At 38.1% G+C, this 72,089-nt stretch overlaps 2 protein-coding genes across 5 annotated transcripts; both read left to right on the forward strand.

Annotated features, from left to right (window-relative positions):
- Positions 1 to 14,706: 14,706 nt before the first annotated feature.
- Positions 14,707 to 23,561, forward strand: LOC149830209 (la protein 1-like). 3 transcript variants are annotated; one of them, XM_090015739.1, is made up of 10 exons: positions 14,707 to 14,848; positions 14,961 to 15,039; positions 15,151 to 15,300; positions 15,801 to 15,943; positions 16,142 to 16,290; positions 16,767 to 16,883; positions 16,985 to 17,429; positions 21,552 to 21,699; positions 22,649 to 22,727; positions 23,213 to 23,561. In XM_090015739.1, the coding sequence occupies exons 1-10, from the start codon at positions 14,798 to 14,800 to the stop codon at positions 23,319 to 23,321; spliced, it is 1,470 nt and encodes a 489-aa protein (XP_089871865.1). In that variant the 5' UTR covers positions 14,707 to 14,797; the 3' UTR covers positions 23,322 to 23,561. The 3 variants fall into 3 exon arrangements, with proteins under 3 accessions (XP_089871865.1, XP_089871866.1, XP_089871867.1); XM_090015740.1 differs by having other exon boundaries at positions 23,219 to 23,561; XM_090015741.1 differs by lacking the exon at positions 16,767 to 16,883.
- Positions 23,562 to 33,594: 10,033 nt separating this feature from the next.
- LOC149830210 (uncharacterized) lies at positions 33,595 to 37,526 on the forward strand. 2 transcript variants are annotated; one of them, XR_016433643.1, is made up of 3 exons: positions 33,595 to 34,203; positions 34,338 to 34,633; positions 37,395 to 37,526. XR_016433643.1 is itself a non-coding variant. In XM_090015742.1 (2 exons), the coding sequence occupies exons 1-2, from the start codon at positions 34,066 to 34,068 to the stop codon at positions 34,479 to 34,481; spliced, it is 282 nt and encodes a 93-aa protein (XP_089871868.1). In that variant the 5' UTR covers positions 33,595 to 34,065; the 3' UTR covers positions 34,482 to 34,704. The 2 variants fall into 2 exon arrangements, 1 of the variants encoding a protein (XP_089871868.1); XM_090015742.1 differs by lacking the exon at positions 37,395 to 37,526 and having other exon boundaries at positions 34,338 to 34,704.
- Positions 37,527 to 72,089: the final 34,563 nt, after the last annotated feature.

Consider the following 72,089-nt stretch of genomic DNA (forward strand, 5'->3'; position numbering starts at 1 on the left):
AGTGTCGAGGTGTTGATTGATACGTGATCAACCCATAACTTCATGCAAGAAGATCTTTTGCAAACCATAGGTTGTCGACCATGGACCAACCATGGTTCGATGTCATGGTGGGATGTGAAAGCCACCTCAAATGCTCATACGTGTGCTTAGAAGTTAAGTTGGATCTCCAAGGATCCAAGTTCCTGGTGGACCTATATGTGCTACCCACGAAGGGTGTAGACATAGTCCTTGACATGAGTTGGCTTATGACCTTGGGCAAAGTCCGATGGGGTTTTAGCAAGATTAAAATGAGCTTTGGCCAAGCGGGGAAAAGGGTTTGCCTCAAAGGCCACAAACCTAAGGAAGTTGATGAAGTGGGTTTTGACGAGGCCCTTAAAATCTATAGATCTACTCAATAAGCTCTACTATACACAATCACGGTGGACTCCCAAGAAGTCGAAAGGCTTGAAGAGGTGTGACCCAAAATGCAAGAGATCCTTGACCAATTCAAGGAAGTGTTCATTGAGGCCACCGGCCTACCACCCCAAAGGTCCCAAGACCATCACATCATTCTTAATTCAGGAGCTGCACCTATGAGTGTTCATCCATAATGGTATGTGTATTTTCAAAAGGATGAAATCAAAAGACTTGTTTGGGAGATGGTCGATATTGGGGTGATCTAGCCAAGCTTGAGTCCTTACTCATTGTCAGTTCTCTTGGTGTGAAAAAATAACAACACTTGGCAATTTTGTGTGGACTACAAGACCTTGATCACTGTGACCCTAAAAGACAAGTACCCCATACCCATCATAGATGAGTTATTGGACGAGTTGAACGTGGCCCAAGTCTTCACTAAGATAGATCTCTGGTCTGGTTACCATCAAATCAGGATGGTAGATGAAGACATTGTTAAAACAACATTTAGGACTCACGATAGGCAATTTGAGTTCCTTGTAATTCTATTTGGGTTGACCAATGCCCCACCACATTCCAACGGGTCATGAATGACATGTTATGATCCATGCTTCACAAATATTCCTTGTATTTTTTATGACATATTCATTTATAGTCAAACGTGAGAAGAGCATTTGGAATATGTAAGGGTTGTTCTACAAACCCTGAAGGAACACGAATTCAAGGCCAAGTGATCCAACTGCAACTTCAAACACTCAAGAGTATCCTACCTTGGGCACATTATTGACAAGCAAGGTGTGAGTATGGACCTTGAAAAGATAGAAGCAATGCTCTCATGGCCTAAACCAACATCCCTCAAGGCTTTAAGAGGCTTCCTTGGGCTCATCGGTTACTATTAGAGGTTCATAAAGAACTACATAATTATTGTTGCACCCTTGACTGACATGCTGAAGAAGAATGCATTTTCGTAGACCAAAAAATTTGAGCTTACTTTTGAGCAACTCAAGTAAGCTATGCGTGAAGCACCCATAGCTCTACCAAATTTCTCCAAGGAGTTTATTGTCAAAATCAATACTTGTGATAGGGGAATCAGGACAATATTAATGCAAGAAAGTGACCCTTTAGCCTTCATAAGCAATAGTCTCTCCAACCATACCAAGTCCTTCTTCACTTATGAGAAGAAAATGCTTGTAATTATGTTACCACTCGAAAAGTGGAGACCATATCTCCAAGGAAAGCACTTTGTGGTCCACATTGACCACAGGAGCCTCAAATATCTCATGGAGTAGCGAATCATAACCCAAATCCAACAAAAATGGGTGGCTAAGATGATAGGGTACGACTTTAAGATACACTACAAGAAATGACAAGAGAATCGTTTGACTGACGCTCTATGCGGGTGAATGGAGGAAACAAGGTTAAAAGCTTTCACTGTCACCTCAGGAATTGTGGTTGTGGAGGGACTCAACTGAAAAGATCTCTTGCCTAGTGGACTAGGCAATGTCCAAGGGGGAGGGGATGATACAGATCCAATTAAACACAAATTCGCATTGGCAGTGGTTGGCATGGACCCTGAAGATTCTAAACTCGCATTGGCAAAGATTGGAACAAGCACATAGGATCTCAAATTTGAAGTAGCATTGGACGGAGCATATCAAGAATGACCCTATCCTATCTTTGAAGGACCTAGATCCAAGGAAGACTTGGAAGGACCAGCTGGGCCTAGTGAGGCCCACATGGAGGTCGACCTCCCCTTGGGATGAGCCTTGGTGGATGTGTGAGGGGCTAAAAATTGGTGCCTCTAATTTTGGTTAAATCAAATAGGTAATACCTAAGTGTGGGGAGGCTTTACCTATTCTTAGGATAAGGCTTGACAGATGTTACCTAGGTTTATCTAGTTTTAGGGTGTGATCAAATATCCTTCTTCTTGTTTTAGATTTTCTTTACGTAAAGCTATAAATTGTGCAGATGTGTTTATACCCCTCTACACTCTATATAAACACCATGTATTGAGGCTTGAAGTAAGAAATTAATTGAATTGAAATTGCCTCCTCTCCTCTCTCCCAAATGTCTCCCTCTTCTCTCTCTCTCAATTCACGCCCCCCTCTAAGGGTCTCTCTCTCTCTAAGCCCTCTCTCACGTTTCTCTATTGTTGCACCAAACATAGACCTCTAGTAGGTCAAGAACTTAGAACCTTGGCCCAAGCAAAGTGTAGACAATGGACTCAAGCTCGATAGTGGTTAAACCCTTGTTGCACAAACCTATATTCAAATGACTCCCCTAACCTTCAACTTTGTAGTATAACTCTCCAAGAGTGTCTACTAGGTCTCTGTAAGTCAAACCATCCCTCACCTTATCCCAAACTTATGTCTGCACCATTTGACCCAAACTGATTGCAAGAAACCCAACATATTCTGCTTGTTGTAAACTACAGAATCTGGCCCAATTTTTTTGAGTCATATCACCCTAACGCAACTTGATATAAGCTTGAGATTTTAACCATAGGTGCTACCATGTGATCCCAACCAACCCTCTAAAAATGAGTATTAGACCATAATGCAGTAGAGGGAACTAACCTTTTTAATGAACCCTGTCGAACCAAAAACTTAGTCTAGACCCAGTCTGATTCTAGTACTTTGCATCCTATTCTCAAGCTCATAACTTCTAAACCACATAGATTTAGGCACTAAAATTTTAACATGACTTTTCCCCACATGTCTATGGGTTTGACCTAAAAAACTAGCCCTTTTTTGTTTAGGAATTTGAGATAAATCATTTTTCTCTCAAAACCTGTTAGATCCAAACCAAACTAGCCCTAAACTTGACCCTGTTGGACCGACGTAACCTAACCCAGGCCTAGTTTCAAACTCAAACTTACCATGGGCCCACTTGGAACGCAAACAAGAGCACCCACATGGTAGATAGGGGAACAACTTTGGCAGGGTTTCATCCGACGGTGTCATGCTGACCGACCAAACCATGCCCCCTAGCAGGAGGGCCCCTAGTCCACTGCCATGGCAAGTGGTTGGTTGGGGTTCTCCCTCTCACATTGGTCCACCACCACGGCAAGTCATGTAGGGCATTGATGCTAGTCAGACTCCAAAAAATGATGATTCATCGGTCGGTTCTAGTCGACAGGACCCTACCTAATTCATGGGAGGGGCCCTTGGTCCACTATCATTAATGACAGTGGGGTGAGGGCTTCCACCCTTCACCTCAAGGTCCGGTGGGTTGCTGCCTGACCCCTCTTTAACAGGACCAAGTTTCATGATGAACCAGTTCACTGTTGAGTCAGTTCAGCTAAGACCTAATTCATGTATTCACCTCATTCAACCCATTTGAATATTCTTTTGAACTCAAGTCTAACTCACAACCAATGTAAACTGACCCATTAATACCTATATGTCATTTTAAGCTTACCTGGATCCATTAAAAATCCAGTTCTTAGCTCTATACCTAAAACCCATATTCTAAACATTATTCTTACACACTTTCAAGGTTTGGACCAATTTGAAAACTTTGTTTGTCGCCCAAGAAATTATAGGATCCATATACTCTTGGTCTTGGGGCGTTTATAGATCGGATCTCACCATGGTCAGACTTTCACCCACAAGGCAAAATGAAATTGAAAAAAGCACAAACAAGATCCAGACTTGAAGATAAGTCTTCTCCAACCTAAAAAGAATAATGCAGGAGCGGAGCCCAAGACTTGGGGTAAGAATTTGTTGGGATGTACTTTGATATTTTCAAATTTTTTATTTGGATCATTTTTAATATTTGGATTATTTTATAATGGATCTTGGATCTGATAATAAGAATTTATTAGATTAGGATAATTAATAAGAGTTTTCTATTTTCAAGAATTTATCATATTATATAGTTTAATTGGATTGGGATTTGGATACTTCATCTATAAAAAAATGAGAGCCCTACATAGAAGATTTGAGTTTGATTGATTAGTAATCCTAAATTTGATTTCTCCTTTCCCTTTTATCTCTTTAAACCCTAATTCCTTGTGTACCCTTCCTAGTTGATAGTCTAAATCATAGATCGTAGCGTAGTTCTTCGCTAATCGGGTAACCAGTTTGCATTAGATCCATAACTATAAGAATTTGATCGAGAGTGCAAATGATGATCTACACACACATAGAGAGAAACCGAGTAGTCAAACATTTTATTTTTTATTTTTGTTTTCCTTGAGTTTTTTTAAAATTCATAAAAGTGCCTCTTGAGATGGCTTGGACCTAGACGGCTTCGCTGGACCTTCTTGATCTAGGTGACCAAAGTTTTAAGCCAATATTTTGTGAGAAGTTGAAAATGTTTATATGTTGTGCATGTTTTCATGACAAAATATCAAACAAAATTTATATCTATTATAAAGGGGAGATCAGGGCGATGGTGAAAAAAAAATTCTTGTGTTATAACATTTTAAAAATGACAAAAGCTATTGTTGAGGTTGATTGTCATTTATTAAATTGTTTATAGTTTTTTGTTTTTATATAAAGTACTCCCCATAGTGAAACTCTTTTCAAAATGACAGAGTGAGTGGATTTTTTATTGTTGTTTATTAGTTCTGTGTGTTTCAATGTCTTTTAAGGCATGTTTGGTTCGATCGCATGAGATTCACGTCCTCATTTGAATGAGAGTGAATCTCATTTATATAAGCAACCAAACATAAAAAGTAAGCCATGAGAAAGTGAATCTCATTTGCCTTTGAAAATGAGAGTCACTTTCTAATTTACATGAGATCTCAAATCGTATGAGACCCTATGTGTTGGGATGCACACACACCGGGCTCGAGCCAAGCTTGGCATGTACAAGCTCAGCTTGCCCCCAAAATTACATGTACAGGCTCAACTCAATCTCGGTTTGATCCAGAACCATTGGTGTTTAGGCTCCGCTCATGCAAAACTGAGCTCAGCTCGTTAGGCTCATTTTGAGCACAATGAACTGAGCTAGCCCGTGCCTCAGTTCGTTAAGCTCATTCTGAGCACAACGGATCGAGTTGGCCCAAGCTCAACAAGCACACACACACACACATAGATAGAGAGAGAGAGAGAGAGAGAGAGAGAGAGAGAGAGAGAGAGAGAGAGAGAGAGAGAGAGAGAGAGAGAGGAGTTACTAACCTAAAGAACAATAGGCAGTAGCCCAACAACTTAGTGGGGGGACTGCTGATCTTCATTGCTGCTTGCTGCTCTAAAGGATGCACTGATATGGAAGAAAAATCATGACTAATCAACTCTTAAGGATCTTCAAAGAGTAGGTGATACCCATGATTTCAAAGACTGCTAACCTGAAGGATCACCATGATCTAGAAGGAAAATCAATGTTGTGTCATAACTTCAACTGCCTAAAACAAGTGATCCAAGGAAAAAGGAAACCAAGTGATCGCCCCTTTACCCCTTGAAGAAGGGAGGTTTACAATCACATGCTTTTCCCATTCTCCAAACCAGGCAATCACTAAACCCCCAAAGCAGACACTGAAAACAAGAACGTAAAAGAGAGAGGGGGGGGGGGGGGGGGTTAGTTGGCAGCAAGGCGAGGTGAGGGGCATCAAGACTCGACAACAAAGGGAGAATTGGGGAAGTGGAATGGAAAAAACCCTAAACTTGACAAGAGGTAAAAGGGCAGGGTGGGTTGGCAAGGGTCAGCGTAGGACAAAGCGGGGTGGACCGAGCCTTATCACGCCTACAAAGCCTTATTGAGCTTGGTAGTCCGATCAAGCTCGTATTGTTTTCTTCGTCGAGTTTCATAGCTTACTACAAGCTCGACTCATTTGTAACCATTCTCTTAATCCTCTCTTTCTCTAGTGGTCATGGCATCCATATCGACACCTTGAGGTGATCATCACCAAAAACCCTAACACCACCACCAAAAGATCATTCTCTTCAATGGTCATGACATCCATATCCATAGTTTGCAACCATTCTTTTACCCTCTTTCTTCAGTGGTCATGACTACCACTTCCACAGCTTGATGTCATCATCACTAGAAGTTTGCCATACCAATATTTAAATCTGATGAAAGATGTTTTTTTGCTTTATTTTTTATTAAGATTTCTTTTTGTTTGCTTTTTTCTGTTTTCTAATTTTTTTAGGTTGGTTTTTCAAAAATAAAATATGGTGAAAGTTTTTTTTCAGCATGGTTCTGACCATTTTTTTGGGCCACCATGTTTTTTTTAAATTTTCTCAAGGTTAAAAGAAATGTGTTCATGTTGATATTTGCTGAAGTCCACAACCTGCAACTAAGGATGCACAACGAATCGAGATAGCTCAGGTTTGACTTGGGATTTAAATGAGTCGAGCTTGTACGTAGGGTTGAGGCTTGGATGAGCAAATGAGCCAAACTTTATCAGTCAACTGAACTTTTTGGTCCGCTCTAACTGGGTATTTTAGATCTGTGGACCTGCCCCACCCCATCCAAGCCCACCCTTTAGCCTAACCTGAGTTCACTCTTAAATTCTTAGGGCATATTTAGAAGAGAGAAAAACTCTCATAGGAAAAGAAATTTTGCCTATGACAGTTTTTTAAATGAGAAATTTTCCAAAAGAAATCTTTTTGCTTATTTGTGTAGCATGAGAAAAACAAAGTGGGAAAATGTAAAAAAATCAAAGAGAGGAAGAGGAGGGTGGTGGTGATGGTGAGATTATGGGTGTAATGCCCCAAAAATTTTAACTTAGAAAATGTAAAATTTTAAGATTTTTTTTTTGAAATAGAGATAGCACAACGGATAAAATTGGGTTTTAAAAAGGCAGACAATTTCGATGGATTAAAAAAATAAAACAAATAAATGAGGCTGAACCCAATTATTATTAGAACCAGATCCATTCCTAACTCACATACAAAAAGAAACTAATTTCATTCCATTTTCATAACATAGTTCAAAATATGTAAATACAAGTTTTACAATAAAATTAAAATATCTCAATTAGATTGAGACACCCAAGAGCTATCCTAAGATTGCTTGGACTATTAGAAAATGATGGTTCTCGAATTCACTGTCATATCACGCCCTCACACCGCTTTCTCATTCACCACCTGTGCCCCATGAAACGAGGTCAAAATTCTTACGACAATTCAACATGTAAGCCTTAGTATTGAACATCATAACATAGAATATCATGTAAACAAGCATCATAGATAACATGAATATGCAATAACTAAGTTAGACAATTAGCAGTGTTAGTAAACTTTTGTTTCTCTATAATTATACCTCCGGGTATGCAGAGGTAATTGTCATCATATATGCTAGAGTATACTATGGTATTTATTATGCCAATTATATTTTCGCTGTAGTACCTATAGACCAGATAAACACATCCAAGCGAGCGGTCCATGAACGAGAGACTTTCTGTGCAAGGGCTAACTGGATTACAATCCCTACTACTACAATAGTTGAGCTATACCACATTTGGGCAACCTCAACCTCCCTAAGTCTGAGTGACTGGAGGTCCAAGAATGCCTTTGCTCCTTAATTTAAGTCGGTATGACATATAGCTCAAACTTACATGCGATATAATCACTCAGGATTGTACTGTTCCACCCACTCTAAGATGGACCACATTGTGAATGTGTTACAGGGGCGGTATAATCTTTATTAGGGTAGTTAGTACTTCAAGCCCTTGCTTCATGAGGCAAATAGGCTCAATAGTCTTCATATTCCCCTCAGGGCATTATATATGTCATGACATAGTTTTTGCCTAACCCAATTCACGTGCTCTTGCGCCTTCAGCCCATATGAGCATCTCGCCGATGAAGGCGATGACAATGATCTTTAATGTGTGTATGTATGCATGCAAAGTAGGACTTTCTCTCACAATTGTGGGTTCATAGCCCACCCAAGCTCACAAGAGAGCATTAGCTATGCATTTCAACATTTATTTCATACATCAGATAATGTTCATATACAAGTCCATGATGTTTACTTATGCCTCAATATTTTATGTCATATCACAAAAGAAACATAACTTTCAAATGCATATCATTGCATTTCTACAACATGCTATGTACTTCTTTCATATGTGGGCTTCATGGCCAATTCGTGAGGCAACACATTACATTAACAATTCATGTCAATAACAAGGAACAACATTTTCACATGCTTTTATGCATCACATGCCATTTATGTAAGCTTATGTAAGTTTTTTAAAGCAAGTATAACCTTCATTTCATATGCACTTTATCTTATTGCATTTTCGCATAACCTTAGGCATTTCAGATGCAAATTTGTCATGTTGCATTTAGCACAAACACAAACATTTCATGTCATATTACATTCGGCACAAGCATAGACATTTCATATGCACTTTTGACATATTGCATTTCACATAAGCATAGGCATAAGCATAAACATAAACATGTCATATTGCATTTGGCATAAGCATATGCATTTCATAAACATTGTTATATTTGCATTTGGCATAACATAGACATTTCATTAGCAATTGTCATACTTTTATTTGGCATAAGTATAGATATTTCATTTGCAATTGTCATAATTGCATTTGGCATAAGTATAGATATTTCATTAACAATTATCATAATTATATTTGGCATAAGTATAGACATTTCATATGTGATTATCATAATTGCATTTGGCATAGACACTTCATATGCAGTTGTCATATGTAAGTCTTGCATTTCACATAAATGTATTCCTACGTGGTTCACGTAGACTCAAATTCAATAGGTTGCATAACATGTATGCACTCATGCATCGACTCACAAGCCTTTGCATAAATCCACTTTAATGAAATACATGAGCACATTGTATGTGTTCATGTATGATACATTCAGATCATTGAACACATATGTCTGCTTGGTTTATAAATCAGTTTGTAGGTATATGGCTTTTAATACCTATGAAATATAGACATTCACCAAGGAGATTAAATTATTTTTCCTAACTGTTTCATCTCATTTTTTTCTTTATTTTTTTTTACAGAACGCAACCTATTAGCTAGTCTGCTCAGGCAACGTAGATTGGGTCTGGGTCTGGCCAGTCAGATTGACCTGGGTTCAGACCTGGGTTGAACCAAGCCACTCGGTTCAGTTAGTCTGAGCCAGCTAGGCATAGACTGTGCCTGAACCCAGTGGCTCAGTTCAGGCCGATCTGACGGCCCCCCTGTCTAGGTCTAAACCGAGACTTGGTTCAGACCTATCAGGTTTTAGTATGGTCTAGGCCTAGTCTGGCCAACAAGGGTTGAGTACCTTGTTGAATATATATAGCCATTTTTTTCTTTCTTTTTTCTTTAAAGAAAAATGTTTTCATATATGACTGCAATATATATATATATATATATATATATATATTATTTGTTAAATGTTTAGTATCATACGTATTTTAAAAGAGTTAGGTGTTATAACTAATTTCGAAAAGAATATCACGTTGTGAGAAAGTTCAAATAAATCATATTATGTATATTGTTATGTTTTGAGGATGAATCATTCTTCTAACTTTCTAACTATGAGTGGGCTTCGAATTTACTTCAAGTTTATAACCATGTTTTAAAAATCACTTCTCTTTTCAAAAATCCAATCTTAGAAGATGCAAACCACATTCTTGATCATCAAGGAGTTACAAAATGCCTAACACATGATGTATTAACATTTTTTATCTATGAATGAGTTACAAAAATGCATAACACATGAGGTATTAACATTTCTATTCATAAAAGAGTTATAAAAATCACATTTTTTTTATGAAAAATATAAACACTAAGTATGAACCACATTCTAACCATAATGAGTTATGAAAATGCTTAACCTATGAGGAAATCACATGTTTATTCATAAAAGAGTTGCAAAAATGCCATTATAAGTGGTAATCACATCTCTAACCATGATTGAGTTAGAAGAAGCGATATGATTCATGAAATACAAAAACAATTCTTTTAAGCATGATAAGACAATCAAAATAACATACGAATCATCTTTCTTAACATGAAACACGATTCAAAATGATGAAACACCATTAGTATTGGTGAACATCATTTGGACCGTGGGTTTATGTCAAAAACGTATATGGATCAAGAGAGAAAACATATAGATGAAAAATCATAGTTTTATTCATGAAGTCCTTGTCCATACCTGCATGCACTACAAAAATGCATGTTTATGCGGTTGGAGGAAAGAAAAAGAAGAGTTTAAACAAAAATCACAATGCAAGAATGATGATGAACTTACTTTTCTTTCTTAAAATGATGCTTTGAATCAAACCTCAAGTTTTGTTCTTCAATCACAAATAATGTAGAATAGAGTTTCTCTAAGGCACCCTACACTACACTACACTTGAATGAAAAAGAGAGAAACTTAAAAACATTGAGAGAGGGAGAGAAAAAATGCTCTAGAATGTCACTCTTCTACTTTTTGAGAGGTATCTATAAGAAAAAATCTATGAGTATGTGAGATGTGTGGTTTAGATTACATGTGAGAAGATAGAAGATAAAAATTGGTCAAACCCTCTTCTCAAAAAAATTTCTTAAAATTGACCCTTGACCTTCTCTAGTCATGTCAAGACTTTCACAAATTTGGTAAGTTACAAAAATGCTATTATTTCTAGCCTTTTCTATTTTTTATTTTCCTAAAATTTATAAAGGTTCTACATTGAGATCCATGTGAAATTCCATGAGATACATTTACCAAGGTAGGGACTAGGCCAAAATTGCCCCCCCCTAGTTGGCTTATAGTTGATTTCATTTCAACTAGTTCTAATTACTAGCTACCTTTTTGGTATATTTTATTCTTTTCAAGTTTTATTTTTTCTTGATATTACCTTTCAGAACTCCAAATTATAAAATTTCTATATTGGTTCTTATGTTATTTTTTAAAAACTCTAAATCATAAAATTTCTACTTTGGATCTTCTAGTTGAATCCCACCCTAATTGGATTTGGTCTAAATCCAAACTCTACAAGAACACTTCAACAATTTTTTCTTATTTTAAATTCATAGTTTAATGAATAATTCAAATGTAATTATTCACTTAATGTTAATTAAGCATAGTTTATAATTAATTCTTGATCAATTACTAAGTAAAAACTAATTAATTATTTTGAATAATTAATGATTTAATATTTAATTTGATAAATAATAATAAATCTTAATTAGCCTAGATAAATATTAAGCCAATATTTTAACAACTTGAATTTGCTACCCCAAAATTCTCTTTATTTTGATTAAAAATTTCAAGAATTTTGTGGGTCTTAAAGTGGGTGGTGGAGATGTAGTGAGATGGGTGGTGAGGAGTGTAAAAATAAATTTTCCTGGCAGGAAACGTTCCTCTCTTCCCCCCATGGAGGAATGTTTCCTATAAAAAAGTGTACTTTTTAGAAAAACTCTATGCGAAAAAGTCTCATTTGGAAGAGTCATAAAATCTGTATGAATTTTTTATTTTGCATCATTTTTCTTACATCTTTCTCACTTTCAAATGTGCCCTTAGGGTTTTCTTTTTGCCACAACTTTCACAAGTTGCCCCCTCACCTGAGTTGACTCTCCGTCATCAGTCTACACCCCTCTCCCCTTCATTGGCCAATGACCCTCCCCTCCAATAGCTGAGACCCCTAGCTCCTCTGATGGTTGATGCCCCCTCGCTCGATTTCACACTCCTATGTCAGCTGACGCCTCTTGCCTCTCCATCGATCGATGCCCCCTCACCTGAGTTCAGTCTCCTCTGCCAAATATACCCCTCGCAGATAAACTAGTAAGCTTTCTCTCTCTCTCTCTCTCAAACCGTAAAAAATCCTTAGTTACTCTTCCCCCCTCCTTTTATATTTTTGTTGTTGTTGGGTAATCAATGTTGGTTGATTTAGCTTTTTTTGGTATCGTTCGATGGAGCCTCTTCATTTTCGTTGTATTGGAGAGGAAGTTTTGTGGCCTAATTTGGTTGGTTTCTTTGAGCTCTCAATTTTGCAAATTAAGGTCTCATTGGGTGGTTTGGATGCTAACATTGGGCACAACCCATGTATTTCAATTTAGGGGTTAATACAATTTTATGCATTTTACCATTGACACTGGGTTTTGAATTTAGATGCCCATCCGAGCTTCTCTAGCTCGATCTGGATGAGCCAAGCTCAGGTTTGACATATTACGAGCTAATGAGTTAGGCTGAGTTAGGCTCGGTACCCGACACGTCGAGAAAGGTTGGTCTAGGCTTGGGTCGAGCTCGAGCCAAGTCTGAGCATGAGACTTTTGGATGAGCCGAGTTCAGACATGCCAGGCTCAGGAACCCGACTCGTGTGCATCCCTACTTGCATCTATTGTATTTCTAATCATGTGTTGAAAGTTCAGTAGGTAAATCAATATCTTAAAAAAACCCATGAATCAAATCTTTTGTATCAATTTATTTAAAATTTTGAGTTTTTATTAAAATAAAAATACAATAGGCCTAAGAAGACTTGGATGAAGATGATAGGAAAGGATATGAATGCTTTGAACCTCACCGAGGACATGGCATTGGATAAAAATGATTGGAGGAGAAGGATTCATGTGGAAGACCCAGAATGATTTTCTTTTTTGGTTCATATCGCCGACCCCAATTGTTTTGGGATGAAGGCGTAGTTGTTGTTGATTAAAATAAAAATACAAAAATAATGAGAAAAAGTACATAAAATAAAAAAAAAACTAAAAAATATTTTTTTGATAAATGCAAAATTAATAGAGCAATAAATGCTAGTGTATACAAAATTCATACTAAAATGATTTTAACAACATTGAGAGAGAGAGATGGGGATGGCTGGAAAAGAGCCACCACTGACAACTCTTTTCAAGCCAAATAAAGAGAGAATGTGAAGAGGGTGGTGTCTAAAAAAGGTCCATGGGCAACCCTTTTCAGTTGGAGAGAGAGAGAGAGAGAGAGAGAGAGAGAGAGAGAGAGAGAGAGAGGGCCAAAAAAGAGCCATTAGTGGCTTCTTTCCAATCAATATTAGCTAGAATGTGAACTGGGATGGTGGTCAGAAAAGAACCATGGGCAGCCCTTTTATAGAGTGAGAGAGATGCCAACAATGGGGAGCTGTTGGTTGAGTTGATCGACCCAACAAAGTGTAGGGTGAGAGTCGGGAGACATGCAAGTAGGGCTGGTAAACCAAACGAGCAGCTCGTGACTCATCTCAGTTTGGCTCGTCATGAGCTTGTTCATGATCAATTCATATAGATGGTGAGCAAAGCCACAAGCAGCTCGTTTAGCTTAAACGAGTCAAGCTCGAACATAGGGTGTTCAACACATCTCGGTTTGGGAGAACTCATATAGATAAAAATGTATATTTTTATGTATAATATATAAAAAAAATGTATAAATAAATTAATAATATATATATATATATATAATAATAAGAAGGATGAATGAAAATATATACATAAAATATGAACTATTAAGTGTAATATATATATAGAGTAATGTGAAGTTTCAGACAATTGATCTCCTATACCCCTTTAAAAAATGTATTTGCATGTGTTTAATAATGCTTAATCCAAACCTCTAGATGTGTTCATTATTGCTTATTCTAAGAACCATGCATCGGATCAAATCAATTTAATAAGAATTCTTGATTTTTAGTCAATCAAGTTTTTAGTATAATATGAACCATTGATTTTTTTTTTCAACTTATACCACACATCTAATTATGAAAAGTATTTAAACCAATACATGTTTTTTACTACATAAAGCATAAAGATCACATCTGTGCATTTAGATTAAATATAAAACACATGTAACTATGTGTTTTAAAGGGGGGTCTAGGATGGCCTGGGAAATAAATGATTTAGAACTTACACATTACTCTCTCTCTATATATAAATAAATATATATACAACACATTTTATAAATAACATGAAATGTTTTTACATGAGCCAACTCGTCTCATTCAGGAAAGAGCGGAGCTTTCAGCTGAAAACAAAAACATGCTGAGCCATGAGCTCAAAGCCAACTCGTGTTGGGCTCATCTTATTCAAGGAAGACTCGAGCTCAAGCTCGGCTAACATAAAAACAAAAAATGAGTCGAACCACGACCAGGTAAATGAGCCGAGCCCGAACATTGCCTATTGGTTCCTCACGGAAGGAAGACGGCTTAACTGAAAACTCAAAAGGAAAAGAAAGAGGGCCGAGACACTAAGGATTTGGAGTTTTAACTTTTCGGTTTTTGTTCGTTACATGATAGACCCGATTCAGGGCCGATTTTGTCGATTCTGTATAGAATCGGGCGATTTGGAGGAGAATCAGGTCTGGTAGCAAACCGTTAGAAAGACGATTCGATCTGAATCGGCCGATTCAGACTGATTTAACAGCATTATATATTATACGGCATGTTCACGCTAGCTTTGATTCGCTTCGATTGGACTTCTGCAGCCCTCTAAAACCCTAAACCCTGAAACCATAAGCAAAACCCTAACCGCCCCTTCCAATCCACGACAATGACATCAGCTCCATTGGACGATGAAACGGCGAAGAAGGTTCTCCGTCAGGTAAATCCTTCTCTCTCTCTCTCTCTGCGATTCTTCTCATTGAAATTTGAGGGTTTCGATCGGTCGGAATAGAAGTTTAAAAGAAAAAAAAACCGCGTTTTTTGGTCCCCAGGTTGAGTTCTACTTCAGCGATAGTAATCTTCCTCGGGACAATTTCCTGAAGAAATCGATAGAAGAAAGCGAAGATGGATGTATCCTTCCTCCTCCTCGTCTTCTTGCTGTTATTGTCATGGCTAACATTTGTTGAATTTCTTTGATAAATTTCATATTTCACTTTGGATGGTCTTGACGGTGTCGAATAGTGATTAGTTTGGCTTTGATTTGTACGTTCTCTCGGATGCGAAGCCATCTCGGTTTGGGCGAGCTCGGGCAGGATGACGTTCCGATCGACAAGATTTTGGCGGTCGCGGAAACCCTGAGGGAATCTTCTTCTCTAAAAGTTTCGGAAGATGGTAAATTGTTATTTTTTTTTCGCTTTTATGTTATTCAATTTGATTGATCCAAATTGCAGTGTGTTGTTTTCGTTTTTCTTCCCCTTCTCTTTATAATTGCTTTCGGCAAAGTTTCCTGTACCACCATTTTTTTGCACATTCTGATTTGATCTCTTGACTCTGAACAGTGTTTGGGTCTGTTATGTTTCTTTCCGTTAATTCACTATAGTAACCAATCTTACGTAGACTTGAATGAACTATTTTGGTGTGTTTTTAGTACGCAAGTATTTTCATGTGTTAAACACTGCATTCTTCAATGCTTTTGTGTTTATCTATTGGTACCCAACAATATTTGAATGGTTGGAATTATTTCTTTATCTATTCTTGGTATTAAACAAAAATATCATGGTTTGATGAGATTTGATTGGATGACACAAGTTTTAGATCCTTTTTCATCACAATTTTGCTTTCTCATCCTCTTATTTGCGTGCTTTGCCGTATTTGTTGGTTTCTGTTAATAGGAAAGAGGGTTGGTAGGAGTAGCAGACTTTTAAAGCCAGAAGATGTTATAGAGCAAGTAGATGTAAGAACAATTTCTTCCTCACCTTTTCCTTATGATGTCAAGCTTGAAGATGTGGAATCTTTCTTCGGCCAATATGGGAAGGTATGCAAATCTGGCTGTTTCTAATTTGTGAGAAAATTTTTCTTTTGAATTTTTGCTTTTTAATGTAAAGTCTAAGTTTAAGCTGGTGTTGAATTATCTATCTTTAGATGAAACTGAGGTTTGAAATGTGCACTAAAAACAATCATCATTGAACGAGTCTTCAGTAAGAAAACATCTTGTACTCTTGTTGTGGTTCAGGTGAATAGTGTGAGGCTACCTCGCCATGTAGCAGCCCATAAATTCTTCAGTGGATATGCTCTGGTTGAATTCTCAACTGAGGAGGTGGCGAGTGATGTTTTGAAGCAAACTTTGTCTTATGCAGGTGCAGAGTTGGAGCTAAAACCAAAGTAAGGATTTTCTTAATCTTACTAACAACCTGATTGTTTTGAGTGTTTTTTAACCAAATCCATCCTACCAGCTACTTTGATTTACTTCTGATGTACTTTTGAGTGATCCACACATCAAAAAATTTAATAGTTTTGGTGGTAGGTATGTGTAATCGAATGAATTTTCTTCAGATACCTAGTATGTTGACTTTTTGTTAGCATATTAGTTTTCTGCATAATTTTAGCTAATTCTTTTGCACTTGTAGCAATTAACATTGCTTGTTTCCTTGTCTGAGTATTACATTCCAACTTTATTTTGTGTGATGAACACATTAGTGTTTCATTTTGACATCATCTATTTATTTTTAAGTTGTTTACAAGATATGGAATCAACTGTTTTTGCAGTTCGCTTGGTTTCATGGTCTAACTGTGTGGACAATTTGTGCACAAATTGTTCTTACATGTAAACTTTCATCTTGATTTAATGTGAAATTCAGGAAGGATTATGATCTTGAACGCAAATTGCTGGCTGAGGAACTTGAGAAGCTCCGTTCCTCTGAAGGGCGATATGTCAAAAATGGACTTCATGGGGATGCAACACAGAATAATCAAAAGTAGCCTTGTTGTCATCTTAGTTTCTGAATTTGGGGAATCCCTCATGTCTAAAAAGAATGTTATTAATCACCACCATCGCTTGCCTGGGTTTGTTTTGCAGACAGCCTTCTGAGTATGCAAATTATCCCAAAGGATTGATTGTTTCATTCAAATTAAGCAAGATGTCTGAGGCAAATCCTGTGGAGCAAAACACAAATGTTGAGTTAGTTCCTGCTGCAAGTATATCCAAGGAAGAAACCGCTGATGATGTTAAAAAAAGTGAAGCCAAACCTGAAGAGAAGCCCGAGGAATGTGTTGGCAAAGATGATGTCAAAGAGAAAACATCAGTACCGGTAGAGGGGAATGGTGCTGGAAATGAAGAGAGGGCCTCAACAAATGTTTCCAAAGAAAACAAAGAAAAATCTACAGAACTTGCAAAAGAAACTAATGAAGACTCCAAAGATGAGAAAGTTGAAAATGCTCCAAACAATGTCAAGGAGGAGAATGAAGACATGGTCTCATGGCAGGATATAAAGTATATATTCCAGAAGTTTGGAATAGTCAAGGTATGTTGAATGCAGTTCATGTATGTATCTATTTTTCCTTTAAGTTTTCAAGACCTTTTGGTTTTTACTTCCACACCCTTGTTGTACATGTATACATGATGCTCTTATAATGTCCATGGCCATACATGGACATTGGCAACATTCACTACAAGTATATACCCTAACAAATTTGAATTAACATTTTGATTTGATGCATTAATTCTCACCAACCATAGCCATTTTAGTAATTTATAAATTTAACACATTAAACAACACTGCATGAATGGAAAATAATTTTCGTATGCCTATGGTTGGTGACACTTATGCAACAAACTACAATGTCAAATTTTCATGTTTGTGTGGGAATTAATTTATGGTGAATGTTGTTAATATCTATTTATGGGCATGGAAGTTCACACACACACACACACACACACACACACACACACACACACACACACACACACACACACTAGTACAAAACCAATGCAAAATGTTGACCTTGTAGTCTGCCTTCGTCAAGGAATTCTAGCTCAGCTAAGCATCCTAATCAGTGAGTGAACTGTTGAGTGCCCCCTTTAGGGATTTGATTTGTACCTCCAAAAGTAGTATGGCTTCAGATCCATAACGTAATGACTAGGGTGTTCATTTAGTAGCCCATAGAACTTCACTTTGTTTATCATGCCAATCCCTCCTATTGTTTCCTACTATTTTCTTCAAGAATTTGCACAAGGTTTTATTGAATGCCTTAGCTAATCCATTTGTAGGAGGATGGTAGGGTGAAAAAACTTTTGCTTAATTTTGAATTTGTGCACAACCACTCTACTATATGATTTCTGAAATGAGTTCCATTGTCGAATGTTAGGAAATTTGGAATTTCGAACTGATAAATGATATTGGTTCAGATGAAATCTGCAACCGTCATCCCAGTAACTGTTTTAAGTGGTACGGCTTCAGCCCATTTAGAAAAATAGTCTGTGGCAGTCAATATGTACTTGTGTTTAGCAGATGAGGGTGGAGAGATAGAACCCATAATGTCTACAACCACTCTACTATATGATTTCTGAAATGAGTTCCATTGGCGAATGTTAGGAAATTTGGAATTTCGAACTGATAAATGATATTGGTTCAGATGAAATCTGCAACCGTCATCCCAGTAACTGTTTTGAGTGGTACGGCTTCAGCCCATTTAGAAAAATAGTCTGTGGCAGTCAATATGTACTTGTGTTTAGCAGATGAGGGTGGAGAGATAGAACCCATCATGTCTTGCCCCCATGTTGCAAATTTCCATGAAGGGATGGTAGCGTGTAAAGGCTCTGGTGGTTGGTGTATGATGACTCCATGGATTTGGCACACCTTACAGTTCTTGCAAATTTAATTGCATTTGACATCATGGTTGGCCATAATAGCCTATTCTTCGAAGTTGATCACCTAATTTAGGGCCTGGCTGATGGGTGCTGCCAGCACCTTGATGCACTTCATACAAAGCCATGAAAAATTCTCTCCCTGCTAAGCATCTAAGAAGCATTCCATCAAATGACCTTCTGTAAAGGGTACAATCGAGCAATATAAATTAAAGTGCTATCCTCCTGGTTTGTATACATACTTCTTGATGCAAAGGGAGTTGACCAATTTGCAATTTGTCATGAATGGGTTGCCGCCAATTCTCTTTCACTTCTTTAGCAGGGCAGACTGTGACCATGTTAACCATGGCTACTTCGTCTTTAGAGTCTACTGGTCAACTTCCCTCTGAACTTTGAACATCCACTATTTCTAATGGCCGAGGATAATTAGGATGAATTTTGAACAGGTGCTTGCCCCACCCTCGTTCGATAGGCCTCTTGATAAGTAGCTCAGTTTACCCAACCGGCTTACCTAGGTACATGACTGTACTCAGTTGCAACCATTCAAATTTTCTCTTCAATTTGTCTTTGCACTGGATTTTTTAGCCTTGGCAAGACCGTTTGTGCCCTTATTGTTATTTGAAAATCAACTTCATCTAGAATTGAAGCCTGTTTGGTGTATTCTGACCATTTGCAGTGCATGGTCTAGTGCAATTGAATCATTGACTCCAAAGGTGAGGATGTCATATGAATTAGCAAGACCTTTGAGGATCTCATGATACACAACAAATTGAGGCCAACTTATCCCATTTTAGGGCCTCAATGTGGGCTCTTTTTACTTGATAATCTCCATGAATTTTGAGGCAAAAAATGCCCTTCTTTGTTGCCATCTTAAGCCCAATGATGAGCGCCACATAACTAGCTTGCGACAGATCATATGTAGTTGAAAGAGTAAATGCTTGCAAGTACTTTTTTCACCCTGAAAGTATTATGCTTGCATATCCTTTCTTGCATAGATAGCTTTGTAGTACAACTTCCAGATGAAGCTTTCTCTAGCAATATCACTTATATCCATGTCATCAACATAGGTGATGGCATTAACTGAAACTTTTGGGGATATCTCGCTTTACTCAAGAGTTGACTGAGGTGAGGTAAAGGTGAGATGAGGCAAAGTGGCAAGTGAGGAACGTAGGTTTGAAAACCCGTAAGTGGGCCACCTTAAGAAAACCTGTAAGTGGGCCACTCAGGTTAAATCTGTAAGTGGTTGGGATGGAAAATCGTAAGTGGGTCACCCCAGGTTAAGCCTGTAAATGGGCCACCTTAGGAAAGCGTTTAAGTGGACCACCCCAGGTAAAACCAGCAAGTGGCTGGGGATAGAGAAACCCGTAAGTGGCTGAAGATAGGCCATCTTGTATGTGGTTTGGGGTAGAGAGAACTCGTAAGTGGGCCACCTTAGAAAATTCCGTAAATGGGTTACCCCAGGTTAAACCTGTAAGTAGATGGGGTGGAAAGGGAAAACCCATAAGTGGGCCACCTCAGGATAAACTCATAAGTGGCTGGGTGGAAAACCTGTAAGTGGGCCACTCTGACAAGGCAAAATGCCCCACATGTTATGCTCGTTAAGAATAACCACTCTTCCCTTTCTTTTTATTTATTTGTTAATTTTTTATCCAGCATATATAGGGCCTTTTATATGCTACAGTCGCCATTACGTACAAATACTTCCTTTATTTATTTATTTTTTCATTTTTTGGTTATTTTTCATGAAACTAACCTTGCAGATGCGATCTACATGTTTCACTTAGTGGGAATTGGCTCTTGAATCGTCCTATTACGACCTGTAGGCAAGATTTTATAAGGCTTAAAAAATCGACAACCTACAATGTGTGATACTTTCCCGGGTCATAAAATCGTGTTTTTTCTTCGAAAAAACATGATCCAAAATCCGGTTCTCATTATTTTCAACATGCTGAACCCATCCATGAGGTCGGATTGGATCAAAATAACCTGTGCATGGGAGATCTAGAGGTGTTTGTATGTAATGGTGTCATTACTAAAACATTACCTATATATATATATATATATATATATATATATATAGAGAGAGAGAGAGAGAGAGAGAGAGAGAGAGAGAGAGAGATGTGCTGGTTTGTTGAAAAAAAATTGAAGGGCTCCTGGTCTGAGGTGTCCCTCCCCTGTCTTTCTTTGGGGATGGTTGCTAAATAGTACAGCTTGTTTGGTTCATATTTGAAAATGGAAAATATTTTGATGGAAGATTGAAAATAAAGTGCTAGGTTTTGTTAATGCGGGCAGTGGTCATCCACTGAACTGCATGATTGCTTCCTTCTTGAGTTCTAGTTACCCCAAACATGTATTATTCATGTTAGAAACTTAAAATGTTAGTTTCATTTTGTTTGATTCTGGTGAAAAAAAAAGCAGCTGGTTGCTGATTCCCTACTATATTTCAGTCAATTGTGGTTGTAATGCCACCTTGTTCTTCATTAACTGAATGCCGTCTTTATGGTGATCTTTTTAATTATGCTTTTCGATTCAGATCTTTTTGTTCTCTTAACAATGTATGGAACTTAATTTTGTATGCATGATTCTTTTGGATATATTGGTCTTAAAATTGGGGTCATATCACTCGACTAATATTTTATGTTTTTCATGATGACATGTTCAACTATACCTATGTCATCTGTGCGTATTTCACCCAAGAACTGTTGTCTGCCTCTCTCTCTCAAATTATTGCCTTATAATCCTATTGATACCCTTCTTTTTCATTTTTTTGGGTTCAAAGTACGTCGATTTCACACAAGGTGCAGAATCAGGTTATGTTCGTTTTGAAGCACCTGAAGCAGCTCAAAAAGCTCGTGCTGCTGCAGTCCTTGCTGAGAATAGTGGTTTGCCGGTGAAGAAGTGTATTGCTACCTTAGAAGCAGTAACTGGTGTGCAGCCTTTCTTCTTTTTTCATTAGAAATGATGCTTAGCCTGCCTTTTGGTCTGTGATACGTCTTTCTAGGGTGGTTGCATCCTCTCAGTTTTTGGATGTCAGCTATGTCTGTGTTATTTTTTAATTGTACAAGTATCTTATATATTTATACATATAGTTTTTATTTAGTTACACGGAGAAACCCAGAGCCTGGTGGCAGGTAGATCATCGATCAACCCCCAGGAAGGAAAACTCGGTGGCTAGGACCCTCTCTCCCTCCCATGACCTATGCTGGGGGCTAAGGTCCTAGCCATGGAGTTTTCCTTCCTGGGGGTTTGATCTATGATCTACCTGCCACCGGGCTCTGGGTTTCTCCTTATAACTAAAAAAAAAAGATGCTTATACAAATCCACAAGCATCTTGTATTTGTGCATGCCTGTTTGTAGGGTTCATGGTCTTTGCTAGTGTGTGCTTCTCCTTTTGAATGTTTTCTTCATCTTTAAGTCTTAAATTTAGTCGTCTTTAGTAGCAACTGGATCATGTCTGTGTTGACTGCAAGCTAATGTGTTGTCATCTTTAATGATTTTATAGGAGATGCTGAAAGGGAATACTGGAAAAAATTTCGTGATAGTCAGGATAGGACCCTCTCTCCCTCCCATGACCTATGCTGGGGGCTAAGGTCCTAGCCATGGAGTTTTCCTTCCTGGGGGTTTGATCTATGATCTACCTGCCACCGGGCTCTGGGTTTCTCCTTATAACTAAAAAAAAAAGATGCTTATACAAATCCACAAGCATCTTGTATTTGTGCATGCCTGTTTGTAGGGTTCATGGTCTTTGCTCGTGTGTGCTTCTCCTTTTGAATGTTTTCTTCATCTTTAAGTCTTAAATTTAGGTCTTTAGTAGCAACTGGATCATGTCTGTGTTGACTGCAAGCTAATGTGTTGTCATCTTTAATGATTTTATAGGAGATGCTGAAAGGGAATACTGGAAAAAATTTCGTGATAGTCAGGATAGGGTGCGGGACAGTAAAGCTGAGAGGGGACGGTATGTTTTTTACATGTGAACTGTATATTATGGATCCACATTTATGTTGTACACAAAGTGTACATCTGGTTTTGATGATAGGCTGAGACTTCTGCACCGTGCATGGAGTGAGAAGAATAAGTAGTCGATTTTTGTTAAGAGTTCCTTTGCTGATTGTATGTCTCTTACCTATTTGCTGATTCTTTCAAGACTGCTGCTGTTCTTAATATTGTTAATATTCTCTTATTTCCCATTTATTTTCCTTGAACCACCGTTTATGGACTAAAATAAAGCATGAATTGGAAAAGAATGACGTGAGGCCATCTTTAGTTTTAACTTGGACTAGGTTGTGTTTTATTTTGGTAGTATGTATCATTATTTTGATATGTAAAACTATTTTTTACAGGTTAAAAAAAACTACTGAGAAGATTCTTTTCATGTATTTTTTCTGTTATTGCTTGATAACTGTACCAAGTTGCAGGAGGTTTATGTGATATTTGTTTCAGAAGCAGGCATGGCAGAGGAGGGAGACGCTTTGAGAATAAGCACCTTCGCGCTAGAGATGGGGAGGCTGCAGATGAGCGAGCAAGCAAAGTTTTGAGAGTGAAGGGCTGATTTCAAAACCTGAATTCCGAGAAAAACTGAGTGGAATCCATTACCGAGCTTCTTTGTTACGCCTTGTTTTATATGGTTCTTATTTCTATCCATTAATGGTTTTTGTTGAGTAATTATTACATATCTATTTTCACCTGTAAGTCATATGGATCTGACAGTAATTAATTATGGATCTTGCATGCTAATAGAGGTGATGATTTTGTCACTATGGTATGAGTTGGTCTCCCGTGCCATTTTCAAGTTGTGGAATTGGCAATATATTATGGTCATTAAACTTCTGATTTGGATATAATTTATGGAAGATGATGGGACTGTATGCAAAAAATGATGTGTTTTCTGAAATGCCTTATAATTTTTTAAATTCCCTCGATGTTTAAATTCACAATTTTTTTGTTATTAAAGTTTTTTTTTTTTTACCTTTCGCCCAAGCAAATTTTGTCCAGATATTTTTAACTTTTTCCCAAATATCCAAATTTCCTTCCACGTGATATTTTTCTTAAATATGTGGATTTCTTATTAAATATAAATATGTGATTTTTTCTAAATATATGAATTTTCTTTTAAATATGTGATTTTTTTATCTTTAGCCCCCTCTACTTGAGTTTTCAAGGTTTTCAAAATGAGAACTCTTTTTACTAAAAGTGCATAAGGGGAAGGGCAAGAGGATGTTCTATAGTGTGAGGACATTTGCAAATGGGAATATAGTTGAAAAAGGTGTACATCACCTTCACAACTTAGGGTTATGAATGTTCTTAAAATGTGTGAGCCTCCTTTTTTTAATAAAATCTCTTAAGGGGCATAGACAAGAAGACATTTGCAAACATGGGGGAGAAAATTTGAATATTTTAAAGTTCTTATTCACTGATGCTAATGGTAAAAATGTTATTTTATAATAAAAAGTTTACAAATTTTGACATCAGGCGAATTTAAAAAATTATAGGTATTTTGAGAAATGCATCATTTTTGTCGTATGGTCATTTTTTTGTATAATTTACTTTTTCTTGATTAGCTTAATGAAAAAACAAACTTCCGTGTAGCCTTGTTTTTTTCAAGATGGGGAAGTGATTCCCGAGATAAGAGGCCTAATTACATTGACTAAGCTTATGGTAGTTGCAGTCGCTTTTCTGATAGTGTAAACTTGTAGTGCACCCTTTGCCCCTCGAGAGTCAGTCCCCTTCTTTCGGCATGAGCAAGAGGCATAATATTCCTGATCACCAACCCAGCAGCCAAAGCTCCCAACCACTACGCCAAACCCCAAAACCCTTAGGGCTTCAATGGGTTGCCTTTTGGTTGGATGCAGAGGCCGGTGTATTACAGACAAACAACAAAACGTTCAGAATGAGCTTAAGGGAAATGGAAAATGCATTGGAAAACAAAACTTGTTTAGGTTCATGTGAAATGAGAAGCGTGTGTGATAGAATTAATAAATTAATTAAAAAAGTATGTGAAATACATTGATTAAAACAATAAAACAATGTTTATATTTCAGTTAAATGCTTGTACAATTCAGTTACTTTTAATCAAATAATGAATATCATAAATAAAGTATGTAAATGCAACATAAGGCTTTAAGGTTGAGATAGAATTAAGTTCATGAAATAAGGTAAAAAAAAGGTCAATTGTATTAAATTATGTGAACTATTCATTGCATCTCTTTTAACATAACAATATGTGAAAGAGTATATTTTTAAAAAACAAGCAATTAAACATTTAAATGACACGTGGCTCAACTTTTTATAGGAAAAAAATCCATATTTAAGTGAAACATATTGGAAATGTGCTTCTCTTACCAAGTAAATAGGTTTCTAATGTATATAGAAAACAAGGTTCTCATTCAATGGGTTTGATCCTCGTGCATTAACCTGGCATTTTACAAGGCTGCGAGTGGCATCGCAGGTTATCCTTGCATGCAAGGTTTGGTTGGGTTAACCAACCGGGGCTTCACTTGTTTGGTAAGAGCAGCTAGTGTACGTCACATTGTATTGAGACATTTCAAGTTCGAATCCCAATGGTATCGTTGTATAACTGGTAGGGATCTGCCTAACCCCAGCTTTCTCTGTAAAAAAAAAAAAAAAGGTTGGTCGCTTTGTCATTAGTTTTCCAGGGATGATGGGTACCCCAACTGTCACCCTCTCCACCACCCACTCTAAACCCCCTTTTTTTTCATGAACCAATGCCCATTTCACACTAAGATTCTTCACCTCTTTTCTCTTTTTTCCCTCTTTTTTGCTTTTGCATAAAAAAATGGAGATATCATGAGTTTAGACGAGAGTTATCGGAAGCTTCTTAGGTAGGTGAGAAGCTCGCTTCCCAAAAACTTCATGAGAATCTCGATTCTCCAATGCTTCTTCTATGTTTCTCACATACATGGTCTATGTTTTGTATATGTTTTTCTCACGTTTCTTTTCATGTTTTTCATGTATTTTCCCTCACGCTTTCACTCACTTTTCATGTACTTTCTTTAAATTAGTAACCATCTTTGTTAGATTTCAACAAAAAATTAACATTTTTACTGGAAAATCATGAAATATAAGAATGGTCAATTTTATTTTAGTTTTTATTTGTTTCTTGTTCGATTCCTATTCAATTATCATATTGCTTTATTTTTTTAAATAATTTTCTTTTAAATTGATACTTTGCTTCTCGCTTCCTATAAATTTTAAAATGTTTTGTTTCTCGTTTCCGCTCCTTGTATCGTTTTCTGCTTCCGCTTCTTATTTTGACAACCTTGATTTAGACAAGAAAATTAGCTTGCACTTGTGCTCTTGGGTTTGCTTGTTTGGTGAGATTATGCGAGAGCTTGTTCAGGAAATAAAGAAGAAAAACAAAGATGGTGTTATTGGAATCTAAGTAAAAAAACATCGGTGCCCACTAAAACACTTACGAAAATTTGTTAGTGAGATCTATATTTACAGGTTATATTTCTAATTCAATGATGACACTTGTTATTAGAGTTAACATGTACTCATAATGCAAGGGCTACTTTCTTTAGGTAGTTAAATGATTACCAAATTTCTAATCGACATCTTGGTGTAGGATTTGAACATATGTTTAATAATCAGGATTGTCTGAGTCTGATTTAATCTGAGGTGTTACACAAGGAATAGATGGGTAAAGCGAGTTCCTTGTTGAACTCAAGCTATAACATGTGGCTCACTGGTGTTGAATCAGTTTAGGCTTTGTTTGGGAACCGAGATGGGAGGGGAGATGGTATTTAACAAGGGTGTAATTAATACGATCTGCTCCAACAGGTCTTTAGGAACCGTGTTGTTGTGGGTGTCTTGAATTTTGGACCCCTTCAGGTCGGATTCAAAAACATTTTGGTGACTGTACAATGAAAAATTTCAATGGGAATTTATGGCCGTAATGCAGGAATCAGGCCATTAGGCCGGAGACCCGGTTTGGTGTGGACATGTCTAATTTTGTAATTTTCTTTTTATAATGATTAGGGCTTTATGTCGTTCATCATATATATGTCACCTCTTTTTTTTAAGGAGTTGGGTATGAAAGTTTAGATGGATGAAATGGAAGAGTGCAATTGGAATGTTGTGCGATCGTAGAATGTCATTGCGGTTGAAGGAAAAGTTTTATAGGACAACTATTAGGCCCACTTTACTGTATGGTACAAAATGTTGGGCTGTCAAGAGACATCATATTCAAAAAATGAGTATAACTGAGATGCGTATGCTGAGATGGATGTGTGGAAATACAATAAAAGATAAGATTCGGAACGAGGAGATACGTAAGAAGGTAGGCGTTGCACCCATTGAACATAAGATGAGTGAGAATCGTTTACGGTGGTTTGGACATATTCGGCGAAGGCCTAATGATGCTCCAATTAGAAGGATGGACAAATGAAAAAATATATTAGTTAAAAGAGGTCGGGGTAGGCCTAGGAAGACATGGATGAAGGTGATAGGAAATGATATGAATGCTTTGGATCTCACCGAGGACATGGCATTGGATAAAAATGATTGGAGGAGAATGATTCATGTGAAAGACCCAGAATGATTTTCTTTTTTGGTTCATATCGCCGACCTCAATTGTTTTGGGATGAAGGCGTAGTTGTTGTTGTTGTTGTTGGGTATGAAAGTTTAGAGTGCATTGGAGATTAGGGTTTTGAGAGCTTTGTATCTCGCTTCTATGACGTTGAAGACGGTGCTAACTTAGGTAGGAGAGTGTGTTTCAGGCTACTAAGTTTTTTATTTTTTTTAATTGATGTAATTCCTCTTTGTCCTCTCTAAGTGTTGTAATGGGCTTTACCCTTATATCTCTTATGAATAAAATAAATGACCTTTTATAACACTTTTGCTATAAGAAGTTTATGCTTACTTACTTATTTTCATTCTTTCTCTCGTTGTGTGTGTGATTGTGTGAGGATGTACTTGTCTTGTTGCTCCTACGTGCTCAATAGGCCAACCTCCGGTGTTGGACGGGGCGTATCATTGGGGCCTTGCCCGTGACACATACCGTCTAATTAGTGAACTCACTCAAACGCAATTTTTTATTTTGTCTCCATGTTGGCGTCAAGTCAACTTATAGATTTTTTCACACTGCATCTAGATATAATATTATACCAATTACTCTACAAACCGAGCCAACCTAACCCAATTCTGAATAGATTGGAATTAATGGATCGTGACCATTCTTAAGCATGTACTTGACCCACTAAACCTTTGAAGAAGCATCTAAGGAGTAAAAAAAATGGACCAAAAGAATAAGATTGAACCCAGATGTATCTTAAATGGTCGTTGTCAAATAACTCCGCCAAGAGAACGGTCTCTTCTACATTCTATGCAAGTGGAAAAGTGTAGGTAAACCCTCGGAGTTTTATTCAGACAAGACAGCGACCATAAGTACAACATGTAGAGCCAGCGAGATTAGGTCTATGATCCTGGGATAATATCTCCGACTAAAAAAAAAAGTGGAAAAGTGGACTATACACGGTTGGCCGGTGTGGGATAGCCCTACCATCCCAGACTTTTAATCCTAGAATTTTTACGTCCCAGACATCCACATGGCCAGGTTATCTACCGCTTGAAAATGGTAAGCCAAATGTCTACATCCTAATCTAAGATTAATTTTAACTAATCAAGTTCATCTGAGCTGAGTGGCCATCCTGCTTCCTCAATTAGGAGGATGTCGAAGTCAAAAACCAGATATACACTTCAGATAGCTTGACTATGGAAAGACCCAGTTGACTCGGGTCTTGTAAACCTGAGCCCAAAGTGACAGGCCTTCACCAAGACTAGCTGATTTAAGCTGGCGATCACAGCACTTCCGTCAAATCAACTAAGCCCACCAAGTGTTTGATGGAACGAAAGGTGGAGCTTTGGGGGGGGGGGGGGCTACAGTTATTTTTTTTTTTTTTTTAAAAGCCCAGTCCTGATTCCCGGCTCAGATCCAGCACTTGACGAGGGCGGGCACCTACCAGTGTTGGATCCGACCCGTTTAACTTATTACCCTTCAGCCCCTCTTCTTCTTCGATCTTGATTTTGACTGACCTAGCCCTTGCCCTCGTCTTCCCCAGATCCCCCGACTCCCGACGATCGATCCAACATCGTCTCACCGCCCAGCTTCTTCTCCGACACCAATTGAGCTTTTCCTCCGATGCCGGCCGCCCACGCTTCTCCTCCAAGCCTCTAGCGCTACTCTCGTGTTCCTGAGTGAGCGAGATGACGAGACACTGATCGAGCACGATGACAAAACACTGATCTTTTGGGTAATTTGACTAATCAACTATGTGCTAGTTTGATTTAATCAAATTATAGGTGGATTAGAGTGGATTGGAGTGGATTTAATCAAATCAACTCCGAAGTAGGGTTGATCCTGACCTGAAACAATTCACTGCATTTATTTTTTATCAAATTTTATTTAAAATAAAAAAAATTACCCATTTTGAGGATAAATCCTATTTTTTGTTCCTGAATGAGCTCCTATGCATATATGTATATATGCAGATGCCTCTCAGTCTTTTATCTCATGTTAATTGTTTGACTCACAAATTAAATTAAAGTGGAAGATGAATGTTGACTGTTGATGGTAATTTATGTTTTTTGGTGCAATAATTCTACTTTATCTACTCATTTTAGTTGGAACAAAGCTAGGAGAAGGTTGTGAATCAATGACTTCTGAATTTTAGAATAAGTCCTGAATTCTGAATTATAGAATCAATTATCTACTTTATTTGATCAAATTATATAAAATTATAGAAAAGTCCTGACTTCTAACTCGTGTTTTAATGTTTTGATATCCAAATTAATTATCTTTGGACAGTAGGAGAAGGTTGTGAATCAGTGAATTTATTTGAAGGATAAAAAGATATATTTGAAGGTTGTGAATTAGTGAATATCGTTTCAGTGGTGCTAACTCTTATCTAGTTACTCTCCTAGTGACTTGTGAGTATATGCTTAACTCTTATCTAGTTGTAATTTACAAATTTATTGTTGTTATTTGTCATGATCCATACCCTATGCATAATTATTATTTTGTTATAGTTGTTAAGTGTTATAATGTTAATTTGTTAATTGGTATAGACTTATAGTGTTATATTGGTATTTTTTTGTCATTTATCACCAATCAGTAACTATATCTGATTCAATGTACTTGTGTAGAATTGTAATGATTAATTATGTAGATTATTGATAGTTTACATGTTTGATTAATAAATTTATCACCAATCAGTAACTGTATCTGATTCAGTATACTTGTGTAGAATTGTAATGATTAATTGTGTAGATTATTGACAGTTTATGTGTTTGATTAATAATTTTATCACCAATCCATAATTGTATCTGATTCGGTGTACTTGTGCAGAATTATAATGATTAATTATGTAGATTATTGATAGTTTACGTGTTTGATTAATAATTTTATCACCAATCAGTAATTGTATCTGATTTGGTGAAAAATTTATACTTACTTTTCTCTAGTGTTTTTCACTATCTTAACATGATGTTATTCAATTATTTTTTTATTATTTATCACCAATCAGTAATTGTATCTGATTCAATATACTTATGTATAATTGTTATGTTAAACAGTTAAAGTAATACTTCTGTAAGTTGAAACATTTAAAGTTATGCTCATGTAGTATCTTATTTATTTGTAGAATTTGAAATGGAAAGAAGACAATCTTCGAGCACTAAGAAAAGAAAAAATTTGTTATCATTTTTTTTGAAGTTAGACAACTCTTCAGATGGACAAGTCGAGGAAACTCCAAGTCCTACTCCAACCATTCCTTCATCACCTGAGCATATTCCATCTTCGAATCCAACTTCAGAATCTGACTTTTATATTGAAAGAGATCCGGGTAAAAGAAAGCATATGTGTGATCACCCTGTTAATGAAATAGATCGAATTATACAGACTTATCTAAGGGCGGGACCTTTTCAACCAAAACTTGCACAATACCCAAGTAGACAATGTGGTAAACAAGTGCGTCGATGTCAAGAACATTGTTATGATAAGTTTCGTTGGCTAGAGTATTCTCCGACAAAAGATAAAGCATATTATTTTTATTGCTTTCTTTTTCTTGATAATAGCCTTTCTTCGAATCTCCCAACATTGGCAAAAGTTGGGCTTAATAATTGGAAGAGGGTTAGACAAGGAGAAAAATGTGTTTTTCTTACCCATGTCGATTCTTCACCGTCTTCATATCATAATGTATGTGTAAGAACTGCAGAGATTTTGATGAGATTGGGTCATCACATTGACAAAGTGATGAATGTTGTATCCTAAGAAGAATGTCAGAAAGCTCGTTTGAGAGTAAGGACCTCAATGCTAGCTTTTCAGTGGTTAGCGCTCCAAGGTTGTGCATTTAGGAGCCATGATGAATCTTTATCTTCATTGAATCGTGAAAATTTTGTTGAACTGGTTGATTATTCTGGAAAAATGAATGCAGATGTTGGCAAAGTTGTTTTGGCTAATGCTCTAAGAAATACCGCATACACTTCTTCAGATATCCAAAGAGAAATTTTGCACATTATGGCAAACCGAGTACAAGGTATGATTCGTAATGAAGTTGGAGATGCACCGTATTATATTCTTGTTGATGAAGCACGAGATGCATTTAAATGAGAACAAATGTGCATTGTATTGAGGTTTGTCAATGAAGAGGGAATTTTAAGAGAACGATTTTTTGCAATTAAAAGTGTTAGTGATACTACCTCGTTGAATTCGAAAAATCAAATTTCTAATATTCTTAGTAGTTACAACCTTCAAATTCAGAATATGCGAGGACAAGGGTACGATAGTGTTAGTAATATGCGTGGTGCTTGGAATGAGCTCCAAGCTTTATTTCTAAAGGATTGTCCTTATGCATAATATGTTCATTGTTTTGCGCATCGTTTGCATTTAATATTGGTTTCTGCAGCTAAGGATGTTCGTGACATTTGGCAATTCTTTTCTCATTTGGATAATGTCGTTAACATTATTACTTCTTCGCCTAAGCATGTTGGTGAGTTGAAAGCTGCACATAGAAAATAAATTGAGCATTTGTTAGAAACTGGGGAACGATCGACAGGAAGTGAGGCTAATTAGATTGAGAACTTGCATAGAGTTGGAGCTACTCGTTGGAGTTCTCATTATGAATCTGTAAAGAGCTTGATGGATATGTATGTTACAACATGTAAAGTATTTGAGTGCTTGATTGAAAATTCTCCAAGTGCTAGATCTCAGGCTGAAGTTGATGGTGCATACACTTGCATTACAAGTTTCGAATTTATATTAGTCTTGCATTTGATGAATCGAATATTTGCAGTTACTAATATTCTATGTCAGGCCCTTCAGAAGAAAAATCAAGATATCTTGACTGCTATGAGATTTGTCTACACTACAAAGACTGTGCTTCAAGCTTTGAGAGAAGATAGTTGGAAAGAATTCCTTCAAGAGATAACATCATTTTGTTCAACAAATGATATTTGCCTACCTGACTTCAGTGGTTCATATATGGTTGGTTGATCCCGTAGTCGTGAGTATCCCTCAATTGAGCATCACTATCATTTTGATGTTTTCAATAAAGCTATATATTTCTTGTTGGTGGAGTTAAATACTAGATTTAATGACACATCAGTCAAACTTCTTTCTCTCAGTGCGATATTGGATCCTAGAAACTCATTTGAATCCTTTAATATAACTGATATTTGCAAGCTTGCAGGGAAGTTTTATCCTCAAGATTTTACACCACAAAATATATTTTACTTGAAAAAAGAGTTAGAACATTATCAAATTGATGTGGTTTCTGATCCTCGATTTCAAGTACCTACTCTACCTGATTTGTATCAAAAGTTGGTTGCAAGTAGAAGGTCAGAAAGTTCATGCTAACTAGATTATTTCATCTTGTATTGACATTACCAGTTTCTATGATCACTACAGAATGAGTATTTTAAGTGATGAAGCATGTGAAGACGGAAATTCGTAACAAAATGAACGACGGTTTTCTTGCTGACTGTATGACATTGTACATCAAACGAGAATATACTATGACTTTAGTTATAGATTCTCTTATAGATGAATTTTATGCTATAGGTAATCGTCCGGGTTCATTTTAATTGGTACATTTGTGTTTTGATTTATTTTGTCATAACTAAAATTTATGCATTGTTATGAGCTTCAAATTATCTGCAACAAATAGTTTGATTTGTCCATATATATAAAATAGATTTTTATTAATAATTGTAGCTATTTTTTATTTTATCTCAAAAAAAAATTTTTGGGTGCCCCCAACCCGCAAGACTATCACACAAATAATTTTTTTTTGCTGCACACACACACCGCTCAATTGAATCCTAGCTACGGCCCTGGGTGGAACTACCGTAGTTCAGCACAAAAGGTCAAGGCCTTGATACCACGACTTTGGGGTCGTCGTGCGCATTGCTCTTCCGGTTTATCTGGCACAGCAAAAATAAAAAGAAGAAACAAAAAGTTTGGTCAAAAACCATTTATTCCCTTCGCGGTTTTGGAGGGCTAAAATTAGGAAGAGCGCACCTGGGAAATCAATTTCCGTGGGTTTGCTGATTGTAAGTTTGCCATTTGAAAAGTCAAAAAGTGTACCACAAATAAATCTGCTCAGAGATGCCACGCGGAGTTCTCACTGTTTTTTAGTGTCCCGAAATCATCGACCACAATTTTGATGACAGAAAATCAATCGGAACCGCTTGTTTTTACAGAGATTTGAAGACTTTTCTCAAACAGGGGACCTAACTGGGAAGGTCTACAAAATTCACATCGGGAAATCTGTGAGAGCACTTGGGGTTTGTAGTTGTAGTGCGGTTTTCCTTCCTTTTTCATCATACCGTAGGATTCATATCGATGCAGTGTTAAGTATGTGGAGGATAGTGTCGTAATTCGGCGATTCCTTGTACCACTTGTCCATCTCAAGGCCAATTCCACATATGAGTGAAAAGTGCCTTTGTTTTCTGCCTCACCACCTTTATCTTAGGAATTATTGGGATTTTAAGATCATTTCAAGCCCAGCCTCGGGGGGAGAGAGAGGGAGCTCTGCCAGACATTAAAATAGGCAACTCAGGATCTCTGCAGTGTCCTGTAGTTTTCAGATAGCTTTCTTTTCTCGGAATCCCTGCTGGGGTTGGGTTTTGTGCGAGGAAGAGGACCCAAAAAGTGCTCACCTTCCCCTCCATCTGAAGAAGGAAGAGTACCCCACTTGTGGTGTTCAGGAAAAAAGAGATAATAAATCATCTTCCTCTTCTGTATCTGCGGAGAAAGATAAAAAGGATACGTGAGTATGTTGGAAGGGAAGGCTTTGGTTCAAGACACCGACATGCCGGTGAAGATGCAGATCCACGCCACGAACTCTGCGTCTCACGCTCTTGATCTCTACGACGTCCTAGACTGTAAAAGCATTGCTGCCCACATAAAAAAGGTGAGATTTTTCTGCCCTTTTTAACTTTTTAAGGCCATAACTTAGAGGGGGTTGGTGCGTTGGTGGTCTCTCTCTCTCTCTCTCTCTCTCTTTTAATAACGTGGGTCACTCTGTCTCTGTTTGTGGGGTTGCAGGAATTCGATGCAATTTATGGGTCTGGATGGCAGTGCGTTGTGGGTTCCAACTTTGGTTGCTTCTTCACCCATTCTGAGGGCACTTTCATTTACTTCTGCTTGGAGACCCTTAGGTTCTTGATATTCAAAGGAGTGGCCAAGTGATTTTAGCATTCTCTTCATCTTTCCTCTTTCTGGGGTATGATTGGTGAGAATGCATTCAAGCCTATGTCCCCAGAAGGAGCTAATGGAACTGTTTCATAAAGTACCTTTGTGAGTTTCTGCAAATTTTGCTCTCTTTCAGGAATAGAGTACAGGTCTGTATATGCATCTCTGTAATCTGTGATATGTTCTTTGCTGCGCTGTGAAATATATATGACATTGTACATTTTCGTGCCGTCTTCTCTTATATTTTGGAGCTGTGATGTATGTTTTTGATCCTGGCTTTGCCAAGCCACCTCCGGTAGGTAGCCGGAATTTGGTGAATCAGGATCTGATCGCCGGATTCCGGTGCCCCACAATCCAGATACTATCGTCGCCGACAAGCCCGGATGAGACCCACCACAGAAAAATGGGTTGCTGGTTTTTATTTTGAATGGAATAAAATACTTTGACTCGTGCTTTTTTCCCTGTAGTCTACAAGGAGCCACGTTTTCATATGATCTCAAGGTGAATATCAAAACGTGTTAACTTGGGCGCACTATAGTAGCCCAGTGCCTCAGGCGCGGAGAGAGAGAGAGAGACGAAACAAGATTTCAACGTAGTCACAAAAAGGGTCACAGGAGTTGAACCCAAAGAGAACAAAAGCATAGCAAAACAGGCAGAAACAAGCTGCTCACAAAGGAGCAGCAAAACCAAAATTGTCCGGGAAGAGTGGAGCAACACCAGCAGAAAAAGTAAGATCGGGAAGCTGAATACGCAGAATCGCATTAACGTTCATTAGGATTTTGTGTGCAAAAAGATTAATGTGAACCGAAGATTCTCGAAAAATGACATTGTTGCATGCCATCCAAATGAACCATCAAGTGGTAAACAACCACAACCTCCAGATTAACAGTCACCGCATACTATGTCGAAGGCAGACCGGACCCAAGATGAGGTCGAGCGCAAAGGACTCCTCCATAACCAGGACCTCTGGTTGCTTTCAAGTCCGACGAAAGATCTCCATAAAAGTAGGGCAAGACCAGAAGAGGTTAAAAGAAGATTCTTTAGCAGCATGACAAATCACACAGCAACTGGAAGCCCCACCCCTTTAAGGTAGAGTGAGTTTAGACCTTATCGTGCAATATTAACTAAGCTAGGAGCCGAGTTCGGGGAGAAGGGCCCTTCGCCCATAGAGCAGATTCGGGCATCCAATGCACCCCCGGTGGAAGCAACGATCTATAAACTTTGTTGGTCAGGAACTTCTTGATAGGAGCAATAACCCAATGCGCCCAGTTACCAATATCGACTGGATCATCAAAATAGTCGTTAAAGATAGCTAAAACCGACAACCATGACTGTCACAGATGAAAAAATGCTTCAGGCCTCGAACGAAGGAAAACTGGAAGAAGAGAACGAGGCCCATACTTAGAGAGAAGAAGACTAATACCAAAGATTCTCCTGCTGATGAGCAAGTCAGCATTGCTTAGAGACTAGGACAATACTCCTGAGTCTGGGCGCATAAAAACTTAAACAGGCCATATAACGCGGCAAAACCACCGAACGCCAGCCAACCAGGTGACGCTTACCCTTGAGATGACACCCATACCAAAGGAAGACTGCCAGCAGACGCGTCAACTGCTTCTCTATACCCACAGACATCAGAAACATGGACATGAAGAATTCCGAAATGGTTGAGAGAACGTGCTTCACTAAAATTAGGCGACCAGCAAACAAGAGATAAGAAGCTTGCCACGAGAGTAATTTGCGCTTAACTTTAAGAAGCGTCGGAGCCCAGGCCACAAAGTAAAGAAGCTTAACTTTTATTCTTGACCTCTTTTATATGAAATCAACACCACAAAACCCACAAATAGTATAAGGATATTCAAACAAAAATTAAAGTCCACAATCATCTCTCTCTCTCTCTCATCATGCACTCATGGAACAATGTAAGATTTTTTTTGAGAGAAGGAACAATGTAAGAAATTGAGTAATGTCCAGCAACCCTGTCAAGAAAAAGAATCGAGAGCTTTACCTAAGATCAGAGGATGTGCTTTTAATGTTAGTGAGGCACTGATGAAGATCCTGTTCTGGTTTCAACTAGTTGCTTCTTTCTTCAGTTGCATAGTTTCATTCCCCAATTCACCTTTTTAGAGTTAAGAGGCAACTCTGAGGAACTATGTTACCTGATCACCCTTCATCTTATGGACATGGAGGGCAATCAGGTGTTTAATGTACAAATTTTGTGTCATATGATTGCACCCGATTCCTATTCCATTAGGGTATGTTTGATGGCTTGTTCAGGGTTAGACAAAATGAACAAAAAAGATAGAACAAAACATTTGTTCTGTTCGTTCTGTAACAACTGTTTCAAATCCAACGTTTGTTTGCACCGTATTCAGATGCTATGTTCCAAATGTTCGTTGTTTGATGACGATGTGCGAACAACTTGAACAGTCATGGATAATGTGTCAAATTATTTCGTTTTGGATCATATGACCCGATCCATTCACCATTTTACATGTTTTAAGAAGTTTATTATGTTGTTTTGGTCAAATATGAATCAAATTATGAAATTATATCTAAAATCATGAATTTTTGCCCAGAATATGGATTTGAAATTGGATTTTTGCCCCAAATATGAATTTGCCATCAACATTTGCTACCATCAGATAAATACCTACAATTGGCTTTCTTCTTTGCTCCCTTGCATGATACTCATCATGTGTGACAAGTTGAAATAGTAACATTTCAATCCTGTCACTTTTTCTCACAGCTAAAAGGAATTATCATCTAACTATGATTTTTTTTGCCACAACCAAAATGTATGATTATGCCAACATCTGATGTCAGGTTCTAGATATATATTTCTGAAAATGATTTTTGTATGATTTTGCTAACATGTAATTATTGATTTGGATTTGGATTTTATTTTAGGGCATTGGGAGGATTTTATGCATTATACATTGCCGGTTGGATGAAATACCATAAAACACTTTGGCTTTTGTTTGTTGGAAGTGCATATGTCTTCTCAAAAGGACTACTCTATGGCAACTGTTGATGCAGATGTCAAGGAACTGGTGGAGAAAGCATATACAAGGGCAAAGCATATGCAAGGGCAAGGCATATCATCACTACCCATATAGACATTATTCACAAACTTGCACCACTTTTGACAAACTTGTACCACTTCTGATAGAAAAGGAAATGGTTGATGGGGGAGGAATTCATGAGCCTTTTCATTGAAGGCAAGCCTGAGTTATGTGTCACTTGATTTGATGCTGATTTTGCCACATGGTTGTATTATATGTTTAGCTGTATTGCACTACATAAATGAAAAATTCAATGCATCAAGGGAACAAACATCCTCATCTATATATTCTTTCAAAAATTTAATTTCAAATGAAAATATGGTGATTGTCTGATAATTGCAAATTGATGCAAGTTACACTAGAGTGAAAAGAGAAAAATAATGGTTATTGCTGCTAGCTATGTGAAATTCTACCTCTCTGTTTCTCTTTTAGGCCAACAGCTTCATTGAGCATATCTGATGCATCCTTGTCCATGTCAAGCTTGGCAAGGGCAACTGCTTGCATGTATAAAGCCTCTGGGTAAACACATTGTGCTTGCATTGCATCCTATAGAGAAGCATCAGCGTTTTGGCAATGTGTAATCCTGCAAGCTGTTTGACAAGATCCAGTGAGTGGATGTTACTAGATGCTCAAAAACACATCACTGAGCCATGAGTGTTCTACTGCATCATGTGCTGCAAGAAAGTGTCACTGCCTGCTGCCAAATATGTGGCCACAATTGAAAATGTCCCTGCTATAATGACTGGAAGACTAAGGCAGGAAAACCAAAGCGTGTTCAAAGTATTCTGGTTGCATCACCAATTATTCAAGTGGCATATTGTCCATTTTATTTGTAGGGGTTTTGGATTTTTTCTTGGAATCAAATTTCATATGTCATAGCACATGAACTAGATTATACTTTGCTCTTACTATAATTTTAAATAACGGAGCAATTACGCTTTCTTTTGAAAATAAATTTTACAACCTTATAGAGAAAAAGGAATACAACCTTTAGGCTCCATTGAGACCCCCCTACTGGGTAAAAAACCCTCCAAAGACCAGGTTTGCAAAAAAAAAATCTGCACAAAGCATCAACGCACAAAAACAACCAATCAAAATTGGGCGTGTTCTTAGAAAAAGTTCTATTTGAACAATTCAAAAATGAAAAGAAAAATATTATTGATCACATAAACGGTGACCTTAATCAGCGACAAACCCTCCTCGACAGAGAGCTCCTCCTCCAGCCAGATGTGGTCGATCATCTCGTCGGGCCTCCACCACCGCCTCATGAACTCCTTCCTCTTGCTCCACGGCTGCGCGAAGTCGACAATCTTGAACATGATGTGCCTCAAAGAAAGTTGCTCCTCCTCCGCCTCTCCACCATCATCGTCGCAGCTGCCAATGGCACCAGGGGAGGTGTCTCGCCAGAACCCTCATTGGGATGCCAGAGAAAGAAGCGAGGGCTGCCCTCCCATTACTTCAGCTGGTGCCAGCAGCATCGTCGGTTGCTGCCACCGAAGAAGACGAGGGAGAGCTAAGCACCAGTGGCGAGGAGGGAGACGAAGATGGTAGCGGTCCGCTCGTTGTAGGGAAAGAGAAGGAGAAGGAGAAGGAGAGGAACTGGGAGTGGGAGAAGGATTCAGAAACGAGGTCTTGGTTGGGTACGAAAGGAGCCGTCACATGGAGAGAGAGTGTCGGGCGAGAGAGGCATGCTCATCGAGGTACTTAGTTCCTTTCATCCCTATTACTTTTGTAACAGGGGGGATGGTGGAACGAAAATAACAAAGGTTAATGGATGCGGCGGATGTGGGGAACGTCGTCTGCCACGTCCAATGTTTGTTAAAAAATATGTTCTTAATGTTTTTTTTGTATCGTGCGATGCACAGGATGAGCTATCAAACATACCCTCATTGAACATGAACCTCCCTCCTATTTTCGTTGTCTGGGTTTAGTTAGGACTGGGGTGGAACCAGACTTGGACTCAATTTTTGGTTATGGTATCGGGTTCAGATTCAGGTCTAATCGGTCCACTATAAAAAATCATACCCGGACCCAATAAAAACTGCGTAAATCAAACCCAGACCATAGCCAATAAAACCATACTTTTTATTATTTTTACATTAAAAAATTATAGGTCTTAATCGAAACTTAGGTCGGGTCTAAGTCTAATATAAAATTTCAAAAACTATATCCGGATCCATGTATTAATTGGACCCCCGTACCCTAACCCTATAGTGTTTGGTTTGGGTAAACTCAACCCGATGACACCTCTGTTTGTACCCATTCTTATAATTACTATGTTTTTTATGAACATATTTAGACGCATGTTTTACTAATTCACGTCAACGAGACTTAGAAAAGCAACAAGTAGATCTACCATGAATAAGAGAATTTTGTCTTGGGACTGCTGCCCTCTCTTGTGACGGAACGCTCAAGTGCCCATATACGTGACACTAGCCAATCACGTGACAGCTTTGAATGGGCCCCACATTAAATGCTGTCATGTGAACTCTAAGTCTATGACTTCACAGAGAATCAAACCTTGACCACATGTCATGGGGATAGGGGTGGCAATCGGGTCGGGTTGGCGGGTCAGCATACCTCAACCCGAACCCGACCCGTTTATTAAACGGGTCGGCTGTGGCAAACACGAACCCGACCCGTTTAATAAACGGGTAACCCGACACGATCCGCCAACCCATTTAATAAATGGGTTGGGTCGGGTAAACGGGTTTTCAGGTTCGCGGGTCGGGTTGGTGGGTTGACGGATCGGGTTGGCAGGTAGGCAGGTTGGCGGGTCGGGTTGACGGGTAGAGTTGGCGGGTCGGGTTGGCGGGTTGACCCACCCGCCTAACCCGTTTATTAAACGGGTCAGCCGGGTTGGCGGGTTGGCATACCCTCAACCCGAACCCGACCTGTTTAATAAATGGGTTACGCGGGTCAACCCGTTTATTAAACGGGTTGGCTTAAGCCCAACCCGAACCCACCTAAGAGGGGGTTGGCGGGTCGTGTCAGAAATTGCCACCCCTACATGGGGAGAAGCTCGTCAATCATTCATTTCCTTCAAATTAGACAAAAATTTGTAATTTTTTTAAGATTGTACTTTGATTTTGACTGGGAAGAAAAGCAACGTCGTTATTTTTCAAAATCCATCTAACTATTTGAATGTGTTACCAATATTATTTAATTATTAAGCACTTTAATTAAATTTCATGCATACTTGGGCTAACGAGTCTACTCTCGACACCAAAGATTTGATAATATCTGTATGTTCTGATTCATTCAAACAATCCACAGTTCACATTTTAACATGAACTTCGCAAATACGTAGTCACTTCAAACAAAGTCAATTTAAAAAAAACACCCAGTTGTAAGAATCGTTTAGATCTCATCAAATAAGGTCGGGCTAATTTTGAAAATCACTAGGTTATAGAGGTCATTTGGGTCTTGTCAAACTAGTGTTTTGAAAAACAAATTGAGTTGCCAAGATCATGATTAGTCTTGCCTGATAAGGTCGGGCTAGTGTTTTAAAAAATAAAGAAATCAGACTATCAAGATCGTTATGAGCTTTCACCGAGCGAGGTTGAATCATTTCGAGAACAATTAGATTCCAAGACTATTTGGTGGTTTCGTCGAACAAGATCGGTGCCAATACTAAAAAGAGAGAGAACTGAAATGTAAAGATCATCATATGTCTCATCGAACGAGATTAGGTCAGTTCAAAAACCGTTTTATTTATAATAAAGAGAAAAAATATTGGGCTTTAGAAAGGGATAATACAAGAAGAATGTAGCTCCCTTTCATGCTTTTTAAACTCGTTTTGATCTTTTATGTTTTTAGTGATTTTTTTTTGAGAATTTTGTAAAAAGCTCATGAAAAAAAATACCAAGAGTCCTACCTCTTATAGGTTCATAAATAGGATAGAGTTTCCCTACTAAGGTCTTACAACATAGGTGCCTTTCTTAGGATGATCAATTTAAATATTAGACTTTATGCTCCAGTAAAGAGAGTTAGGCATACTTCTTTGGGGTTGCCTCAAAGAAAAAATATATCTTTTCGTGTACTCTTTCGACTCAGAATCCTTATAGCTAAACTCTTTGGTGCATTATGATGAACTTTTATGATATGCTATGGGACTCATCACAATCATGAATTTAATGCGTGATTTTGGCATATAAAGTGGGCGCTGTCTTAACCGAAGAGTCTTGATCAGTTCCAACCTACCTACCAAGGGCCATCTCCAAGCTTGCTGAAAATTTTTAAGAAAGGAATGAGCTTGGGCGGAATGAGATAGTTGGATGGTTAGGTCACCCTATCGTAACCAAGGAGTCTTGGGTTTGTAACTCAAAAGGGTTATCTCCCAGCTTGCATATAAAGAAAAGAAGAGCTCCTTTCTATTTTTAATTGACATGCTTATTGTCTTAATTTTCCTAGTTTTTCTTTGGTCTGTTTATAAACAGACAACCCAGCTTTTTTTAAATAGTATTTCATTGATTTTTTTGCCGGAAATAAGATCACAATCTTCTCTTTGAGATGAACTTGAGTGGAAAAAGCAAACCATATAAAAAGTATTGTGCTAAAAGGATAGGATCATGAGGAAGGATTGACGTGTAAACAGGGATTAGATAATCATCTCCATGGGCGCAGGATGCCAACGTTTTGCCTACTCAGATCAACAAAGTAAGTACCTCACTCCATAAAGATAACTGGAATAATTGGATATGACCCATCCGAAGAAAGTACAGAATATATAGTTGACAGCCAAGGTATTGGAGCTCCAAACGTGGGGGTGGCCATCATAGGCCGGCCCGGCCTGGCCTGACCCGCATCCAAGCCTGGCTCAAGTCATTTATAATCGGGCTCGGGCCAGGCCAGTCGGGCACCATATATGTATAAACCTGACCTGAGTTCAATATTCGGGCCTGGGCTGCCCAATAAGGGCCGGATACCCGACCCTATGGCCACTCCTACTAAACCGGTTGAGTCCAGTTGCAATCGATTAAGATCCAAGTTGTATAAGCCACGACAGGCTCAACACTATTTACACTGATTTAACTCTAAGTGAACTTCTTTGATCTAACAAAGCTGATGTGTATTTGTTTTACAAGGTATTACGTCTTTGAGATGGATGTTAGGCACTTGGGCCAACAAGCAGTGCAAATAAGTACCAATTTATTCAAAAGGTTTGAAAGATTCTACAGTAAACTATTAATTTCGAGCCAAAATCAGGTGCCATCACATGGTACACTTTGAACTGTGCCGTGGAACCTGATGCCACAGTCAGTCAGTTGTGGATCCCAAAAACAGATGAAGGCAGAGTGTAGAGGCACACTCAAAGTGTGTCATGTGATGGCTCCTGATCCTAGCTCATTAATTTCTGGTTTCCTGTGGCTAATAGTAAAAAAGTTCTGGTTTGGGAGCCTTAATCAGAAGTGTGTTGTGGTTTCCACCAATGTACTGGCAACCGAGTTGGATGCCATATTTTAACATTGTTCTCTGGTGGACAATGTTGAAGAAAGGTGTTTCTCTCAAGTACATTAGTATAATTAAAGATATGTATGAAAGAGTAATAATCAATGTCAGCACTTGTGGAGGGGGTGACAACCAATTTTCCTATAATGGTTGAGTTACATCAATGATCTGCTTTAAGCCCTTTCCTATTTGCTATAGTGATAGATGAGCTTACGAGATCAATTCAAGAAAATGTGTCGTGATGTATGTTGTTTGCTGATGATATTGTTTTGATTGATGAGTCTAGAGTTGAGGTTAATGCTAAGTTAGAATTATGGAGACAGACATTGGAAGCAAGAGGTTTTAAGTTGAGTAAGAGTAAGACAAAATATATGGAATGTCGGTTTAGTAAGCAACAAAGTAGTGATGAGAGTGTAGTGAAGCTTGGTGAGCAAGAAATACCGGTGGATGATTGTTTCAAATATTTGGGATCTATCATTCAAAAGTATGGAGAAATTGATTGAGATGTAAATCATAGGATAAAGGTTGGGTGGATGAAATGGAAAAGTGCAACTGGAGTGTTGTGCGATCGTAGAATGCCATTGCGGTTGAAGGAAAAGTTTTATAGGACGACTATTAGGCCCGCTTTACTATATGAAACAGAATGTTGGGCTGCCAAGAGACATCATATTAAAAAAATGAGTGTAGCTGAGATGCGTATGCTTAGATGGATGTGTGGAAATACAATAAAAGATAAGATTCAGAACAAGGAGATACATAAGAAGGTAGGCGTTGCACCCATTTAAAATAAGATGAGTGAGAATCATTTACGGTGGTTTGGACATATTTGGCGAAGGCCTAATGATGCTCCAGTTAGAAGGATGGAGAAATGGGAAAATATATTAGTCAAAAGAGGTTGGGGTAGGCCTAGAAAGACATGGATGGAGATGATAGGAAAGGATATGAATGCTTTGAACCTCACCGAGGACATGGCATTAGATAGAAATGATTGGAGGAGAAGGATTCATGTGGAAGACCCAGAATGATTTTCTTTTTTGGTTCATATTGCCGACCCCAATTGTTTTGGGATGAAGGCGTAGTTGTTGTATTCACAGGAAAATGTTTGGGCAGCTCTATTTTCCAAGTCAAGCTTTTGATAAAACTATATTTTGACAACGCATAGAAATGACATTTCTATCCCAATGCAAGGCTCCCAAACAGGGCTTTAGTTTCAACTACAGTTCAAATGTACATCTGGATAGCAACTTTTACTTTTAATTTAAATCTTTGCTGAATAGTTGGTGTCATAGAATTGATCAAGGATAACACTTTTCTTCTTCCAAGTGCCAAGATGTTGGAAATGTGGAAAGAAAAAAATATCAATATAAAAAGGGAAAGCACATTCTTTGGGACAAGGAGACTCCACCTAACAAGAATGTCAACGACCCTGGTTTACTCAGAATCCGACCCGAAACAAACCCTATAAGGTTCGGGTATGGTGATAAATAAGAAAACCTGATTAAGACCCAGGTTTAGAGTTGAAGGTCCGATTAATACATGAATTCGAGTATAGTTTGTGAAATTTTATACCAGACCCGGATTTGTCCCGAGTTCCGATTACAACCCACAAATTTTCAATGTAAAAATGATAAAAATATGCTTTTATTGGGTATGGTCTGGGTTTGGTTCATGTAGTTCTTATCGGGTCCGAGTATGATTTTTCTTGTAGTGGATCTGATTAGATTAGGTTTGAATCCAGACCCAATATCATACCCAAAAATCTGATCCGAACCAAACCTGAACCGTTGACACCCCTAGTTTATAGTTTTGATGTGCTACCAGGTAAGGTTGTAAACTAGAGTCCATTCCATTTGTTTAAAGTTTCAGAAAAGGTTCTCTCATGATCCCATGATTGTTTGTCCTTTTTATGAACTTTAAAACAAATTCGGATATGTCATCATCATCTCTTTGGACTATTACAACATCGATCTAGTTGTTTTAGAGTTCTTTTCGTAATCATCCTAACTTGTGGAAGATACAAAGAAACGTATCTACCTTATTTGGTTTTCTAAAATGGTTTTCATATTTCAAAATGTTAGGGCAATTTTGTGATGTTTCGTTATGTTAGAAAGTTGCTCTATAGAATAAACTAGATTGAGAAAGAGAGAGAGAGATTCAAGAAGAAAAACACACACATAACAAGACCATTTATCTGGTTTGGCCAAAGGCCTACCTTCATAGGTGGTCGAGGAGCAAAGATTTTTACTATATCAAAAAAGAGAGATTACAAAAGAAGTTGATAACTCTCTTTTCACATAAAACCATAAAGTTACACGAATGCTCAAACTCCAAAAGAAGTTACATCAACAAGAAAACCCTAAAAAAGTATTTACATAACATTTTTATAAACAGATCGAGTCTGGATCGGGTCCATACCCCCACAAAGTCAATGGTGGGCTATGGTCTCGAGCCTAACGGTCCGGTCTCTTCGCTACCACCGCAAACTTTCAAAAATTTTCTCAATATGGTTTTCTTCAAGTGACATGTGTCAAGATTGCAACATGGAATTCAAAGCACATCTCAACAAGTCAGGGCCGTTAAACGAGCTGAATGAGCCCAACTGAAGTGTTCAAGCTTGGCTCATTCTTGTGATGAGCCAAGCTCAATTCAAGCTCATAACTTGATTTAAATGAGTTGAGTTCGAATTGGCTCGTTTACAGAAAAATACATTGCTTTAGAATTAGAAGAAATAAGATAAAAAAATGCATTGTTTTCCTTTTCATTTCCATGTGTTTGCATAATCTCTTCACAACCATTTCTCGCTTCCCGCTTCGTACTACTTTTTTACACTCTCTTTTACTTTCACTTCATGCATTGCTTTATACTAATTTTTACACTGAAAACCCCATGCCAATATCAAAAGCTATTAAAACAAGGGATATTAGGCAATGCATAAAGGGGATAATATATAGGTTTGAGAATGAAACAAGACAGTTCTTGCAATTAATGATGTTCATTCTCAATTCAAGGCTTTCGAACAGAGAATAAGGGGTTGTTTAAATCCATTGGATCAGATCTCAATCGAATCTATCATGGGGCCCAATATGATCAAAGGTCTAGCAAATAAGGAAAATTTGGGGCTGCAGCGAATGAGTAATCTAATCGAAGTTCGACAGACTCTAACCGATCAAACATGTAGTATTTTTGCCTTAAAACCTATGGGTTGGTTGTCCTAGGGTATTTACCCAGGTTGACATGGTGGGCGAGAGGTCAGAGGTTCCTCATTATGGCAAACGAGGCTAAAGAGCTTATTCGGGTGATACAATTGAGAAATCGGAGGTGGTTCGAGGTTCAGAACTTGTAAGACCTAATTTAGGGGCTCTAGGAAGTTCTAGAGACATGAGGAAAGGTTTGCGAGACATGTTGAACAAGAGGAGAAGCTGCAGGGGGAGCTCTATTTAGGCGAAACAACCAAATTAGATATTCAATAAGGTGCAATTTTGGTTTTTGGGTTCTCAAAATTAAAGAAAAATGATTTTTAGGCTATGAATGTGTTTTAGGGGTACCTGGGAAGTGTGTAGCAGGTGTCTCCTACCTTCAGAAACTCCAACACACAATCTGCAACATAATAATGTCAACGAGTTTGATGGGAAGCAAGATCGCACATCAGGACTCCAAGAAAACTTGGGCCTTTCGATGGAGGTGAACAACCAACCCTTGAGTGTCTGGTGATCACATGAATCAGAAAGATATTAGAGATAAAGGAGAGATAAGAAGACATCATGAGGGAGGGACGTCCAGAAAAAGAGAAAGAAACCAATTCATAAATTGAATAATACTCAAATGAGGACCTAATGCCTTTATTTATAGTATTTGGCTTGAGTCTGGGTCTATTTTCAATTCAAAATAGAAAATGTAACCCAAATTTTCATATACTTTCTAACTACCAAAACAAGATCCTAACTGACAGTTAGAACTAGATTAGAGAAAGGGTCAATTAGCTTAATTGAATTCTCTCTCTAATCAAATCTTAAATACCTAACTAAGTTACTTAAAACCTAATGAAAACTACCTAAATGCTAAACCCAACACAAAATAGAAAGAAGGAAGGAGAGGGAGAGCAGCCCTCTCTCTTTTTTTGAAAGTAGGGCGCATGCCCCTCACTTTCCTTTTCTCTTTCTTTTTAGGAAAATGGGGGGATGCCCCACCTTTCCTTTCTTCCTTTTTTTCCTTTTTCTTTCCAAGGAGAACCCCACTTTGTTTACCTTTTCTTCTTCCTCCCAAGTTGGTGTCCCCTTTTAGCCCCATGGTTTCCTTTCCTCATTTTTTTAGTTGGCCCATCTTGTTGACTTTATGGATCTTTCTATTTATCTCTTTACTTTTTTTTTCCTTTTCTTTCTTGATGTATCAAGAGTCCTCATAGATTAGAGAAGTTTTTTCTCTTATAGGGAACTCTCCTAGTGTACCATGTGTCCTCTTTCTAAGACTTGTAGCCTCTCAAATAAGAAGAGGATATGCATCATTTGACTTTTTTACCATATGCTCAATTACATTGGCTTCCACATAAGTATATCAAACCCCACATGAGCTAGCATGACCCTCCATACGGTGTGAGGTGATGTCTTGGGTTTGAAGCACGAATTTTAGAGCATCTTTCACAATATGGACTATTTTATAAATTATGTCAACTCTTAGACCTTGACCCATATGGTCTTGTCCCGATTCTTAAAAAATAAAAAAGCCTAACATCCCATCTGCAAGACCTGCTACACCTGTTCTAATGGAGCAATAAACCAATACATCTTTTTTATCAAAAATTAAAAGAACACCAAAAGAAATATGACCAGATTCTACGTTGTAACAGTAAAGGCTTTAGCGACACTTTTGTATTATCACTAAAGGCTTTAGCAACACTTTTGAGGTGTCACTAAAGGTTTTAACAATATTTTTAAAGTGTCACTAATGACCCATCATGCTTTCAAAGCATCACTAAAGGATTTAACAACACTTTTAAAATGTCACTAAAGACTCATCACACTTTTAAAGTGTCAGTTTTTTTCAACAAACTCATGTTACTAAAAATTGCATAAGGGGCACAAGCAGAAGAAAGTTCGCAAATGTTTGAGGATATTCGCAAATGTGAAAGCAGCAAGAAGACATTCACAATTATGAGAGAAAATTCACATATTTGGGAAAAAATTCACAAATATAAGATAAAATTTGCATATTTAAATACTTGAGAGGTAAGTTCGCATATAAGAGAAAATTTGCATGTACGAAGAGTGAGAAGGCCATTTTACAACCAAAAAGTTGTGTGGACATCCAACGGATTTTTGAAAATTATAGTTTTTCGAGAAACACATTATTTCCGTAATCAATATTGGAAATTTGGTTCATGAAACTCAAAAAAAATTCATCTATAAATAGATGAGAAATATAGGAGTCTAATTAGAATTGAGTTGAAATCCAAGACTAATAATTTTCTGTATTTTTTTTATCACTTCCTTACTTTTCAAGATAAAGTTAGATATTATTAGATAATCATCATTTTTGGTGATTTTTCTTTGTAAATCTAGTGACAGACTTACATCATAATCAAACGCACCCTAAGGAGAAGTTTGACTGCCACAGATCTAATATCCAAGGTGGTCTCTAGTATCCTTCATATGAAATCCCTCAGATTGTGGATCCTTGGCCTGAAAGCCCTCAAGCAAGAGGTCTCAAATTGATAAGGGCTCTTGGCGATCTCAATTCAGGGATCCAATATCCCCCATTTGAATGAAATGTCAGATCTAGCTTGGGCCCAACACTAGATCCTTTGTTTTTTTGAAAAGAAAGCTGGGGTTAGGCAGACCCCTACCAGTTATACAACTATACCATTTGGTTTTGAACCTGCAACGACCTAACACAAGGTGACGTGCACTGGCTGCTCCTACCAGACAAGTGGAGCCCCCATTGGTACCCAACACTAGATCTAACTTAGAGCACACACACAAAGTTCCATCTCTTTTTTCTTGAGGAACGCGGAAACCACCACCGTGATCCCCATGGAAATGAAACCGACCACCCGTCTAGTGGGCTCAGCTTCAGACTTCACCAACCAGTTAGGGCACACCACCATGTGTTTATGATTTTATTTTTTTAATATAAAAATAGTGGGAATCTACTTTTGGATCATATTTCTTCAATATAAAAATATGATTTTATTTAAAACTTTGGTACATTATAGGCCATTGATTTTTCAAACACTGCAAAATCTTACATATACACTGGAATAATATGAATCAATCACAAATTTCTATTAGTCTAAACATATAGATCACATCTGAAGGGTCAGATGTGCTAAAACATATAAAAATTAAAAATATTAGATTTTGTTACTCAGGTGTCTCTTACCCACGAGAGTAGCAAACATTAACCCTGAAATAAATCCTATTTCTAGAGCTGAACCCAAACATCAATTCATATCAGTTTAGGGTTGAGATCCAACTTTAGCTATCATGCATTGCCTCCGTGTGTGAAGACACTATCTCTTGGGGTCATGGTTCATTGTGCGTACTCACAATGTGGTGATGAGTTATTTCTAGACTCAGAAGAAGCTGAGTCCGAAGCAAGCTCGTTGGCAGGAATACGTTGCGAAATTTGACATGGTCCTTGAGTATAAGCTGACAGGACCAATGTCATTGCAGATCCCTAAGTTGAAAGGCGAAACTTGCAACATTGCACAAAGAGGAAGGTAGCACCAGGCAATTGACAAGTGATATTCTGGAGCAGGTTTGAGAAGAATTAAAAAATGATCTGATGGCCTAATAAATTATCACGTTGGCAAAGAAAAGAAAGACCCGAAGATTCTGGTTTGAAGATGATATGCTTCAAACTACTGGTGATCGTCTGAATATCCTGTGGTGGGGAACTCTACGAAGGTGCTTGATAAAAGAGTGTCATGATACACGCTGGGCTGGTCACCCAGGACAACAGAGAACACTGACATTATTGGAGCGTGCATATTATTGGCCATAGATGCAGGATGACATTGATGCCTATGTGCTAACCTGCTTGATTTGCCAATAGAATAAAGTTGTAAACCAGAGACCAGGAGGATTGTTTGAACCATTGCCTGTGCCCAGCCGTTCGACCATAAACTTCATTGTTAGTCTGCCAAAGGCATAAGGTTACAACTCAATTCTTGTGATTTTGGACAGGTTCTCGAAGTATAATATCTTTGTGTCTGTCCTTGCCACCTCCTCAGTTGTTGACACTACAAAATTGTTCATGCAAAATATGGTAAAATATTGAGAAATCTGAGAGAGCAATGCCAATTATCATGATACTCACTTCTCTGAAAAGTTTTTGCTTGAGGTATTTTGATTACTAGGGATAAATTTGCATTTCAGCACCAGCTTTCATCGCCAAACTAATGAGTAGACATAGCGAATTAATGGCATCATGGAGGAGTATATTCGGCACTTTGTAAGTGCTAACTAGAGAGATTGGGTGAACTTGCTTGATGTTGCCCAATTTTGCTATAATATCTATAAGAGTGAATAATTCAGTCATGGTCCGTTTGAAGTTGGAATAGGGCAGCAACCACAAACTCCTCACTCTCTTGCTACATGTGGATATGGAAAAGTGCCACACGCATACCAGTTTGTTAAAAATTGGCAGGACTAGGCAGAGTTGGTGAAGGTATATCTGAACAAGGTGGCAAAGTGCATGAAGAAATGTGTAGATGAGAAGCGTTGACCTGCAAAGTTCAACGTTGGAGATACGATGTTGGTGAAGCTCTACCCCGAGCGCATTGCTATCTTTCAAGGTCACCACTGAGACCTCATTTGTAAATATGGTGACTCCACCATTACGATGCGCGTTGAAAACTTGAGGTACAAGTTGAATCTGCCAGTAGACTTTCAGGTGCATCTAGTCTTTCATGCGTCCAACCTGAAGCCGTTCCATGAACATGAAGGAGATCCTCAGTAGAGCACATCTCAACGTGCTCCGATCCTATAGCTCATGCCTTCAACAATGTAAAAAACTAAAAGTCATCTTAAACCACTCCAACAATTATCTTGGTGAGGTGAAGTACCTAGTGCAATGAAAATGTCTAATAGAGAGTGAAGCTACTTGGAAGACAATCGTCAACATGTGAAAGTACCATCAACTTGTGAAGGAGTACTACTCATGATTGTCGCCGAAAACCACACCAACTTAGGGAAGAGAGAGTGTTCCGAACCATCATGTTTTTTTTTCTTGTTGTTTGATGTAGTTTTTTTTTTGCTTTCTCTAAGTGCATGTAAGGATAACAAGATTGCACAAACTATCGTGGTATAAAACTCATGAGTCATACTATAAAACTTTGGGAGAGGGTGATTGAGTCTAGGTTGAGGAAGGTTGTCATGATATCGGAGAATCAATTTGGTTTTATGCCTGGAAGATCTACTATGGAAGCTATACATCTTCTTAGATAACTTATTGAGAGAAATAGAGAGAGGAACAAAGATTTGCATATGGTTTTTATTGATTTGGAGAAGGCTTACGATAGAGTACCTAGGGACGTTCTCTGGTGGACAATGATGAAGAAAGGTGTTTCTCTCAAGTACATTAGTATAATTAAAGATATGTATGAAGGAGTAGTAACCAATGTCCGCACTTGTGGAGGGGTGACAACCAATTTTCCTATAACGGTTGGGTTACATTAAGGATCTGCTTTAAGCCCTTTCCTATTTGCTATAGTGATGGATGAGCTTACGAGATCAATTCAAGAAAATGTGCCGTGGTGTATGTTGTTTGCTGATGATATTGTTTTGATTGATGAGTCTAGAGCTGGGGTTAATGCTAAGTTAGAATTATGGAGACAGACATTGGAAGCAAGAGGTTTTAAGTTGAGTAAGAGTAAGACAGAATACATGGAATGTCGATTTAGTAAGCAACGAACTAGAGATGGGAATGTAGTGAAGCTTGGTGAGCAAGAAATACCGGTGGATGATTCTTTCAAATATTTGGGATCTATCATTCAAAAGTATGGAGAAATTGATGGAGATGTAAATCATAGGATAAAGGTTGGGTAGATGAAATGGAAGAGTGCAACTGGAGTGTTGTGCGATGGTAGAATGCCATTGCGGTTGAAGGAAAAGTTTTATAGGACGACTATTAGGCCCGCTTTACTATATGGTACAGAATGTTGGGCTGCCAAGAGACATCATATTCAAAAAATGAGTGTAGCTGAGATGCGTATGCTGAGATGGGTGTGTGGAAATACAATAAAAGATAAGATTCGGAACGAGGAGATACGTAAGAAGGTAGGCGTTGCACCCATTGAAAATAAGATGATAGAGAATCGTTTACGGTGGTTTGGACATATTCGACGAAGGCCTAATGATGCTCCAGTTAGAATGATGGAGAAATGGGAAAATATATTAGTTAAAAGAGGTCGGGGTAGGCCTAGGAAGACATGGATGAAGGTGATAGGAAAGGATATGAATGCTTTGAACCTCACCGAGGACATGACATTGGATAGAAATGAATGGAGAAGAAGGATTCATGTGGAAGACCCAGAATGATTTTCTTTGTTGGTTCATATCGCCGACCCCAATTGTTTTGGGATGAAGGCGTAGTTGTTGTTGTTGTTGTAAGTGCATGTAATGACCTTTGTCGTAAGAACCCCTGAGTACAAGGTAATTTTGGGGTCTCTCTGTACCCATTAACTTACTAACAAAGTCTTTGCTTTCTTGCCTTCTTTTATGCTCTCTTGCCTTCTTGTGCTTGTACTATTGCACTCAACGTGCTTGACGAGCGACATTTAGCTTGATTTTCGCTGTGCACTTGAAAAGCCATTCTAGTGTTGGGGGGTACACCGGGGCACCTCATGAGGGCATTTTGCTTTTAGCCCGTGACACTCATGTTCCTTGTCCACATTGTGGACGGTGAGGATGACAAATCACATTTCTAAAAGTTATGCGAGCACCCATTTCAGAATTAAGGCGAAGCAAGGTATCTCCCTGGGGCTTGAAGGGTGTACCACGGTTTTTCGCTGACAGTAAAGTGATTGTAGGTATGGCAGACAGTCTAGCAAAATCAGATCCCTTACTTTGAGGGTGGTTTCTTTGGTTCTCGTGAAGAAATATCTTTTTTTAAACGAGGAATCCTTAATGAAGTGAGGAAAAACACAAACCCCGGGTGGCCCCATAACCACCCTGCCTCACGTGGCCCACACTGTAAATGGCATATCACTGTGACATAAGCATTTTACACATGCAACTCCATGAGATGCAAACATGCAGTCACCTTCAAACATTAAGTGATGCGTGTGCAAACACGCCTGCACACTCACACGCGTAAACTGAGAACATAAGTCCAGGCTCATGTATTCCTACATTAAAAAAAATGCCAACTTCACATTGCATCTTAAACTAGGCTTCCTATTCAGCAAGTCTGACGCAAAAATAAACAGATCTTATTGACAAGATTACAATCAACTAAATTATACAATTCTGGGGTATCTTCAGGTTTTTCTTCCTTTCCCAGTATCTCCAGCAATCAATGTTAAACAAGTTCTTTGAAACATTACAAGTATTTAAATCTTTAAAAATATGCATATCCTGATGAAGAAAAATGGAAAAAAAAAAGAAAAAACAAGGGAACACCCTACTGCCATACAAGTATACCATTAGATCTTTAGCTATCATATAAATCTGCAATAATCTCCTCAATTAGATCACCAAGAACACGCATCTCCAATTGACAGAAGACCACCTCTGACTCTTCTTCTAAAACTCCATAGTCCCAACCCAAATCCCACATGCAGTTCATATCAAGTCGCCCACATAGAAGATCTCTCTTTAAAATCAAACAAAGATCATCCATGGTGCAAAAGTCATTCATAACTTGATAACTTAACAAGTCTTCCAAGCCTTCACAAATCTCTTCCACCAAAACATTCAGTAAAAACCTTGCCTTCTGGTTTGGCAGACCAGGTTTTGTGATAATATAATGCGGCAACTTTCTCTGGCTTTTACACTTCATCAGTTCAAGCACGCAATCCATTACAAGCCTGTTGCTGCTTCCATCAAATTCCTTACAATTTGTAGGACAAGCAGATCTGGTAATGTTAATGTCAATGTCAAAATACTCCTGTGCGGCGCATATAAATGACGTGCTGTTTAGAAGAAGTTGCTTTAGTTTGTACTTGTCACCAGCAAAAGTGGCCTCCAAGCTTATAGTTTCATGATCTTTGTGTTGATTGGCTTCTTTCACAGATCTAAAACTTGTACCATACTGAATTTTTTGCTCTGATAAAGCAATCACTTTGCTTTCACTGATGCCTACGGATGAGAAAACAGAGAATTACAACTAATTAGTATTATTAGCAGTTATACTTGAGGTCACCAGACAGCAGTTGCATTTAACCGAAGCTTCTCTCTATTGTATGCAACTATTGCAGCAATGTTTTACATTAATATAAACAAAAGCCATGGACATTAAGGTACATGTTAAAATTTACATTCTGCTTTCTTTTCCTTAATCTGCATTTGTTTGCCTCAGATCTAAGATCCAAGGCAATCTAAGATCCTAGGGTTAATTATTATTATTAAAAAATCCATTCAAGATTATCCAATATTATCTTAAAAGGACTGATTAATCATAGAGAGCATTTACAATCACCATCATGGCAAGATTGAAAATTAGATATTCAACTTTAAAAGATCTTGCCATCGTCTGATTGAGAAGTACTTCCAACACAAGAGGCCTTTTTGAAATTCATATTTGAGCATCATATCCCCAAGTTTGATTTTTCATGTGCATGTACATGCCCACAAGTATATGCTTGTGTGCATGCATGCAAACACATAAGACTTATCCTTCAAGGTTCTGTTGATTGTATCATGGGTAAAATATATGCTTTATCATGGTACAGTAGATCAATTACATAAGAAACCCAGATCCACACTCCATAAATGCAACATTTTTCCATTAAGAAGCTCTAGAATGATTTTTATTTACTTAAAAGATATTATTATGCTGCCAAGTAGTTATTGGCAACCAGAAAGAATTAGCAGAGATAACAAATAATATGCTGCTGCCATAGTAAAGAATGCATTGCATTGGCTAGAGTACGCTGTTCTGGACCAGGTTCACCTTTAAGGATGTTTTCGCAGGTGCCAACTGCAATCTCAAATTGTTCTGCACAGTACGATGGTTCAGGATATGCAATACAGAGGTCTAGCTTGTCATGGTATGCAATGTAGAGCTCTAGTTTATCATGGTTGAACGGGCACAATAGAGTTGGTTTATCTGGAATGCCTATCTGCACATACTTCATGCGTCAATGCCAGCTTACATTAATCAATGTTGAGTGAGAAGACCGACATGTTCATCACTATATTCTGTGTTTAAGAACAGATGAAAGGAGAGGATCTTTGTCATCATATAATGAATTTAATGGATTCTTTATATATTTGTACAGATTCGTTGCACCTATATAAACGAGTTAGAAGGACCAATGCTGGCGGTTACTGAAATAATTGTTACTACGTTTAAATGGATATTAACAATGCTGGATATATAAGAGCAGACATCAGAATCAATTGTTGAGAGACAGGCAATAGAACTGTCATAGTAACCGAAAGTGAAAAAAGAACCACTCTTTAAAAGCTCAAATAAGTTACCTTTTGGAATTTTCCTTGAGCAATCTTTAAATTCCTGTGTAAGAAGTTGGTGAACAGAGGAAGAACTTGCAGTTGTAGATATGCAACCTTCTTCTACTCTTGGATCCAAAACTGCCTTATTCTCTTTGCTCTTTGAGTTCACCTACATTCTGCAAGTAATTAGAACCAAGAATATGGTTGCAGGACATAAAAAATACAATCCACTATCCTTTTTGAAAAACAAAATAGAGTTTCTGATCCAAGTGAAGATGACGCTGGACTAGGAGGAGGCATCTAAAAACATTCATGAAAAATTCATTAGTACCACTGATTAAAGGAAACATATATAAATAGGAGTGAGTGATTATGTAAGACAGCAGGTTGCTTTGTATTAAAGCATTTGGGGAAGCTTGTAGTACTGAAGAGCGCAGCTTCATGGTGTGAGAAGAGATTCTGTATACCAAGCTTTTAAGGAAAAGAGAAGAATTCACCAATACCCATAAGAAAAGCTTTGCAACCAAACAGTTGCAAATGGTAGGTATTTCACAACGACAAGAAAACCCAGTGCAAATTCATCTGATTTGCATTAACCGAAACACATAAAGGTAAAATCATGAACGGACACTCACCATCTTATCTACAGGCTGTAGTTCTACCGTTCGTTTTGCCTTTCTTTTTCTTTCTTTCATCTGATCACTGAACTTTCTCAATTCACGTTCAGGTAATTCGGTCGAGATGCGATTTCTCAACGTGCTGCTGGAACGCCGAACTCGTTCCTTCTCCGGACTCAAATTATCCAATGGCTTCCTCAGCTTTTCAGCTCTCAGTGCTGCTGGAGGCCTTGAGACCGGAATCGGTTTCCGATCGTGATCCTCTACTGATAATGGCTTCTTACTTGGTATTTTATCCTTCTCATCCTTCTTAGCGGCACTGCCCGACTGCTTCCGTTCCAGCCCAACAGAGTTCCTGACCTTTACACCCTGTTTATCAGTGCTCTGTAGTTTGTTCATGACCTCTGTTTTTGGTCTCTTCAGATTCTCTAAGGTCCGCTGTTCCTGAATTAACATTCCCCTCTGCGTTTCTTTCCTGTTCACTTTGGAAAGAACCATTGGCTTTATGATCACAATAGGTGGAACCTCCCCTTCGAATTGCCCACCAACCATCTTCATTTTCTCACCATGTTTCTTATCAGCACTAGCCAGCCGGGGTCTCCAAAGATCACTATGGCTACCGCCACTCTTCAAGAGACCAGTTAATTGCATGCTTTCAATGATTTCCTTCAGTTTCCTTCTTCTGGGCTCCATGTCCTCATACATGTGTTGGGAAAGCCTTGGCATTGGCATATCAATATAGAAGAAGGGCTTTGGATGATCAGAACTCTTCTTTCCACCAGTTCTCACCAAAGCCGTAGGAATCTCTTGCTCTTGAGTCACCCATTTCCCATTCAGTTTCCTTGGCTTTTCCTGCTCACATTTTCCCAATCTTTTGTCCGTTTTCCGTGGGTATTGTGCTCCTTGACCTTCTGATGGAAGTTCTTCCAGGCCCATGAGCCTGGCAATCACATTAGGCATCCTCACCTTCTTTTCAGCAACAGAGTGGCTGGAACCCACAGATGAGCAATCTGGTGAGGCCATCCCTGTTTCAGAGGGAAGTGGCAGCAGGTTCTGACTCACGAGGCTCTCCCTAATCGCTTCCCTGAGCTCATCGTAGCAATTTCTCGATGATCCACCAACAGCGACGCTCGGTTCGATGTATTCCTTCGGATAATTCCGAGTCTCGTCAATCCCATCATCAAAATCAACGAATCCAGAATTGCTCTTTTTTTTGGACCTTCTCATTGCTTCGTACTCAAAGCTATCATTCAAAATCCCACTTGGGCTAACCTGGTCTTCTTTCCCAGTGAATCGTAAAGAGAGCAAGTTTTGTCATTTGGCTCATCTCGAAACAGAAGAAAACTTCATCGACATGGCCATACGAACGTACCCATCACTGCCCACTGTAACCTTTCAAATCAACAACAGATTTTAGAGAGATATCATACAAAAGTCACATGGTTATGATGAAAAAAAAAGGGCAGAGAATTCAAATTCTCACCTCCTTGTACCCCATGGAGCCAACACCCATTGATGAAAACTTTTAGCCAAAACTGAGAAGGATTCTGCAGCTTTTGTTGAGCTAAAAACACAAGAGAATACTTGTTTAGAAGATAGGTTTTCTTTTATTTAAATGGTCTACTCAAGGTTTAAGAAGTCATGGTCATGGAGGAATGCACCAACCGATCATGTGAGAGAGGATTATTTAAAGGAGACCTACAGTTGATTTGCTTGTCCAGGTATCAAAGACAATTGCAGGGAGACAGGAATTGCCAAAATTTAATAAGCCATCGCTAATGTTTTCAAAGGTGGCAGACGCGTTTCTCCCTTTGCATTAATGACCCACTTGCCCCTTCTCCTGGTCTTGAACTGCGGATCAACGTCAACCCCATGAGTCGGCCACAACCTCCGTGCTTGCTTGGTTGGGATTGGTGCAGTACTATCACCGACGGGCCTGGCCAACCCAGAAAATACAGCCCCTTGTTTTAACTCTTAAGATTTATCAGTCTTTGAATCCAAGCAACAGCCAAGTTGGTGAGTATTGGATATTATTCGCTATGTTGGCTACTTTATTAAGCTTTCTCGTGAACATGTCCTCTCAATTTGTCCAAAGATTAGAATAATGTATGGGCTAGTAGAGACTAGACTGGCTGCCTGCCCTACATGGTCATAATGATAATGGCAACAAAATTACCAAGTTTTCCCGGGTGTTTGCACCCAGGGGTGTCAATGGGTCTGGTTTACACGGACCCCACCTGGATCAAACCCTATAGGATCCTAGTATGGTGATAAATAAGAAAATCCGATTACTCGAAGGTCCGATTAATACATGGACCTGGATATAGTTTGTAAAATTTTATACTAGACCCGGGCCTGACATGGGTTTGGATTAAGACCTGCATATATGCCTAGCATGAGTGGAAAAACAATTCCTTACCTACCAATCAAGTCAGCTCTAGCATTTCTTTTTGCAAAGGACTGGCATCAAATTCTTGTTCAAATGTAGCCCAACATGAGCATGAGAACGGTTCTTTCAAGACTTATATTTGGTTTAACCATCTTATAATGAGATGAAAATGCAGATGGTTCAGGCCCAACTTGTGCAGGCATCTTGAGGACAGACCTAGTCCAACTACCCATACCAGTGAGGCCCAACCAACATATATAGCTAGGCCTTAATGAGTTAAAAGAAAGGAAGTAATAATATCCTCCCATTCAATTCATCCTGCAGGTCTACTTCTAGCATTTTGCTTTTCGTTTTAGATCGATGGGGTCTTTTGCCACCAACTTGTACCAGAGTGCTTTCATTTACAAGTATGGTCGGTGGGGTATATTTTCAGAGAACTAGTGCCTCATTTGTCCACTAAGCTAATATTATTTGAAAGCCCCATTTCAACCATAAAATGCTATTTCTTCAACAACAAAAAAAAAAATTCCATAAAATGCTACCAAATAACAACAGCCAAGGATTGTGCTTTGAGCATGATCAACAAAAAACATTTTTCAGGCGCATCAAGAAGTCTCTCACTGCAGCTGATGATGACTTTTCCCTCTTGCCTTTCCATCTGGGTTGCTACTATTGTCTGCAAAATAGTAAAGATTATGCATACTGTAATAAAGATTTCATAGGCTTCTGTTGAGAGACAAAGACCTGATCATTCAAAGTAGCTCACATAAGCGGATTCGAACCTGGCCCATCTTTCTGCAGAACACTGCTTTTTGCAGTTCATCACATGCATGGGCAGTAAGCTAATGATGTTCTGGGCTGTTTAATTTACTAGTGTGGCATGGAAATCATGTACAAATCGCATACTTAATCTCATTTTTTGTCTGTCAAATACGACTGTCGAGCATGCAATGTAGGTAAACTTGATATTTTACGATGCCAAGGAAGACATATACTCGCGGGCTCCACTCAACTGGTAGGGGCGAAGTTGTGAATGTCACCAAGTTGATGGGACGTTGAAATTTCGAAACCAAAAGATAGTGTCCCTTTTCTCGATGCTGGGTGTACTCCCTGATCGTCAAGAAGGACCTCAAGGATTTTATCAACTGGAGGCCAACCAATGTCGGGTCAGTGATGGTTTTTTTCTCCCTTAATTTATCCAAATTTAAAAAAAAAAACACATATTTTCATACTCTAATTAAGAGGACACCGGGACAAAACCCTAGAGCTGTCAGTAAGTCGGGTTTGTATTGGGTACCCGACCCGACCCCCTGAATTTTTGGGTATTAAAAAATATACCGACACGAACCCTACCCAAGTGATATGAAGGCATGTTTTTGTTATGAATATTTTCAGATATCCGAACTGACCTGACTTTTTTGCTGGATATCTGATCCGTCGACCTTTATATGTATTTTTGGTAAGAGTAGGATTTTGAAATTATATGGATATGGGTTTGATTTTTTGACTCCGCAAAACTCGAACCTGAACCCGCATCCAGTGGCGGAGCCAGGGGTGGGCATGGGTGGGCGGTCGCCCACCCCAAAATTAGAAACCGAAAAAAAAAATTAAACAAGTGTCAGGTATAATATCAGTAATAGTTTTTTGCACATTATCCAATAATTCTGTTACTTTACCTTATATTTTTACATACATTAGCTTAAAAGAGTCTTTGATTAGCCCATAAATGAATTGATTCGGACCTAAATTCACACGGGTCTGGACTGTAGTCCGACCTGTATGCAGCCTTAGACTCCCTCTGCCGCCAAGGCCGAAATAGAGCATGAGAAGACAACCATCTCTCTCTGAAACCGATGGCCTGCACCATCAATTTTCGGCGTCTAGATGAAGGGCTGGGAGACCAGAACAGCAACAAGCGGAAGAGATCGGCTGCCGACGACGGTGGTCAGCCCCTCACCATGGAGATCAGCGACCACCCATCTTCGAAGAGGGCAGCCCTCCCTTCCGCCGAGGACCCGGACAGTCCCACCTTCGGCAAGCCCACCTACGATGGACCTGGGAACTTCTGGCATTGTCCCTGAGACCCAAAGTCTGCCCACCCAACGAAAAACTTCTGGCTCCGCCACTGCCCGCATCCCACAACTTGTTATTTGAGTGGGTTAGGGTATACCCTAGTGGGTCGGACACCAGTCCACCCGACCCATTGACAGCCCTACAAAACCTTCCCGGGGACACCCTGGCATTTGCAAAGGCAGTCCCCAAGGACAAAGGCTGTTTGGTCCCAAAATAATGGGACGACAGAGTTGGACCCCCCAGCCTTCAGAAATTCATCAACCATGCCTGTGACATAACTAAGAATCTTGTTCCTCAAACTTGTAAAAAGTAACAATCCCTTTTGCAGTTTTCATGGGCAATGGTTGTGATCATGAACTTTCTTTCTTTTCAAGCAGCTATAAACACTGTTTGAGTTTTGAAGAAAGGTGCCACAGATTAGAAAACTTCAATGATCAGATTTTTTCATTCAGTATATGTTTTATGGGAAAATGATAGTTGTAAGAAAATGGCAAACATGAAGCAGTATACTCAATTTTCTGAAGGTTGCTGACCTTATAATTGTACTGGCATGAGACCCAAAATAGGGGGAATCAGATTCCTTAGTAGGCCAAAGGTATAAACCGAATGAGAAAATATCTGAAAAGCAAAAGTGTCTGATGTGAATAACTGCAAAAGATTACACAAGGAACATTAGATACAATACCAACTCCACTGAATGAACGCTTACTCGAGTAAATACAAAAAGTGTTCACCAATGGGTATGTGTGAAAGCGAGAAACTGATGTAAAATTGATTCTCCGATTCTTGTACATGAAACCAGCTAAGATCTACACCTATACTACCAAAAAAAAAGAGTTTAAAAAAGAAAGAGAAAAAATGAATCAATTAAGTTTAAAATAACCAATCATCAAAACTAATTTACAAAGCTCCCATAATGAGTATTTATAAGGCAACGAGAGAAACCCTAATCTAATATGGATCTGAGATAGATTCAATTAAAAAAAAATTCAAACTAAATAATTAACATAAAATCCAAATGATAGAAATGGATCTTGTAGCTCAGTTGAAGAAGACTTGCCATCAAGTTTGGATCTCGCATATATGTTTCTTTCAATTTCATTCCACCTTGTGGGTTATGGCATGCAATATATGAAATTGAGTCTCTTTGCTGCCCCCACAAATAAGTTCCATTCCAAAGCCCATACAAAACCTAAAGTATGCTTCCCGAACCAATCACAGTCATTTGGACCTTTGTACTTATCTAGATAAAATGGATCAGGAAAAAGCATCTGGAATAAAATCTAGATCCATTCTGAAGGAATCTCACCTATAGTCATCTGTGATCCAAACATCAAAGTATCCGCCATGCAGTTCTTCTAATAAGGATCTGATTTGAGCACATCTAGGATCTCAAACAAGCTTGGGGTAAGAAAGGTGGGTATGGGACGATTTTGGATATGGTTATTAGGGTTTGAATCCTGAATAAGCATAGGTAAGTTTTGGGGAGGCTCATTTGAAGTTGGACTATCTAGTTTTAGGTTTAAATTCAAAGTAAGTTTATCTTGATTTGTATTTTGGGATTCTGAGGCGGGTTCAGGTAGATATGATAAAATAGGCTTGGATCCACTAAGTGATTTTGGATCCAAATTTTCTTTAACTGGATCAGGATTTTGAATGAGTTTTGGGAGGAGTGTTAAGGAAGGCTCTTTTGAATCGGGTTTCACACGAGTTTTAGCTACTCGAGTTTGGGTAGTCTTAGGGACCTCTCATTTTCCCCACACCAACTTCTCTTAGATACCTAGAGCATACTGAATAGCTTTGACACCATTGAATTCTTTCATATGTGAAACCATAATTCAGAAATTTACCTCTCGACCACTTCAGTAGTCTCTTGAATATGAACTTCTAGTGTCAAGTTATGGACTGTACTGTATACTTTTGTACAGATTTCAAACCTTGGTAAAGAAGGCTGCATTATAATTGAGCTATAAAAGCTTTAAATTCTGCCACTGGATCGACATCAGTCTCATTTGGATCTAGTTCTATTGGATTTACTCTTTGCTTATGTTGGACCATGGTGGCATTGGATCCTAGAACCTGTGGGTTGTTTTGTGTTTGAGACTTGTGGATCTCGGGTTAGGTTCAGGTTGAATTCAAGGTTTGGGTCTGGTCGGATCATGACCGGATCAGAGTTTTGATGAGTTGTCGGACATAGGTAAGGATAAGTTGGGTTCTAGATTGAGTTTTGGGGTAAAGATGTTTGGTTCAAACTGGATCAAGATCCAAAAGATCATTGGATTTGGTTTTGATCTGTCCCAAGAGGAATCAATACCAAAATTGATGCACCATCCAATATGAGGATGCTTAACTATGCTACGATTGTGCTAAAAGCAACTGAAAATTCATTAGAATAAATGAAAATAATAGTAACAATGGAAATCAACAGGTGAAAGTGAAAAGAAAAGGATTTAGGGTTTGAGAGAAAGGAATGAGATCACAACCAGTCTCCCTACAAAATCCCTATAGTGAACCCAGCTTGATCATAAAAAAACAAGTAACCTTGTTATAAGAGGTTGCAAGTTCTAACCCCACTGGTATATGGGTGGTTGCATAACTGTTTGTATTTAACAAAATGGAAGCAGCAGTCTCGTCAAGAAACTATTATGCCTAATACAATCCCGCTTTGCGGAGAAGAAAATAGGAAAAAGAAAAAGAGGAAAAAGGGAAAAAATTAACTAGACCATAATAATGTTCACGAGGCTAACCCCATTACATTTAGCGAGTCTGTCGCGCACTCATAGGGCTGTCAATGAGAGCAGATCAACAAATAACTTTTAGAAAAGTGATTTGGCATCCTCACCATCCACAGTGTACACAAGGGCGAAGGACTATGAGGTCCTTGTAGGATGAATCAATGGATGGTGAAGATGTTAAATTTGACAGATCACCTGATCTGCTCTCGCTGTCAATGGGTCAGATCTAAGGTTGTTACCACCCAGAGCCCGACGACCTGCAAAGAGGCCAATGAGGCTTGGGCCTCAGGGCCCAAAAAAAATTTAGGGGCCCATTTTTAAGGCCCGAGCTCCCCATAAAGATTTTAGGGGCCCATTTTATTGTTATTTTGATTCTTTAAAAAAAAATCGGAGGCGCTGCCCCCGAACTCCTACTATTAATAGGGGGGCCATTTTTTCCCTCCGCCTCAGGCCCCATAAAACACAGGTACGGCTCTGTTACCACCCATCTGGATCCGTAATTCCGGCTTTGGTACCAACAATGAAGACCTAAATAAAAAAAATATCCGGGTTTGCGACTAATGATTCAAACCCGGTCTAGTATGCAGCTTGTAAAGAAGCTCGGGTTGGATACCCGACCCCAGTGTACGAACGACCCAGTGATCTGCATGCGCATATGTAAAAAAGGCATAGTATCTACATATGTAAAAAACAAAAAAAATCAAAGTACCATTGATGAAATCTTGAACCTCAAGCCTCTTGCATGATGCAAGACAACGACTACCCACTACTCAACCACTCCCTTTCTTTTACTAAGAGGCCTGTTTGCAAATCTGGAAAATTAAATTTCAGGTTTTCTATTTTTCAGATTTTTAAAATTTCAGGTTTTTTAAATTCCAGAAAAGTGTAGTGTTTGGATGCGCTTGAAAATCTGGAAAATATATCCAGATTTCTATATTTCACATGTTTGATTGTTTATTGAAATATCAAGATCTCTCTCTCAGCCATGATGATTGCCCTGTCACAAAGTACAAGGGATATACATGTAAATGATGCAAATGATCTAGGAAATTAAAATTTCTTACAAAGCTTGGCTATGTAATGTCAACTATAAATTGATTATATAGATTATCAACTTGATTAGTTTTACAACTAATAAAAAATCCAAATTTCAGGGTATTAGAATGAAAATAAAAATGAAAATACAGATTTTTGTATATTTTTCAAAATTAACTAGAAAATCCGGGAGATTATGGGTTTTAGGTGACAACAAATGCACCCCAAGAAATGATAGGCAAAGGGACCACCATTTTTCGGTCAGCCACTTGTTGGAGAATGGCCAGGATGATGCCTCCAGGCTAGGGTAGCAACTGAATTGCCATTTTCAGCCAAAAAAATAGTTGCAGAGATAAAGAAAATGAAAAAATAACAGAAAATGAAAAAAATAAAAAGAACAATGGCCGGCCATTTTCTAACCAGTAGCTGCCTGGACGGCCAGCAAAAAAAAAAAGAAAATTTGAAAAAATATAAGAAAAAATGGCCGAACAACCATTATAAATGCATTTTTTTTTATTCCAGCCAGAAAAATAGCTGGTTGGTACCACCCTCACAGGGAGGTACTAGGCTGGCTACCTTCCAGCAGGCTAGAGGTCGGAAATGGCTGGTCTGTGCAATCTTTACAACAGCCAAAGGGGAGGGGGCATGTGGACAAGGAGAGCCCGTGTTTTCAGATATATAGAACCCTAGGTTTTTTCTGGTTTTTGTTAATCCAAGATTCCCTTGGATTAACAAAATTCTGGTTTTTTAATTTTTCCAGTTTTTAAACATCTTATTTTGTTAACGAAGCAATATATTTCTTGTTCTTTGTTTTTCCAATATCTCATATGTCTGGATATTATGTGCTAACCAAAGAGGCCCTAAGGGAAAAAGATTATGTGCACTTTTCAACCCAAATTTTGATAAACTAACGTACCCGACACTATCTGACTTGTTAATAAGGTTGTTTGGGGTTTGAGGTTTTGAAAAGAATATTTGGTTGGATATAGTTTCTTTCATGATTGACCCCACAACTATCCAAACCTGAACTCAGTGTTGGTGCTTACGCAAGAGATGAGAAGCAACATACCTGAAGCGGCCATGTTCGACTGATAATGGCCGATGAGTGAACCCGATCTTTGAGACATTCGTCTCCTCAGCAGGTCGCAGCCCTTGATGAGCTCAGGCCCTCCAATGACGGTGAGCAGGATCCCAATGTATTGATTATTTTCTGCTTTTTCGCAAAGAGGTCTCTCATCAATACCCCTTTTTATAGCATTAATCTTTATTAGAAAACAGTTAAAATAATTGTTCCCTCCAAATGGTAAGGTTTATCCGATAAGAACACCTCTAGCTAAGAGAGTCCTTATACATGGGTGTCTCCAACACTCAGAAACCATTATTAGTAACATTGGAGGACTAAGGTCAACCTTGATGCAGTTCAGGGATGGCAGTGGACCATGGGGGGGGGGGGCGCCGCCTCGACCCGTTTGGACTGGGGATGGAGGACATGAAATGGAGATGGAGGTTAAAATCAAAACCCGTGCGGAGATGGGGGAAAAGATGGACTTACGCTTTCCTCTGCCCTACCCCATCCCCATCCAGATCCCTGCCCCACCCCGTCCAGTCCCCAATCCTTCTTTAGGGGTGGCAATGGATTGAGGGAAAATGGGGTCTCGCCCCGTTTGAACTGGGGATGGAGGACATGAAACGAGGATGGAGGTTAAAATCAAAACCTGTGCAGTGATGGAGAGCAGGATTTTGAGACGGGATGGGGGTGGGGATCTTGTCCCCCCGCCCCTGCCCCGGTCCAATGCCATCCCTAACCCAGTTGTGTGGATAATTTTAAATGCATTTCATCAACGATATGGTATGATCAGACATGCAAGTTTGAAAAATAGTCTATGATATTTAATAGATTAAATACATATTTATTGATTGGTCATGCATTATTGGCAATTTGCAAAATAGTTTGTGTCGTATACCATTTTGCAAATCAGTCCCCGCCTTTTCATTAACATTTGCAAATTAGTCCTTAAAGTTAACATATGTTATTTTTTCAGACGGTAACGGTTAGGGATGGCAGTGGACCGGGGATGGAGGATATGAAATGGGGAATGGAAGACATGAAATGGGGAATTGACTGGAGATGGAGGTTAAATCAAAACCCATGCGAGGTTGGAGGCAGGGATGGACTTACTCTTGCCCCCGCCCCACCTCGACCTTCCCCGCCCCGTCCTTGATCTTTATTAAAAAAAACATTATTATACCCTTATATATATTATAAAATTATTTATATATATATATATATATATATTCCTAACCCTAACATAAAACCCTTTCTTAAATCTCCTTTATCTAATGAGCCGCGTGAGCTTCCATTTCTCTTCTCTCCTTCCTCTAACAATGGAAGGCGACACCAAGAAAGGACTGGGAAAACAAGGCCCCGCCCCACCTCACCCTATTTGGACCAAGAGGATATTAAACAGAGAATGGATCAAAGATGGAGGTTAACATGGAATGGAGGGCAAAATTTTGAGACAGAGCAGGGGTAGAGACCTTGTCCCCCTCCCTCACCCCTGATCCACTGCCATCACTAGTACGGGCAAATTGATATTTCTACTTATAGAAGGATCGGTTTGCAAAATAATAAGACAACTTTTGATTTGCAAAAAAAGGTAAACTTATTATTCTGCCCTCAATAGGGACTATTTTGCAAATTATCCTCCCCTTTTTTTGGGTTTTATCCTATGTTACCATATAGTATGGCTTTACTACATCTTGTTTCATTGGAATTCTTTTTGCTCCTTTTATTTTAATGTTATCCTCGTGGCTGCAATTGGGTGACACCTACTGCATTCAAGGGTCTTAATTTGGCACATCATGGTGTCTTAGAGAATGCTCGACCTGGATGATATTGTAATATTCAAAACAAATATTTCAATAAAATATGGGAAATTATATATGTTTGAATTTTGGTCTACACTGGTGAATTTTGAATATTTAATGAGTTATTACTATTTATGATGATTTATTGTTAATTAACAAAATTAATTAGGAATTTATGAGGTTCAGTATGAGGTATTTGGATTTGGACCTCAATAGAGATCCAAGATGATCAACCTACAAAAACGTGAGTTCAAATTATCTGAATAAGCATATTGGATCCACTGGATCTTAAGTTATGCAGATTTGGATCTCTGAATGATTTTAGTCAACCCACATGGGTTTGGGTAAGGTTAGACCCATATTGAGGTTTAAATTGGATATAGAAGAATTTTGGATCCATCTGAAAATCAAATGGGTTTCCCTAAGGATTTGGATCCACTGGAGACAAAAACAGATCTCCTTAAAATAAATAGGATATGAGATTCATTTGAAGTCTCAAATGGATCTCTAAATGGTTTGGATCCATTTGAGAGTCAAATGAATCTTAGTAAAGGTAAATGGGGATTTGGATCTATTTGAAACCCAAATGGATCTTATTAAAGGTAAATAGGGATTTGGATTCATTTGAGACCCAAATGGATCTTACTAAAACTAAATGGAGAATTGAATCCATTTGAAACCCAAATGGATATCACTAGAGTAAAAATGATTAGGGTCCATTCAGAATCCAAATACATTTTATTAAATAAATATATTAAAATTATGTATATATATGTATATATGTATGTATAATGAATTAAATTTAATGAGACCCAAATGAGTCTCACCAGATCCACAACTAAAGTCCAAACTCCAGTCCCTCTCAAAATTTAAAGAAATTCAAGAGTTTAAATTTTCTCAAAATTTCAAAAAAAAAAAATCAAATCAAAATCAAATCCCCTTCAAAATGTTCCCTCTTGTTTTGCACCCCAAAATCCTATAAATACCCCTATCCTCTCCTTTGCTTTCTTAATTTACAGTCTCTCTCTCTCTCTCTCTCTCTCTCTCTCTCTCTCTCTCTCTCTCTCTTTCTCTCTCTCTCTGTGTGTGTGTGTAATGCCACAAATTTATATCAAGAAATTTAAGAGAAAATTCTTTTTTTAACCAGTTGAAGGACTATACAAGCCATTTGCAAACTTGGATAAACTTGAGTGAGTTACAATCAAACCACAACCCACATATGATTGAAATAGAATTCTAAACAAACCATTCATTAATTTAAAACATTCAATCATAATAAAAATAGAGTCTTAACACATCATTAAACGTCTAAAATGCCCAAGAGCTAAAACATGAGCCAGGTATTCGGGAAGAGAGCGATGACATCCGTCTTGACACCACCACAAGCATACCGCATCACCAATTTGCTTATTACCTAAAAAATAGTAAAAGTAGGAGGTCAAACCGTGCCCCAGTAGGTAACACTCAACCATATAAACAAAAAAATAAATACTAAGTACACAAAACATGCAATGGACATAACAAGCATATATCATTGACCCAGATTACATAAATACATATTTGAGCACACAGTTAAATAAATAACAATAACTTACTCTTTGATTCGGTACCTGTATTCAAACTCATCAGTAAGCAAGATCATACACCATTGCATACATTCATTTCATACATCTTAATATTCATGTGAACCATGTGAACTCAACTTCGATCTAACCAACCGGATGGGGGGTTCGTTATGCCATGTATTTTATTAACTCCATGGACTCAGCAAGAACTGCAAACACCCACTGAATCGACCAACAACTCATAGACACTAAAGTGGTTCAGGGAATCAACTCTTACTCTTCAGAATTGTGAATCTACCAACCTAGGTCTTATCAGGTAGTCTTGGTTTCCTACGCCGAGGATGGGGAACTAGGAAAACACCTCACTCTCCAAATTAATCATTTCTTTCCTCAGTTGTGTGTATCGTCTACTCTCTCTAAGGTAGACAAATGATTTGAATGGGTTACTTAATGTTGCTTAATTAGACTCATTAGTCAACTCAAGTGCCTCACCACAAAGGGCTCTACAGCCCAAACCTTCGCTTAGGATGCTCTCACAACCAACATAAGATAAACATTAACCCATTCAAAACCAAGATCTCAAAAACCTATGTTTGCTCTAAGATACCCTTAAGCCCTGACTCACGATAACATACTCCCCTTGAAAGTACCTTTGAGTCGTACCTCCCTTGAGGTTTAGATAGTGTATGAGCATGTATAACAAACATTCACAATATGGTGTGCACAAACACTGAAAGTGGTTTCACCAACCCAGGCTTACTTATGAGCTATGTGCACGTAGGGTCTCTCATGACACACAACACATCCAACACGCTATGTATACACCACTCAACATAATGAATGATGCCCATGTCCATAACATAAACCAATTATGCATCCCTTATGAAATTCATCATCATACATGGTTCATCTCATTATGAAACATCGTGTCAATAAACATGACATTCATCATAAACATCATGCATAAACCCTTATCATATTGTCATACATCAATTTTATCAGATTTTCAGATTGTACACTGATCCACAAACCAATCATGTACATGGAAGCATGTTATACTTTGAATCACATATGTTCACAATTCATTATTCAAAAACAATAAATAGCAAAAATTATCTTGCTGTCATAGGCTCTGTCATGGTACACACAGAGCTCAGACTGACAAAAAAAATTCTAGGTGACACCCACATGTGTCCCCTAATATCTCCAATTTACAAATTCAGAAAACCTCTTATATTTTTATAGTAGAAATTTCTGAACTAAAACTGATTTTTCTATCAACAGACACATGCAAAACTTTATTCCCTAAAGAAATAGTGATTCTGCATCCTTTCTGAAGGTAATTTTCTCAATTTTTTTGATAATATCTATTACCTTTCAACTAAAACTATTCTTGCTGCAAAACTCCTTTCCAATATTTTTAAATTTATTCTCAACCAACCTCTGTCAGGGAATTTCACAAGTCCTGATTTTTTTATAAATGATAGAATTCCACCGACTTGAATAAAGTTTTGGTACTCACTGACAAGTGTTATAATTTTTATTGCATTCTACCCGTTGTATTACAACACATCCAAAAATCTATGAAAACATCTATAAATCAGATTTACTATATTTTCCATGGTAGCATCTATTAGATCCGATTTTGAACAAAGGCCAGATTTCCTAGTTTGTGTTATAAAAACTATAACCCTTAAATGATAAACTTTTTGGCTAAACCCTATTTACTGGAACTTTGTGTACATGTCTACATGACCCACGTAAAAGGATTTTGGCAGAATTTGATTCATTTGAGTGTTATGATTTTCCTACCGACATCATTCAATTAGAAAAATATAAACAACATATAGTTATAATTTTCTAAATTTAATTATCAGCATGAAAACACATATGCAATTACATATAATCATGGTACACACACAATCAAACAATCATGATGTTGTAATATAGAATATAAATCAATTCATGCATTAACACATAACCAAAATCATGTTTTTACTAAGATCTAAAGCATATCTTTGGAAAAATACTCTTTTCATAATCCATCATTGTATTAATAAAATAACTTTTATTATAGATCTATTAAATCATCATACACATCAAATTCAACATCATTATTCATCTAATTAAGCATATAAATCAATAACTATGCATAATCAAAGTCGATTTGCATCTAATATTCAATAGAAAACTGATTTTGGTAAAACCCCAAAACAAATCTTATTTTCAAAGAAATCAATATTTTTGAAGCATATCAATATGAGGTATGTCATGTACAAACATTTACAACCTCTTTAATACAAGATCTATGGTGGATCCACCAAGGATCACCATTGATCTTGATTTTGCATTTTCTATGTACCTGAAATCCATTTTTGAGCCTATAGGATATAGGCACCTACCTCAAATGCAAAATCCTACGGTTTGGATGTCTTCTCCACTCAATGCAACCCCCACAATTGGCTTCAATGGCTGCTGGAATCTCCTCCAAGGCTTAAAGAGATGAGAGACTAAGAGAGAGGGAGAGAGAGAAAGAGAAATAGAAAGAGAGAGAGATGGGCTGGGACTCTCCCTTGGCTCCCCCCCTTTTAATGGAATTTGGGACTTGCCTTAGCTAGGGAAATGGAGCTGGTTGACCCCCCTTTTCCTTGCCTCTTTCTCCTTTCCAAAAACCTCAAAAATCTTATTTCAAAACATTTCTTTTTCTCTTGTATTTTTTTTCTTCTTTCTTTCTTTGATTTTTTGGAAACTAATTTCCAACCAAGAGGAGTGGGCTGACCTAGGGGGCGCCCCACCCTCTTAAGTTAACTTGCTTAATTAATTTCATTAATGTATTTATTGTAATTGTGATAATCCAATATTTCTAAATTAGATCTTGGATCCACATTAAGTCTTGAATTTCATACTAAATCTAGATTCAATAAATTTTTATACTTAATTAGGATCCAAACCACATACTAAATCTAAATTTAAGTGAAATTAATTTTAAACTCAAATTCTATTTAAATTCTATTTAAATCCCAATTTATATGATTTTAACCCTAAGTTAAATTTGAATTCCATATTAACTTTGGATAAAATTCTAATTCACTTAGAATTTCATTTTGGATCAATGTATCAAATAAATTATAATTTACAAACATATTTAAATAAATAAAAACCATATTTAAGATAATAAATCATCTTTATTTAT

The sequence above is a fragment of the Nuphar pumila genome, chromosome 8 (genome assembly GCF_984573655.1).
Source record: "Nuphar pumila chromosome 8, dmNupPumi1.hap1.1, whole genome shotgun sequence".
Taxonomy (NCBI): domain Eukaryota; kingdom Viridiplantae; phylum Streptophyta; class Magnoliopsida; order Nymphaeales; family Nymphaeaceae; genus Nuphar; species Nuphar pumila.

Coding starts and splice junctions, on each gene's coding strand:
- LOC149830209 (XM_090015739.1), top strand. CDS start 14,798: ATGACATCAGCTCCATTGGACGATGAAACGGCGAAGAAGGTTCTCCGT. Junction 16,884..16,984: donor GCAACACAGAATAATCAAAA/GTAGCCTTGTTG, acceptor TTTGTTTTGCAG/ACAGCCTTCTGAGTATGCAA. Junction 21,700..22,648: donor TACCTTAGAAGCAGTAACTG/GTGTGCAGCCTT, acceptor ATGATTTTATAG/GAGATGCTGAAAGGGAATAC.
- LOC149830210 (XM_090015742.1), top strand. CDS start 34,066: ATGTTGGAAGGGAAGGCTTTGGTTCAAGACACCGACATGCCGGTGAAG. Junction 34,204..34,337: donor TTGCTGCCCACATAAAAAAG/GTGAGATTTTTC, acceptor GTGGGGTTGCAG/GAATTCGATGCAATTTATGG.